At 48.8% G+C, this 71,812-nt stretch overlaps 2 protein-coding genes across 4 annotated transcripts; one reads left to right on the top strand and one right to left on the bottom strand.

Moving 5' to 3' along the window:
- Positions 1–12,384: 12,384 nt before the first annotated feature.
- LOC122385252 (protein muscleblind-like) lies at positions 12,385–65,036 on the top strand. 3 transcript variants are annotated; one of them, XM_043373388.1, is made up of 7 exons: positions 12,385–12,923; positions 47,063–47,221; positions 62,156–62,299; positions 62,699–62,743; positions 62,956–63,121; positions 63,334–63,429; positions 63,703–65,036. In XM_043373388.1, exons 1-6 carry the CDS (start codon positions 12,732–12,734, stop codon positions 63,375–63,377), a joined length of 750 nt encoding a protein of 249 aa, XP_043229323.1. In that variant the 5' UTR covers positions 12,385–12,731; the 3' UTR covers positions 63,378–63,429; positions 63,703–65,036. The 3 variants fall into 3 exon arrangements, with proteins under 3 accessions (XP_043229323.1, XP_043229325.1, XP_043229324.1); XM_043373390.1 differs by having other exon boundaries at positions 12,386–12,923; positions 62,699–62,731; positions 62,959–63,121; XM_043373389.1 differs by having other exon boundaries at positions 12,389–12,923; positions 62,699–62,731.
- A 2,078-nt stretch (positions 65,037–67,114) lies between these two features.
- LOC122385251 (mitochondrial E3 ubiquitin protein ligase 1-like) lies at positions 67,115–70,345 on the bottom strand. Its single transcript, XM_043373386.1, has 2 exons — positions 70,211–70,345; positions 67,115–68,986 (listed from the first exon to the last, which is right to left on the bottom strand). The coding sequence occupies exon 2, from the start codon at positions 68,887–68,889 to the stop codon at positions 67,828–67,830; it is 1,062 nt and encodes a 353-aa protein (XP_043229321.1). The 5' UTR covers positions 68,890–68,986; positions 70,211–70,345; the 3' UTR covers positions 67,115–67,827.
- Positions 70,346–71,812: the final 1,467 nt, after the last annotated feature.

Raw genomic sequence — 71,812 nt, 5'->3', positions numbered from 1 at the left:
TATTTTTCAAGGCAATGTTTCTGAAGTCTGCTTTTTGCAAAGGCTTAGCTCTACGTTAAAACCCATTTACTTCATTGTATTCGTTTTTTTTTTTCTTTAAAACATTTTCAGCGGAGGTAAGTCCCAACTATTTGCACTCGGCAAGCGACAATGGTCCAAATGTAATTAGACTGGCAGCCATGGTAATTCAGTGGATCCGTTCATTAGCCGAGTGGGCGGCTGCCGGAGCCGGTGCGGCTCTGATCCTGATGGCGTGAGCGGTTGACGGACGTGACGTCACACGGCCTGTGCCATCCAAGAGTGGTTCCGCCGGCCGCGCACGCGTCTGGACCGGAACTAATCCGACCCGCGCCGGCCGATCTAATAAGTCAAATGTCAGTCCGAATCGGCGTACAGGTCACCGGGCGCGACCTGACCCGATGTGGCACACGTGCAGATATCAATCGGCCGAAATTAGACAGACGTGGTGGAGTGGCTCGTGGGAGGCAGGGCCTCGCTGGAGGCATGGACGTTTGGTTCTGGATTTGTCGGGGCGAAACGGGTCGAAGTTTCGAATATGAGTTACGAAGCTCTGTGATAGTGGGATTGCGTATTGCCATTGCGATGTGTATGCATTCCCCTTTTTACTGGGGTAAAAAGAGCGAAACCCACATTTAGTAAAATGATAACGTCATATGATCTCAATCAGCCCAACCGTGAACCACCTATGATCTCTCACGAACTCACGCCGCCATGTTTTCCGGTCTGCCGCCGTTCTCACTGCTGCGTTGCTCGGCATGGTCGCGCCGCAGTCTTTTGAATGACTCACCCCCATGACTCACCGCCGCGGCCGCCCCTTCAGTCACTACTGACTCGCGGTCCCCGGTTGACGGCTGCCGTATCTCTCAGGACTCCCGGGCCTGTCTCGGTGCGTTCAGACGCTGTGAGCGATTTAGTCACACACATATCGGTCGGGGGGGGGGGGGCTCCCCTGGGCGGTGATCACCAGACCACACCAGCGTCAGTGCTGCATGGTGACGGAGGCGTCTGTGTGGGCGGCGTGCACGTGTCTCAAAGGCAGGGAGAGGGGCAGGGACTCAGCCGCCACCCACATGATGTGCACTGTGCACTGGTGTGCACGTGCAGCTTTGGTAATCGGTCCCGCCCACGCGCTTTCAATGTGAGCCATCCATGAACCAGCGATGGGCGTCCGTCGCAGTTCTAGATAGTCGCTTCGTTTGAGTCAAACGAACGGTCAAACGGTTTGGCAGACCTTATGCATAAAGTTGGGCTGCATGTGTGTTGGTATTGATTAAGTTTCTATCACATCACCATCGCAACTCACAACTCTTTAATTATAAATACAGAAATGTGGTGCAAGGACCGCTCGATAAGAGGAAACTGGTGCAAATGAGACTGCTGAGCCAGGTATTGTTTAATGCATGTCCCCGCTGTTATAAGGTCGGGAGAGATATCAAAGCAGTTTTAATGTCATATGAGCTGGCTTCATATTACCGAAATAATAGTCAAGACAAAACGGTTCAAGACAAAGTCGGCCGTTTTAAGCTTAGGTAGGTTCAGAATGGATCAATCAATAGTGCAATTAGCGTTCCGATGATGGTGGACATATATGGCTGGATGCCATGGCCAAGCCTCGATAATTGCCTTTAAACCGTGGCCTGTTTTGTAATTTACATGCCTGCATGCGTCATTACGGAGCCCCAACGACCACGTATCTGATCGCAGCCCGCCCTAATTCACTGGGCCTGACCAGAAATTGGACAGGATATGAACCATCTCGTTTCCATGACGATATTTCCAATATGTTTTTATCATTAATACAACGAGGCTTGAAATGATCTCACGCATGTCAAAGTGTTTTTATTTTAGGCAAAATAAATATCTAAAACAGTAAAACAAGCTTTCGGCATTACGCCATCATCAAGTTTGAATAAATTAACATGTTTTTGATTTTCAAAAGCTAGAAATGTTTTTACATAAAACCACATAAAAAAATGTTTTTATCATGTTTGACATGATCGAATTTGATGCATTTTATTCGCTATAATAATTGTGGAGAAGTACTATACACTCACTACCGGCGTACATTCTGTTTCAGAATGTTCAATCATCTTATTTCTTATATCCTCTCGAATGCGCCTTGTCATTTCTCAATCGCGAATACCTTGATCGGACAGCGACTGCGTCTGGTATGCCTTTTGAAGTAGGGGAGACCCGGGAGGTATGGGGCCCCCTGGAGGTATGGGCCATCGCAGTTTTGAAGAAGTTATGCGTATTTTTACACATTTGAGGCCTGTTTCACTAAAAACTTGCAATTGCAAGTTTTTGAACTTTACAATTCATAAGTATTTTTGCAAACTATGTAAATTCGGATTTCACTAAACTTCAACAGCAGCGGCACCTCCGATAAAAAGAGTTTGCAAATAAACTTGTAAACAGTAAAATTGTTTTTAATCAAGAACTATAAAATGTTACATATCTTGTTTCTTTGTATCAAATTTTGTCTATTATTCATATCAAAAATTGCATAATTAAATTAAAAATAATTATGCTGTTGCAAAATGATATAAATGATAGCTCACAATATCCTTTTATTGAAAGAAAATAACACGCAAAACATTTGACAGCAGAAGACTGTTGAATGCAACTATGGCGCGCGAATGACAAAACATGACGATACTTAAATATTGCTCGTAGCTGGTTCATAGGAATTGTGTTAACCCGCGCGGGGCTGGGGTCTCCAGCCGAACGCGCGGGGCTGGGGGGGGGTAAATTTTACCCCCCCCCCTGTTATCTCCCGAACTAATGGTCCGATTTGGAAAATTCAAACGCCAATCGAAAGATCTCATCGCGAACAACTAAAAACATGTACTTAATTTTAAGTTTGAGGTCAAGGTCAAGGTCAGGTCAAGGGTACAAATTGCAAGTTCCTACAGTATCGGCCTTGCACCGTAGTTGCCGAAGAATGGAGTCATGGACTGAGACTGATCGCCCAAAACGTGTTCTTAGGCTACCAAGACAATATTCGTTGCATACAATATCATTCAGAGGTCAAGGTCAAAGTCAGGTCAGGTCAGGTCAGGTCACCAAAAACAAAATATGGAAAAGGGCATGTGCGACACATGTTTTATGGGTCATTTTACTCATAGAATTCAATAGGCACACTCAATAAGTGATATGGACCACCTCTGGATGAATTTCAGGTCGAGGTCAGGTCAAGGTCAGGTCAAGTGAGGTCAAATTTTGAAGTTGGTTGCTAAGGCCTAAAAAGGTGTCTATCTGATGCAGTTTTTCACGGCGAGTCGAATGGTGCTATTTTTGTTTCCGTACGAGGTCTAGAACTTCCAAAAAAGTCATTTTTTCAAAATTTGTGTGTGTCGTGACGTCATACAATTTTGAATAACTCCCACATTTTTGAACCGATTCTTCTAAAACTTGGTATGTTGGTACACATAGACCACTTCTCTGACATATATTCCGGTTTTTTCGATACACTTAAAATTTTGGATTTTATAGCTATTTTCCCAAAAAAGTCAGTTTTATGGAAAAATTTGGGCCAAAATCCAAAAATTTTCAAAAAACCGAGATAATCATTTGATAGACAAAGTAGAATTACGTATATCCTTTTTTGTTACGTCTTGATTCCTTTAAAAATGAAGATGTTAGCGGCGTTTGAACTTTTGCCGTTTTTGAGGCGAAAATGGCGAACATGACGTCACTAAAACGTCAATTTCTCAAAAATTTTCCGACGGATCTCGCTCAAATTTTCAGGGAACGTGTCAAATTGATGTAAGAAAAGGTACTGAAAGTTTGGCGGCGCTGCGCGCCGCCGTTTTTGAGATATTGCAAAAATTCGCGAGGGGGGGGGGTAAAATTTACCCCCCCCAGCCCCGCGCGGGTTAAGTAAAAAAGAGCATATAATGACTCAGCATATCATATTTGTTTCAAATAATTGATTGCTGTGCATTATTGCACAAAAAGTAACAAAATTTCAAACGTCAGGGCCACTGGAATTTCGGGTTTGTAAGTACAACGTTTTCTTTCAAGTTTTTGGTCTTCGTGAAACAGAAAGTTTGCGATTCCGATGTTTCTTACAAACTTTTTTCTTGTAAAAAAGTTGGGAAATTGTAAACTCAAAATTAATGTTCGGAGGTTTCGTGAAATCCAAATTTCAAATGTTGGTAATTATTTCTTTTAAACTCAAGTTTTTTCTTTGTAATTACAAACATTATTTGTTAGTGAAACAGGCCTCTGACCGCGTAAACTGGTAGCAGCCATTCCGTTATACAACCCACGTGATTTTCAAAATCTTCCTCAGTCTTCTTTGGCAATGAGCGGTGATAAAGCATGTTTGCCATCTTCGAGTAAAATACTGCACAGACAGAAAAGTCGTGATAAATTTGAACCAGGCTCGTCTTATGATGTCAGACCAATGGTAACATTAAGTTTGAAGCATGCAAATTAAGACTGGATAGACAATTTCAAGCTTTCTTGCAAGATTATGAGCTGAGATGCTACGCAAATTCTGGCGTCCTAACCGGGAGGTTCGGGCCACTCACCCCCGTTGAGCCTATTTCAATAAAAAGATGCTTTGATTGAGTCACATCTTCAATACGTTTTATTTTTGTCGTGCAAGGTTGAAAATTTCACTTCAAATTTCATTCGAACAGAAAAATACTGTTAATTTTATTTCATGGTGCATGATTGAGTTAACCAAAATACATATGTGCCCAAGTGACCTCCGTGAAGTAAGCTGTTGGCCGCTTATGCGGTTCCTGGGCTCTAAGAGAGATCAAGGTAGATACCAGCTACGAGTATTGTTCTCATTGTCGAGAAAAGAATATGAAACATGGCAACGGCCCATACCTCCCGGGCCATGGCCCATACCTCCCGGTGTATTTTGATGGATCGAAAAAGCACATTATTTATTGAAAGTTATCTCGAGACAAAATAGTTGGTCCCAGATGCCTAATATCAGGCAGTAGGCACACTTTGCAGGCGAAAGGCAATTTCACGTGCACAAGTGAAAACCCGGGTCTATAGCCACTGCCCACTGGAAGAAAATTGCCTTTTCACAAAACCGGCCCATAACTCCCGGGTCTCCCCTACACTACATAGAAAGAGAAATGTAGTCCATGTGCTGCTCGCTCAAGGCATCTAACTCTTTTTATCGAAACTGCTGGAACGATTCCCAATTTGATCAAACCCTAAGTGTGTCCCACTTCTCTGCCCCCCCCGCCCCCCCCCCCCCCCCCCCGATACCACTGACGCCGGCCCCGAACCAGCGCAGCGTGTCCCGGCGCGGCGGATTCGTCACGCAACGATATCCAGGTGGAAGACATTCTTATAAATCCCCAGTGGTGCGATAGCTTTGATGTATTTCGGTGGAAAATGGATGTCTGTAATCGCGATGGCATGGGACCGCTAGCATGCTGAGGAAAGCTAATTTGGTCTTCTGTCCTCTTGACTTACTTTGATTTGTTTGGAAGTTGGTTGGAATTAGGAAGACAAGCTGAACAACTCGGTATGATATGAGGAATGTCCGAATACTCCTTTGTGTACGATAGACAAAGGAGTATCGCACTAACTCTACAAATCCACAATCAACTAATTGGTGTCCACTCCTCACCAATCCAAGACCGCGATAATCACACAGAGCCCCGACACTGGGCGGCTCCAACTCGGACCATCCCTGGACACTGGAGCGGGCCGTCCGTCCAACATTGGCACTAATGACCGGCCCACATCTGGGATTTGCCGCCGCTTGTTGGGCTAAGTAAGCGGGCCAAGGCTCCAGCGGCACGTGCGGCACCGGTGTCGACGTCGACACGCGACCACATCGACCCAGCCAGACGACGGTGGCGACGATGGCGCCGACGGCAGAGGCGCAGTGGGCTAGGAGGCACAGCACTGCCGTCTGTTTGATATTCGGTTCAAATGGTCATAGTCGGTAGATTTACTGGAGGGGTTATAACCGACAGAGTGTCTTACATAGGTATTCCGCATCTTGTGCACGCGCTCGTGTTTAATAGTTTGCCTCATCACTTCATCCACATCGAACGTCCTACTAATTCCATGCTATACCGTCTCCAGTATTCGCGATCTTCCCTTTTCAGTGATGTTCCCATCGAGCCATTGTCCATCACGGGCATTTTCCAGCGTCCAGCTCATTGTACAATCCAGCCACTGCCCGTTCAACTCAGTCAAACCCACAGCCGATCCAAGATGAACCAAGTCCATATCCGACAAAGCATCGAACAAGTCTCAAAGCCACCCCTTCGCTCTGTTACTCAGTCTGGCTGACGGACCGATTCCGTATCCAGTTCGATCAGCGTTTGAGCCTCAGCCGTCCAGCCCAGCCGTCCAGTCCAGTCCAGTCCAGTCCAGTCCAGTTGTCCCGTCCAGTCGTCCATCCAACCCAACCCAGCCCAACCTAACCCAACCCGACGTTGCCGATGGAGTGGCGAGGCGACAGCCGTCACAGTCGGCTAATCCAGTAATGTCTCCGTGTCTGTGAAGTCGGCTGCAGGCTCCCCGAAAAGGCGTGGCACATTCCACTCACGGCGAAACATCATGAAAGGCCGCCCGTAAACTCGGTTAACTCAATGCGTGATGGAGAGTTGTGGATATAAAAAGTAAGATCTAGTTACTTCTTTGAGTAATGTAAAAGCATCATGACGGACGGGACCCGCGTTATGTTTGATCCATGCATTTGCTTGTGAAATGGCAGGATTATGTTTCATGTATTTTTTTGTGCCTTGAATATCGGATGTATTTCTTATCTCAGATGGGTCGCAAGGTTCTCTAGTAAATTTAAACCAAACAGCTGTTTGATCCACGTGCTGCATATTTTTGGTAAGTTGGCAATAGGTATAATCCTAACAGTATTTACGTAAATAATTACGATTCACGGGCATCAGAGGTTCATTCATCCTACTACCCTTCCTTCCCTATTGCCCCAGTCTCGCCCTTCTCCCTCACAACTCACCTCCCCGCCACTCTACATCCGACCCTACTCGGCCCGTCTTACCCATCACCAGCCAGACAGACCTCCATTGTGGCAGAGCGGTGCGCGCTGTGTGCGTGAGACCGGCGGAGTGCCCCTCCCTCCCCCCCCCCCCCGAGTTACTATCTCGCCGTCTGGTTCTGCTGGTCGGATGACATATCCCACAGAACCAACCGGCCGGCCGGCTCTCTGGCGGTGCCAGCGGACCGGTTGTGAAATCAGAGGACGGCTGTGCGTGACCGGACGGCGCGGCGGGGGGGGGGGGGGGCAGCGACAGTCGGGTCAGATGGGAGGGGTGTGACCGGCAGACTGTCTGGTAGACTGCTGAATGCTTCCAGCGACGGCAGGCAGTCTGGTCAGGCGGGAAATCTTGAGCCGGAGGGCTCGCGAGAGTGACTGATGAAACCGGTCGTCGTTAGAGAGTCGCCGGTGATAGAAGATTATGTGAGTCTGGCTGCAGCCTACAAGGCGGCTCAACCAAGCGGGATAGACATTCTGGAGACTTTCAGGAAGCTTGACGTAGCGTACGAAACCAGATGCACTCGATAGGGTCAAACTAGACATTTTAAGCAAAGAGGGATGCCTTTCCTATCTCCACTCGTTGCACTTCTTTGCTCTTTGGAACATCTTCGTCAGCCATCAAAACAGCTGTGTTCGCATGGATGGCATCTGATGCATCATGGTTACTCGCTACGAAGTCAATGATTTTTGTAGTTTAAATTTACTTGTAATTATTGTTATTTACCGTCTGTGCTTCATGTGAGCTGGAGGTTCATCTGTGTGGCGAATTGCCCACTGTCACTCACCATATTAGGAGAGACGAGATGGCGTAATACCTTGCCCCGAAGTATACGAACGCTGACCGTCCGTGCCGATTGCATTTGCACGAGCTCCGTCAGAAGCCGTCGACGGGGCTCCCGGAACCGGTGGCCCCCGTTCCACTCATGTCGCACACGCCAAGACGGGTTCAGTGACGCCCGGCGCGACTCGGGCCGTCACTCCGAGAAGAGGATCCGTCCGAAACTTCAGACAACTGTCGGCGGAACATGGCTAGCTAACGGAATCGAAGTTTATTTCTAAGAAGGAAATGCTGTGAAAACTTTCGAAAAACTTCAAAAGTTCTCTTTGTTTTACACTGAAAGGAGCTGTGCTTTGCTGTTCAGGGCAGAGCATAGCTGCTCAGGCTCTATTCTACAAGAGTCATTGTATGGTCTTCAGCGACTCAAGAAAAAGCCTTAGGTCGTCATTCATTGTTTTAAGCATGGATGCGATGCATGAATGTGGTTTTGTGGGCCTTTGTTTGAAGCATTCTAAGCATTCATCTCGTTTGAAGCATTCTAAGTAGGTATGCTGATTTTGCTAAGAAAAGACCAGTTTTGTTGGACATCGGTTCATAAGTGTGACATTTTTCCACCAATCAAAGCATGTATCAAAAGTCAGGACATTCTTTGATTACGATGATTAATACACGCACTAACTCAAACAATGGCTACGATAATTTTGATAAGGCAAGCTCAGCGCACAGGCGCGCTAACTTTTTGCTGCTGACACTTTCGCAGTCGGCACGCTTGGCAACGGTCCAAGCTCTAAAACCACCGTCGTCAGCGTGCATTGTGTTGGTACGCGCACTACGCTGACCCGCTCGGGACAGAGTATGACAGACGACCGTCTCACGTGAACAATGGGGGGGGGGCAGCTGGCGTGCAGTGTAGTGGCGGCCTGTGACGCGAGCCCACAACACCGGGTTCCGCTGGGTGCCGCCTCAGCGGCCGGGATACGGTTGCAAACTGCAGATTCAAGTGCGTCGTAAGCGGACCATCCGATCCGCCGGGCTGCCGGCCAAAGTGCACGCTGCTCGGTGCAGTATTTCGTCAGCTGCATGGTTTGGAGTTGGAGGGCTCATAGACAAACAGTGGCGATGAAATGCGGATCACGCATGCCAAGATTCAGTCATACGACACACATCGCTGGCCAAATAAAATTACGTTTTACCACATCCGTCTCTCCCCCCCCCCCAAAAAAAATAGATTCGTGCGTCAGTCCTTTTACGACAGTAACACTCATGGAGCCAACAGGAAGGAAGGCTTAGTCGGTAGTCCTATTCAGCACATGTCGAGGTTTCAACTGAGTCACACATCAGCACCTGAACGGAGTACCGTCTAAAGAGCATTTGGGGACATGCTTAGTGGGCAGTGGGCATGTTCTTTTTAGTGTTGTAGAACCGTTGGGACCCGTGCCTCATTTGAATATCGGGATGGATATTGGATATAGGTTTAGTTGTAGGGATGTATTTGTGTTTACATAGGTGATAGGTCTCGAAAGAAACCTACCTATAACTATGCACAGATTTTCTATAAACAAACCGTCAAATGCCTGCACCTATCATTTTATTTCGTTCGGGAATGGCACAGTTGCCCCCTTATATGGACTGGAATGACGGTTTAGCCGAACATCGGCTACATACCACAGAACTGGACAGGACATGTGGTATTTTCCCATCTTCCAGCGCAAGTCAGCGAACTGTGTCATAAATATTTACACGTCTGCAACCCTCTGCTGGCCGGACCGAACTGATGAACAGAGCCGGGAGAGAGCCATCGATGTTCGACTACGCCCGTCGATGACCTGGTTTCGGCTGCGGCAGAGAGCGTGGGGGTCCATGCCCCTGCGGCGCGGCGATTATACGATGCTCCATAAGGATTCCTGCAGAATGGCCCTGAAGTGATCCTGTGATGACCCCATTGTGACCCCATGGTGACCCCATGGTGACCGTATAGTGACCCTGTGATGATCTGTGGTGACCCTCTGACAGTCGAACAGCCATTCTGTGAGCAGAAGACTATCCTTTTTATGCCCGAGACTTGTGACGACCCTGCGTGTGTCATCCCCGTGTTCCCCCTGTGGTGACACTGCTGTGATTGACTTTGTGTGTACTTGCAGCCTGCACGGTCCAGTTGGCTGTCCACCTATCACTGTGATGCGTATATGGCTGCGATTCCCCGATGGTCAGTCCAGGTTTATACAGCAGCGCTCGGCGGACTCACTCCTCTTGCACAATCCTATGATGGCCACGTCAGGACGCCTGGACACGACCGGCAAACATTCCTCGCCGCTGTTTGCTTTCAGCTCGACTGCTCGCTCCGTCGGACCGGCCTAGTAGGCACGCGGGATCTCTCCGGGCCTCTGAGAGCTCCGGTCCGTCCCGCGTCAATGTAGCTGTCTGTGACACTGCGAAGAAAGCTGGCCGGACACGTTTGCACGTCCTGCCGGACACGTATTCACGTCCTGCCGGTCCCTGCGGTGCCGCTGCGTCGTCATTCGTCGCCTGTTGGCGCTATCGGTCTCCATATATGACCGGACGCCGCCTGCTAGGAGCCTCCTTTCCGTGCCTGTCCCGGCGCAGTGGCGCTTCCCTGCATTATACATCAGCATGCAGCAGCTGCGGGACACTTTGCATGCAACCTGCCGGCCTCTTGGCCGATCACCTGGGCGCCGGCGGTGATCCCGCACCGGCCAGCAGCGGAGCCACATTCCTGCCCCGCGGCCCGTCTGCGGACCATGCGCCGCGGTCCGGTCCATGGTCTGGTCTGGTCTGGTCTGGTCCGGTCCGTCCATGGACCCGACCGGCAGCTCGTGGCGCAACCGGCCCATCGCGACTCGTCGCGGCGCGACCCGCCGCCCAATTATTCTGCAAACTGCACAAATTGAATAAATTGCGCATGAATGCGGTCGGCGCTGACCGGCGCGCCCGGCGCCGTTGGTAGTGGATGGCGGATGGGCGCTGTGGCCTTCACCTGGGCTTGTTACAGAGCGCGGCAGCGGCGAACTGACCTTCCTGGCCCTCGGCCGTACCGCCGCAGATTGGGGATAATGGCTACAATTGTTCGGCGGGTTCGCACGCACACGGCCGCCATTCAGAGACGCTGCGTGAATGGGGCCGACCGTGCGTCGATGGTATCAGAGTACGCGCTCCCTTCCGAGCGAAATGGATTGCGATATCGTGTGGATACGAATGCATCGGGAAATCGGATGCAGATGGACTGGTATGATTTGATGGAGAGTTGCGTGACTATTGCAAATGCAGCGACTTTATGTTCGGTCCTATTACCATAACGATCGTTTCTTGACCCCTTTGTTTTGTTTTCTGCTTATAGAACGACTCACGATTTTCGATGCATTTTTATTAACACGCTTTGGATAATGATGCGTTTACATTTCTCAGCTGCAAAAGTTGATCGCTATAGAGCTATAAAGAATAGAGCAACAAGTACGCCTGTGTGATATCGGCCAATATCACAGATGGCTGGAGATATACGCTCTCTCCTCCCACGGGCTATTTCGACTGATGGGCGGATCACCGTCAACGTATAAACACACCGGCGGGCGTACCGCCCGCCGATCTGACCTCAGAATATCCAGCCGGCTTCTCTGTGCGGCGAGCCGGCTCCTTTGTGCGGCTGGTTGCTAATTTCCGCCCACAACTGACGGCAGAGAGCTGGTGGAAACGTAGCCAGAAATTCACCTGACGTCAGACTTATCGGTCGAAAAGATTATACTTTAAGGTAAAAAGGTGAATCAAGCGAACGCTGGAGATTGCTGGGGGAGGGGGGAGGTAAAAAATAGACACTGACATTTCAGTGGGCAAAAATGCTCACTCCAGCACTAAGACAGTCTTATCGCAACATGGAAGTCCTGAGAGTAGCTAACCTACATGTCCACTGTCCAGCATGACAGTCGATTCAGTGAGCCGTTGGAGCACGTCGCTTCAATGAGACGCTTGATTGAAGGTGTCAATTTAGCCCCCAGCGTCCTAAAGTGCTTCTGACTGGGAAGATGGGATAGATTGATTCCGTCTTTTGATAGCTGGATAATAGATATTGACATTCAGAATGTATCATGATGCACCACCTACTCCAATAACGGATCAGTAGATAGCACCGCGCTTTGCTCGGCATGATTTAAAAAGGGGTAAGTAATGACCTCTCTCTCCCATTCTAAGCAATTCTTCGTGTACAAATAGAATTACGTTTTCTACTCAGTCTTCCCACCGTATGCCTCCCGCCCACGCGGTCACCGATCATGCCACCTCCCTCCAGCTGCAGCCGTCCTGGGGACGGGGTCGGCGGCGGGGGCAGCCTCGCATGGCGGGGGCGGCGGGGGCGGCTGGAGGAGGGTGGCATCCGTCACCGGCCCAATACTGTGTGGGCGGCAGCGGGCCACTGGCCGCCCTCCACTGCCCGCGCCCCGCGCGCTCCAGCAGCGGCCCGCTCGGCCGCCGGCTCGTTGCCTTCATTGCAGACGGGCCTGACCTTGGCTAGGCCAGCGGTGGCAGCGCGCACCAGCGACGCACCAATAGGCGGCGTCGCAGCGGCGCCGCGGCGCGCCGCGCCTCGCCGCAGTCGGAGCACAGTCGCCGTCACGGGAGGGTCAGTCGTGTTCCAGCGCCGGCGCCGCCCCGCCCCTGTGACTCATTGCCGGCGTGGTGCGCTGTTGGACGCTGTGGCACGCTGCAGGCCGATCAGTGACCGGTGACGGGCGGGCGCACTGCTGCCTAGGACCTGCCGCGGAGAGCTCCGGTGCTCGGACGTGCTCCAGTGAACTCAGGCGTGCTCCGACGTGTCTCAGCGTGCTCTTACGTCAACATCACCCCCGGGCGTGCTCTGTGAGCGGTCGTCTCGTTCCGTGTGCCTTTCCGTACCGCCGTACCGCCTCAAACGACCCGAGCATGTCCGTGCCCGGATACCACATGGTGAGCGCCCTCCAGGCCAAAGACTCGCGCTGGCTCCAACTCGAGGTATGCCGCGAGTTTCAGCGCAACAAGTGCAGCCGCAGCGACGCCGAGTGCAAGTTCGCGCACCCCGTGCCGCACGTAGAGGTGCAGAACGGAAAGGTGACCGCCTGCTTCGACTCAATCAAGGTAGGTTTGTATCGCGCGCGCTCGGGCGAGTGGCGTCCCCGGCAGGGCGGCGGGCGTGGCGGCGGACCGGGCGGGGCGGGGCGGGGTGCGGTACAGCGGGGATGGGGGAGGGGCGTGCGTGGAATGGGTGTCAGTTTCACAGGTGCGCGGACCTGACACCCCGCCGAGTGTATGCGACATGCGTGCCTTTGTCCTGACAAATGCGTGGGCAGGCCTGTGATGGGTGAGGGCGGACTCAGAGAGAGAGCCGAAAGAGAGAGAGAGAGAGAGAGAGAGAGAGAGAGAGAGAGAGAGAGAGAGAGAGAGGAGAGAGAGAGAGAGGAAAAAAAGAGACGGAGGTAGGGAGGGAGAGGGAGCGAGGATCTAACATGAAACAATTTGTACAGATTTATTTGTGACACAATCCACTAAATAGCCCAAAACTTAGGTATGTTAGGTACATAGCGGCGCTGCAGGAAAAACATGCGTTCAAATTTGTTCTCAAGTCAGCTATGCTGATCCATCTTCATTCTTGTCATTTTGCATCATTCATTCAATGGCTGAACATTGAATAACCAACCCCGCATTCTTTCTCGTGCCTATCATTCGACATGCGGCCGTAAGTGTTGGCCAATGCGACGAAACTCTGCATGCACATCAATATACGTAGTGAGTCTCCGGAGGCGCCTCATTCGCTGCCTTTCCAGGAACGAGGCCCATGTTCGGCGGCGGCAGTGCCGAGTTCCATGCGCATTGTCTATGAAAGTCACGCCTGTGAGCCATTACAATGCGGAATGAATAGTTCATGCTGTGCGATAGCAGACGGTTAGAAGGCTTTTGGTGAATGGCGATAACGAAGAGCCGCATAAAGCCTGTACTCAATCAAAGAATATGGGCAGTTCAATTCACTGGATTATTTTTTACTGATTTCAATATTGTATTATTAGGTACATCAGTGTTAAAGGAAACGTATGCATTTTTATAGACTGCACATGTCTTTCTGGTTGCTTTCTGTTCTATTTCAATTCTTATAGCTTACTGGAGCAGCAATAAGCCAATGTACCTATCGCTGTTTTTTTTTTTGTATATTTTTTGGCCACCTTCAATTAAAGAAGCAGAGATAAAGGTCCGTCTATACCTACAAATCATTTTGATTTGCATCAGATACTCTCGTTTGCCCGTTTCTTTATAGTAATGTAAATGGTAAAAGATTAATGCAAAAAAATGGGCTGAAGACAGTTTAAACTCACCGGCTCTGGTGCAAATACATTCTTCCGTGTCTCCCGTCAAGACACTTGCTCAGCGCGTGTGTATTTTGAGTCCAGTACTCGTGAGTCTGAATAAAGAACGACTAATTTGCATTCATTCTCCTCCGTGGATTGGTCAATAGGGCGGCACAGCTGACGGTCCCACTGGAATCGGCTGGCTGGGGCTGACTGGCGTGTCTTGGCCCAACTAAAAACAGCTGGGAGTCGCCGCTGGAGTGACGTCTGTCTGCCAAACAACACTTCTCCGGCCTGTCGGTGGCAGAGCATCTCTGGGCGCGTCGACTCGGTCTGACGGGGTCCTCACTCAGCCAGCGGGTCCTTCGGTCCCGCTCTCAGAGTCTGGATGAGGTGGGGCGCCGTTTTACAGCGGGGTCTGGCTGCGGTCTGTCGGACGATCCGGGTCGTCTACAGCCTGCAGGGAGACAATTTGGAAACGAGAGGTCATTTCATCCGCTGGTCGCTGGATCGATAGTTGATTATTTGAATGTTTGGCATCCGGTTTTGCGTAACTACTTATGCTGAATGATGTTTGGTATTTCACCAAATATTGCCGTTAGAAAAGGAATATCTTCTTGCATATGTACTAGTGGTGTCAATCGGTTACCAAAATTTCGGTATACCGATACCGAACCAATACCGATTCGGTATTCGGTATTATATACCAAAAGCATTTGGTACTTTGTCGGTATCATGAAAATCAACTACTGTCATAAAATATTTGAAAGCATTTTTGATTAACCTTCTGAACTCAAATTTGATTTTGCTAAATGACACTGGATGAAGAAAAATGGCAATCATGACACATTTCTCCCAAATGCATGATGTCCTAACAAATGGGCAAACACATCAACTGTAATATCAAATACATCAGTCTACCAATGTTAAATGGCAACTTATCAGTGTTAGCAAATTCCAATACCATGAGGATAATTATCCTACAAAGAAAGCCAATGTGCAAGACATAAACATGAATTAATGTTTAACTCACTGTATGCTGGAAAACATCCTTAAACTACCTTTCTCAAAATTTCCAAAGCATTTAATAGCAACAAATTTGACTTTGTTTTGAGGAGTCTGTGATTGATCTTGACCTTGTCTTCCTCTCCATTTTACTGCAATGCAATTACATTATCCAAAACCCTGTTTAATACAGCACTAGCTTCACCATTATCATCTAATATTTAAGGCAGCATTTGTCACTTCATCATCACCCGCATCACCCCACAAATCTTCAACTTCGCTCAACTTCAGGACGACGGTGAAAACAGGGCGCCTGGGGCGATTTGATCAAGGTTCGTGAAATTTACACGTGACGTTTGGCATATAGAAGGCCCATGGAGTGGGAGAAGTTCCAAATGTCACGTGACTAATATGCCCTCCGGCGCCCTGTTTTCACCGGCGTCCCAACTTCAAAAAGCCTTGTAGTGAGCGATGCTGTCATGATCCTGTGGATAATTTATTTTCTTCAATTAGTGTTCTCTTTCCTGCTCTCTCAACAGATACAGATCGCTAGCAATTTAATCATAAGCACTCATAAAATATAATTGGCTTTTGCTTGACTCGCACACAGCAGTTTCAAAACTGAACACATCTAAAAACATTTCAATGTCGCAGCTGCGCCAGGCTGAGGAACCGATATAGCTCAAAAACTAATTGAAAATAATTGAACAACTATGTTTTTTTGGTACTTCATTTTTCAGCAAAAGTGGCCTACAACTTTCTTGAATTAATTTTAAGATGTCAAAATTTATACAAGGAATTTCGATTTAAGTGGACTTAAGCAAAAAAGAAAAGAAAAATTTTATTTTATACAGTTAAATCATTAATGCAAATGGCCGCCGCCTGTAAGGCCGCCATTATGGAAGAGATGACACGTGACGAGTGTCAATGCTTCCGTAAAATTATGGACATTTTACTTAGATTTCATCGCGATATCATTACAGTGGTGTCTGCTATCTATCAGTGTGCCTCGTAAGTAATTATTTATCAAGTTTTGTTGTGTTACACATTTGTTTATGAAGAAAAATTGGCTGCGTCAGTATCGTCACCAATCACCATGCTACTTGGGTTTAACTGTAGGTATCATGGGCTTTGTTTACATTAATGGTGTAGCCAGCCCAAGGTGTAGCCCATCATTGTCAATTGGGTCACCACTTTTGGATCATGATAACACACTTAAAGGGACCCTCCCACCTTAACATTAGTTTTGAGTTGAGATAGCCAAGTTTGCGGCCAGGCTCAGAAACCACCATTTATCCTGGTCGCAACCCCCGCAGCTTTATGGTGTTCAAGAAATTTCTTCCCTTTACTTGCAGGGTGGGACCAGCGTGGTCCCTATCTCTTAACCATTACGGGAATCTGATGACGTCATCAGGCTTTCGAACGTCCGTTAAATGTTTGACTAAAACGTTTTGTAGCACGCGGTGGTATATGCTGCGTTGCGCGCAACAAATGCCGCACTTTTAAATAAAGTCGCCAGGAACAGCGGAGATTCCAAAAAGTAAACAAAAGTAAAAGTCTAATATCTTGAAAACCGGTGAATATTTTTCGATGAAATTTGGTAGATATTCGTTTTTGCTCTTTCTGAACCGAGCGACATCACTTTCATGCCAATTCATTAACTTTTTTGAAGGTGGGAGGGTCCCTTTAACCCTGTCTTGACCGGACTTGAAATGAATGACTTGAATTGAAAGAAGGTTTGATGGTTCAGGCATGGACAAGATTCAGGGTTCAAGTTATTTTCCTAACACCTCATGCAGTTGACTTGAATCCACATTCCAGTAAAATAACTGACCTGAATATTTGTTAATAATTACAAAATAAGTTATAAATGTTTTTTTTTTGCAATGCAAATGATTAAGAGATTGCCTGATTTGTTTTTGTTACCTTATTTCAAAGTATTAGGTACCTTTCAAGGCTTATCATATGTCTTGAGAAAGTTTGAAGCATTTGTTTGATAATTCCCTGATTTCGGTATCTAGTCGGTATTTCCCCCTGTTTCTGAAAATCGGTTCGGTTTTGGTATACTCTCAGTGGTTTTGGTCGGTATCGGTTTGGTATTGGTTTCCAAAATTTCTGAAATTGACATCACTAATATGTACCCTGAAAGTAGTGTATGCCGCCTCATGTGCTGGCACGTAAGCTCTTTCGGTCCAGTTTTGTGCTTCTCACTGGTTTAGAACATGGGCGAAGGTAAGGCAGGCTGAGTCAACCTATCAATATTTTAGTCACAGGAGGTACATTTCCGGTCGAGCCACTCCCTCAGAAAGTAGTTGTGCGAATTCGGACATGTTCTATTTAAGTCGCATTCATACTGCACATTGCTGTTTTGTTGTGTCCAGCATTGTTCTTATAAACAAGTTCAGAGATAACCGAAGGCTTCTGTTGGTGCAGCCGTGCGCCTCTGCCTTTTACACCTATTGGCTACTATTGTCCCACGCACTGTTACGTCACAGCCCGATCAACTCGTGCGCCAAATAAGGCACTGTTTTCCCTACGAGCAGCAGTTTTAGGGCGTTTCTCGATCTTCGATCGTTCTTGCGTTGGCGCTGAACGCGATCCCTTGTCTGACTTTCATGTAGACATCAGTCTTTGACGTTTTACGTGGGAGTCGCCCCATGTAGAGGCTACTTTGCACGCCCGCTGAGGAGGCTACACGACAGTGTGGGCGGCGCCCCACGAGGAGAGGACGCCGATGTGTGCGGCCGCCCTCGCCGCGGCCGGACTAACGGCCAGTTGCTGCGTCTGTGAATGAGGCTGTGTGTCATGGCTGGCGCGGAAATACCAGGCACGTCTGGACCAGTCTCCTGGGCCAGACCTGGCTTACACAACAACTCCGCGGGTCAGCGTCGGGTCAGACGGTGCCGATCCCGGGTCAGCCCGCGCCGATCCCGGGGAGTCGATAAGGTGGCGTGGGGGAGTGCCGGGGCCGGGCAGATCCTGGTGGGTCAATAGTGACGAGCTGAGGGCGCGGTCTGTGTCCCATTAAAAATAATCAATATCGCCACGTTTCGCTATCCCGTTTGGTGGACCACTTAATTGGCTACCCGATGAAGTTTTCGGCGCGTTCGAGTGAAACTAAGGATAGCACAAAATCGACACGCTGCTGGTCCCCCATTAGCCAGCTACTGCTCTAAATATGCTTTACCAGACGTCGTCAGTAGACCTCTTCTCATTGCGCCCACTCAGCAGTAGCATCTATCGTGTGTGTCCCGGTGCCGTGGGGGCCCACAGGGGCTCGCGTTAGCCGCCAGTTAGTCGCCAGGCCGATCTACGTCTCTGCACGGTCAGTGTGGCGCGGAGCTGGTCCGTGCCTGCCACACTGTGGGGTTTCCTGTCGCCTCCGGCCTCTCCGACAGGCGGCATCGACTGCCAGGCGCCAGACTTGTCTGCTGTGACAGCTGCAGACCGCCTCGGAATGCCGCCCTCTGTGAAATAAAGACGAGCCTTGTCGATCGGTCAACCGGCACCCGTTGCTAGGGACAACAGTGTAACTCGGTGGTGTCTTACTTTATCTATTTTTAATTCTCGTGACACTTCGGTCCGAGTGGTGGTGTGTCAACTTTGGTGACCACTTTCACATAAACGCAGTTTTTAATATCATAATATAGATCTGTCTTGTAACAATTCCGTTAGCTCATCAGTTCTGCATTATTTCGTATTGTAGGCACTTCGATCTCCATGGTGCAGGCTACAGATCGTGTGTTTGACTCGGTCCAAGCAAGTTTCAGCCCGTCGATGTGCTGAGCTAACCCTCTTCGTCTGCCTGCCGTCTGTCTGGTCTGACTCCTTATTGCGAACACTCCCCGTAGTCGGCTAGCCTGGCCCCTGGGCGATGTCCGTCAAGAAGGCTGTCATTGGCTCCAGGACTTCAGACTCCATCAAAGCTGTAGCAGCTGTGAAACGCGTCCCGGTCTTCATCTCGCGGCTTCCACCTGGTACTGGAGAGGAGGCCGTGAGGAAGTACGCCATGGAGCAGACTGGTGCTGATGATGTGAAGGTGCTTCGACTGAAAACAAGGTACGATACCTATGAATCATATAGGCTTGACATTTTGAACCCATCCTGTGATGACGTCCTGGATCCAGACCTCTGGGCGCTGGGTCTTGTGATCCGCCGGTTCTTCTCGAGTCGTCAATCATCGGACAGTAGTACATCAGCACCACCTGAGAACATTCGCCCGGCTGGGTCGGGTGCGCACTACTAAGGTAGTGATCCTGACTCTGGTTGTTGTTTACTTAAATCAAACGTGTCACCATGTTACGAGTCAGCTCATATAACTGCAAATCTTCTAAACGTAATGCAGTTGGAATCAAGAAGTTGTGTGATATCTCGGATGTTGTATTCCTGCAGGAACACTGGTTATTTCCTCAAGAACTTACCCTTTTGAATAATGTTCACAATGATTTCATGTCTTTTGCCACTTCATCCATTGACCCGTGTGACCGTGTAATTCTGGGTAGGCCGTATGGAGGTGTTGCCGTCCTGTGGAGGAGTAAGCTGGCTCCGCGGGTAAGACCTATCTCCTTTGATGACGACAGAATTATGGGATTAGAATGTAATTTAGGTGGCCACAAACTGCTTCTCGTTGGGGTTTATCTTCCGTATGACTCGAGACAAAACTTTGATCAATACGTGTACTATCTAGCTAAGCTCAAAGGAATCATCGATGATTTTGACTCACCCAATGTCTGCATTGTAGGCGACTTTAATGCTGACATCATCAAGCAATCTGACTTTGGAATTGAACTTGAATCATTCTGTCATGAGGCAGACTTACGCATTGCTGATGTGTTGTTATTGCCCCAGAGTTCAATCACTCATACTAATGATGGCAGTTGCACAGAATCTTGGATTGACCACATAGTCTGTACAAAGAGTCTTTACTCTCTCGTTCGTGCTGTTAGGGTTGATGTGTCGATTATGAGTTCTGACCACTTCCCAGTGTGCTGTGATCTGGAAATCATGACCACCGATCCTATCCCGGATTCACACGAGGCTGCTGAATCTGATCCTAGGTGGGTAGTTGATTGGTCTTCTGTTGACGAACTTGGTCTGAACAACTTTGCTATGGCTGCGAGGGAGCAATTGTCTAATATTGACGTACCTTTTGAGGCTATATTCTGTGCTGCCACTGACTGTAGTGTAGCCCACAGAGAGGCTATCAATAGTTATTATGAAGCGATAATTGATGCTATTAAGAGTGCTACTCTTACTACTGTGGCCAAACGAGCGCATGGTAGCCGTAAGCGAACAATCCCAGGTTGGACCGAGTTTGTGGAGGAGAAACACACCTTGTTCGGTGATGTTTACTCCCTTTGGTCCCTGGTTGGAAAGCCCCGTCAGGGCTACATCTACAGTCAGTTGCGAATGGCTAGGTCACAATTCAAGTATGCGCTTCGTTTTTGTCTTAAGAATGAGAAAGAGCTGCGAGCAAAATCACTAGCTGATAAATTTGCTAAAAACCCGCGCGACTTAGCAACTTTTTGGAAAGAAGTTCGTAAGCTTAACGCTGATCCGCCACTGGCCCAGTCTATTGGAAGCGTCAGTGGAGAGAAAAATATAGCGAACATGTGGAAGGATCACTTTGCTGATATTCTGAATAGTGTTGATGGCGATGACTGTAAAGAAGGTGTTCTGAATCAGCTTCGTAATGATGGTGAAGGTGCTGATATGTTCTCGGTTCCTAAGGTTTTAGAATCGATCCATGAGCTGTCGTCAGGTCGCTCTCCAGGTTGTGACAGTCTATCTGCTGAACATTTTAAGTTTGCGGGTGTTCCATGTGCTACGCATCTATCGTTATGTTTCTCGATGATGGTGAGACATGGCGTCTTGCCTCCTTCTTTGTCGAAGGTGATACTTCGCCCTATTGTGAAAGATCGGACAGGCAAATTGACTGATAAGGATAACTATAGGCCAATAGCTTTGGCCACGGTGAGCTCTAAAATACTGGAGCGGGTCATACTCACTCGATGTAAAGCAAGTCTTCTCACTAGCGATCATCAGTTTGGATTTAAGGAGGGCCACTCTACCGATATGGCTGTGTATGCGTTAAAAGAAATTGTGGACCACTATTTGCGCAATAGGAGTGCAGTCTTTGTCTGTTTTCTGGACGCTAGAAAGGCGTTTGATCGCGTGAACCATTGGACTCTATTTGATAAGCTGTTGAGTAGGGGAATGGATAATAGCGTTGTAAGGCTCCTCGTTCGGTGGCGAGACTCACAGAGGTATCATGTGCTTTGGGGTAAAACCCTCTCTGAGGAGTTCTCTGTGACGAATGGCGTAAGGCAAGGCGGGATACTCTCTCCGTACCTGTTTAATGCTTATACCGACCAGCTGTCAGAAAAATTGGACTTGAGTGGTGTAGGATGTCACTATCTGGGGAGTATAAACCACCTATATTATGCGGATGACATGGTGCTCCTATCCCCTACGCCACAGGGTCTGCAAAAAATGGTTGACATTTGTCATTTGTGCTGACTATGCAGGGAATCATGATATTGTGTTCAATACCAAGAAATCAGTGTGTATGTCGATTCTGCCTCCACTGTTTCGAAATATGATCCTGCCTGATATTGTGCTGTGTGGAAATGTTCTAGCTTATGTTGATCAGTACAAATATCTTGGCTTCCACATCACCAGCAGCCCCAAGAAAACTGATGATCTGGAAATCCAATATCAGTATCGTCTTCTTTGTTGTCGGGCAAACTCCCTGATCAGGAAATTTGCAATGTGCTCATATAATGTAAAACGGTACTTATACTCTACGTATTGTTCTAATGTACATGGTGTGCATCTGTGGCATTCTTATCGCTCTTCTGTGTCAAGGAAATTTGCTGTTTGTTTCAACAATGCAGCTAGAATGTTCTTTGGTTATCATCGTTTCTGTAGTGCGTCCGACATGTTTGTGAATGAAAGAATCGATAACTTTATGGCGATGTATCGAAAGGCCGTATATGGATTCATGACTCGCCTGAGCCAGACGGACAACCGAATCGTATCCTCCCTATATGAAAGTGATCTGGCATGTTATTCATCGATTCGGAGAGCGTGGTGCTCTGCCCTGTACAGTGGTACAATTTTGATGTGATGTGACTGGTACTGGACCTCGAGTCTGTCAAATACAGTTATCTCTCTCTCTCTCTCTCTCTCTCTCTCTCTCTCTCTCTCTCTCTCTCTCTCTCTCTCTCTCTCTCTCTCTCTCTCTCTCTCTCTCTCAATACAGCCCATATTCAGCCCAGATTCAGCCCGGATTCAGCCCAGATTCGGGACACCTCCGATCAAGCTGAAACTCGCACACAATGTAGGCCATGACATGTCCAATCCACAGTCCAAGTCATTCGGCGGCACTCCCAGCCGTTTGACCTACAGAGGTCAGCAAAGGTCACGTGGCCCAAATTTGCACAGCAGATTGTGGCCCACCCAGTAGAGCTAGAGCGCTAAAAATGGCACCAATCGGCTCGCCAGCATCTAATCTTACTTTCCCAACACTCATTTGACCTCTCAAGGTCATGCGATGACCTAAGGTCATTTGTGGTCTATGTCGAAAATACACTTGCACAGCAGTTTTCGAGTAGAGGGATTGACCGAATTCCAAATCAAAGCACATCATAGGGTAGCCCATAAGCCGTAGTAACTTTCCTTCAAAACCGCTTCTCGATATGTGACCCCGTTTGACCTCGGCAGGTCAAAATGTGCAAATAAACGACACTCCATACGTCGCAGCCCGGATTCAGCCCAGATTCGGGACATCTCCGATCAAGCTGAAAATCGCATACAATGTAGGTGCTGACATGCCCAATCCACAGTCCGAGTCATTCGGTGGCACTCCAAGCCGTTCGACCTACAGAGGTCAGCAAAGGTCACGTGGCCCAAATTTGCACAGCAGATTGTGGCCCACCCAGTAGAGCTAGAGCGCTAAAAATGGCACCAATCGACTCGCCAGCATCTAATCTTACTTTCCCATCACTCATTTGACCTCTCAAGGTCATGCGATGACCTAAGGTCATTTGTGGGCTATGTCGAAAATACATTGCACAGCAGTTTTCGAGAAGAGGAATTGACCGAATTCCAAATCAAAGCACATCATCGGGTAGCTTATAAGCCGTAGTAACTTTCCCTAAAACCGCTTTTCGATATGTGACCCCGTTTGACCTCGGCAGGTCAAAATGTGCAAATAAACGACACTCCATACGTCGCAGCCCGGATTCAGCCCAGATTCGGGACATCTCCGATCAAGCTGAAAATCGCACACAATTTAGGTCCTGACATGCCCAATCCACAGTCCGAGTCATTTGGTGGCACTCCCAGCCGTTTGACCTACAGAGGTCAGCAAAGGTCACGTGGCCCAAATTTGCACAGAAGATTGTAGCCCACCCAGTAGAGCTAGAGCGCTAGAAATGGCACCAATTGACTCGCCAGCATCTAATCTTACTTTCCCAACACTCATTTGACCTCTCAAGGTCATGCGATGACCTAAGGTCATTTGTGGGCTATGTCGAAAATAAACTTGCACAGCAGTTTTCGAGTAGAGGGATTGACCGAATTCCAAATCAAAGCACATCATAGGGTAGCTCATAGGCCGTAGTAACTTCTCTTCAAAACCGCTTCTCGATATGTGACCCCGTGTGACCTCGGCAGGTCAAAATGTGCAAATAAACGACACTCCATACGTCGCAGCCCGGATTCAGCCCAGATTCAGGACACCTCCGATCAAACTGAAACTCGCACATAATGTAGGCCATGACATGCTCAATCCACAGTCCAAGTCATTCGGCGGCACTCCCAGTTGTTTGACCTACAGAGGTCAGCAAAGGTCACGTGGCCCAAATTTGCACAGCAGATTGTGGCCCACCCAGTAGAGCTAGAGCGCTATAAATGGCACCAATCGACTCGCCAGCCTCTAGTCTTACTTCCCCAACACCCATTTGACCTCTCAAGGTCATGTGATGACCTAAGGTCATTTGTGGGCTATGTCGAAAATATACTTGCACAGCAGTTTTCGAGTAGAGGAATTGACCGAACTCCAAATCAAAGCACATCATCGGGTAGCCCATAGGCCGTAGTAACTTTCCGTAAAAACCGCTTTTCGATATGTGACCCCGTTTGACCTCGGCAGGTCAAAATGTGCAAATAAACGATACTCCATACGTCGCAGCCCGGATTCAGCCCAGATTCGGGACACCTCTGATCAGGCTGAAACTCGCACACAATGTAGGCCATGACATGCCCAATCCACAGTCCAAGTCATTTGGCGGCACTCCCACCCGTTTGACCTACAGAGGTCAGCAAAGGTCACGTGGCCCAAATTTGCACAGCAGATTGTGGCCCACCCAGTAGAGCTAGAGCGCTAAAAATGGCACCAATCGACTCGCCAGCATCTAATCTTACTTTCCCAACACTCATTTGACCTCTCAAGGTCATGCGATGACCTAAGGTCATTTGTGGGCTATGTCGAAAATACACTTGCACAGCAGTTTTCGAGTAGAGGAATTGACCGAACTCCAAATCAAAGCACATCATCGGGTAGCCCATAGGCCGTAGTAACTTTCCCTAAAACCGCTTTTCGATATGTGACCCCGTTTGACCTCGGCAGGTCAAAATGTGCAAATAAACGATACTCCATACGTCGCAGCCCGGATTCAGCCCAGATTCGGGACACCTCTGATCAAGCTGAAACTCGCACACAATGTAGGCCATGACATGCCCAATCCACAGTCCAAGTCATTCGGCGGCACTCTCAGCCGTTTGATCTACAGAGGTCAGCAAAGGTCACGTGGCCCAAATTTGCACAGCAGATTGTGGCCCACCCAGTAGAGCTAGAGCGCTAAAAAAGGCACCAATCGACTCGCCAGCATCTAATTTTACTTTCCCATCACTCATTTGACCTCTCAAGGTCATGTGATGACCTAAGGTCATTTGTGGGCTATGTCGAAAATACACTTGCACAGCAGTTTTCGAGTAGAGGAATTGACCGAACTCCAAATCAAAGCACATCATCGGGTAGCCCATAAGCCGTAGTAACTTTCCCTAAAAACCACTTTTCGATATGTGACCCCGTTTGACCTCGGCAGGTCAAAATGTGCAAATAAACGACACTCCATACGTCGCAGCCCGGATTCAGCCCAGATTCGGGACACCTCCGATCAAGCTGAAACTCGCACACAATGTAGGCCATGACATTCCCAATCCATAGTCCAAGTCATTCGGCGGCACTCCCAGCCGTTTGACCTAGAGAGGTCAGCAAAAGTCACGAAACCCAAATTTGCACCGCAGATTGTGGCCCACCCAGTAGAGCTAGAGCGCTAAAAATGGCACCAATCGACTCGCCAGCATCTAATCTTACTTTCCCGACACCCATTTGACCTCTCAAGGCCATGCGATGACCTAAGGTCATTTGTGGGCTATGTCGAAAATACACTTGCACAGCAGTTTTCGAGTAGAGGAATTGACCGAACTCCAAATCAAAGCACATCATCGGGTAGCAGATAGGCCGTAGTAACTTTCCCTAAAAACCGCTTTTCGATATGTGACCCCGCTTGACCTCGGCAGGTCAAAATGTGCAAATAAACGACACTCCATACGTCGCAGCCCGGATTCAGCCCAGATTCGGGACATCTCTGATCAAGCTGAAAATCGCACATAATGTAGGTGCTGACATGCGCAATTCACAGTCCGAGTCATTCGGTGGCACTCCCAGCCGTTCGACCTAGAGAGGTCAGCAAAGGTCACGTGGCCCAAATTTGCACAGCAGATTGTGGCCCACCCAGTAGAGCTAGAGCGCTAAAAATGGCACCAATCGACTCGCCAGCATCTAATCTTACTTTCCCATCACTCATTTGACCTCTCAAGGTCATGCGATGACCTAAGGTCATTTGTGGGCTATGTCGAAAATACATTGCACAGCAGTTTTCGAGTAGAGGAATTGACCGAATTCCAAATCAAAGCACATCATCGGGTAGCTTATAGGCCGTAGTAACTTTCCCTAAAACCGCTTTTCGATATGTGACCCCGTTTGACCTCGGCAGGTCAAAATGTGCAAATAAACGACACTCCATACGTCGCAGCCCGGATTCAGCCCAGATTCGGGACACCTCCGATCAAGCTGAAACTCGCACACAATGTAGGCCATGACATGCTCAATCCACAGTCCGAGTCATTTGGTGGCACTCCCAGCCGTTTGACCTGAAGAGGTCTGCAAATGCTGCGACGTATGGAGTGTCGTTTATTTGCACATTTTGACCTGCCGACGTCAAACGGGGTCACATATCGAGAAGCGGTTTTTAAGGAAAGTTACTACGGCCTATGGGCTACCCGATGATGTGCTTTTATTTGGAGTTCGGTCAATCCCTCTACTCAAAAACTGCTGTGCAAATGTATTTTCGACATAGCCCACAAATGACCTTAGGTCATCGCATGACCTTGAGAGGTAAAATGAGTGTTGGGAAAGTAAGATTAGATGCTGGCGAGTCGATTGGTGCCATTTTTAGCGCTCTAGCTCTACTGGGTGGGCCACACTCTGCTGTGCAAATTTGGGCCACGTTACCTTTGCTGACCTCTGTAGGTCAAACGGCCGGGAGTGGCACAGAATGACTCGGACTGTGGATTGGGCATGTCAGCTACTACATTGTGTGCGATTTTCAGCTTGATCGGAGATGTCCCGAATCTGGGCTGAATCCGGGCTGCGGCGTATTGAGTGTCGTTTATTTGCACATTTTGACCTGCCGAGGTCAAACGGGGTCACATATCGAAAAGCGACTTTTAGGGAAAGTTACTACGGCCTATAAGCTACCCGATGATGTGCTTTGATTTGGAATTCGGTCAATTCCTCTACTCGAAAACTGCTGTGCAATGTATTTTCGACATAGCCCACAAATGACCTTAGGTCATCGCAAGACCTTGAGAGGTCAAATGAGTGTTGGGAAAGTAAGATTAGGTGCTGGCGAGTCGATTGGTGCCATTTTTAGCGCTCTAGCTTTACTGGGTGGGCCACAATCTGCTGTGCAAATTTGGGCTTCGTGACTTTTGCTGACCTCTGTAGGTCAAACGGCTGGGAGTGCCACCGAATGACTCGGACTGTGGATTGGGCATGTCAGGACCTAAATTGTGTGCGATTTTTTAGCTTGATCGGAGATGTCCCGAATCTGGGCTGAATCCGGGCTTTGACGTATGGAGTGTCGTTTATTTGCACATTTTGACCTGCCGAGGTCAAACAGGGTCACATATCGAGAAGTAGTTTTGAAGGAAAGTTACTACGGCCTATGGTCTACCCTATGATGTGCTTTGATTTGGAATTCGGTCAATCCCTCTACTCGAAAACTGCTGTGCAAGTGTATTTTCGACATAGCCCACAAATGACCTTAGGTCATCGCATGACCTTGAGAGGTCAAATGAGTGTTGGGAAAGTAAGATTAGATGCTGGCGAGTCGATTGGTGCCATTTTTAGCGCTTTAGCTCTACTGGGTGGGCTACAATCTGCTGTGCAAATTTGGGCCACGTGACCTTTGCTGACCTCTGTAGGTCGAACGGCTGGGAGTGCCACCGAATGATTCGGACTGTGGATTGGGCATGTCAGCACCTACATTGTGTGCGATTTTCAGCTTGATCGGAGATGTCCCGAATCTGGGCTGAATCCGGGCTGCGACGTATGGAGTGTCGTTTATTTGCACATTTTGACCTGGCGAGGTCAAACGGGGTCACATATCGAAAAGCGGTTTTTAGGGAAAGTTACTACGGCCTATAAGCTACCCGATGATGTGCTTTGATTTGGAATTCGGTCAATTCCTCTTCTCGAAAACTGCTGTGCAATGTATTTTCGACATAGCCCACAAATGACCTTAGGTCATCGCATGACCTTGAGAGGTCAAATGTGTGTTGAAAAAGTAAGATTAGATGCTGGCGAGTCGATTGGTGCCATTTTTAGCGCTCTAGCTCTACTGGGTGGGCCACAATCTGCTGTGCAAATTTCGGCCACGTGACCTTTGCTGACCTCTGTAGGTCGAACGGCTGGGAGTGCCACCGAATGACTCGGACTGTGGATTTGGCATGTCATCACCTACATTGTGTGCGATTTTCAGCTTGATCGGAGATGTCCCGAATCTGGGCTGAATCCGGGCTGCGACGTATGGAGTGTCGTTTATTTGCACATTTTGACCTGCCGAGGTCAAACGGGGTCACATATCGAAAAGCGGTTTTAAAGGAAAGTTACTACGGCCTATGGGCTACCCTATGATGTGCTTTGATTTGGAATTCGGTCAATCCCTTTACTCGAAAACTGCTGTGCAAGTTTATTTTCGACATAGCCCACAAATGACCTTAGGTCATCGCATGACCTTGAGAGGTCAAATGAGTGTTGGGAAAGTAAGATTAGATGCTGGCGAGCCGATTGGTGCCATTTTTAGCGCTCTAGCTCTACTGGGTGGGCCACAATCTGCTGTGCAAATTTGGGCCACGTGACCTTTGCTGACCTCTGTAGGTCAAACGGCTGGGAGTGCCGCCGAATGACTTGGACTGTGGATTGGACATGTCATGGCCTACATTGTGTGCGATTTTCAGCTTGATCGGAGGTGTCCCGAATCTGGGCTGAATCCGGGCTGAATCTGGGCTGAATATGGGCTGTCTTGATCAACATCCCCTGGGCGCAGCGTTCGTAGCCGTAGCATGGCTCATAACTCTCGACCGTTGCAGGAGTGTAAGAACATTAGTTGTCCGGGCGTCTGGGCTGGTTTTGGTGATCAACAAAACAGCTTACGCTGCTTGCATGTCAATGCAGCTGCTAATCGGACGGAAAATTCATGGATGATCATATGAGCGTCTTGGCGATGCAAGCAGTTTTAAGCCAAACAGACTACACTATAGCGAGCAATGTGCTGCTCTTTTATGCTCAAATCTTGGGTTGAATCTTCAAATAGGTAGTCCCTATCAATTCAGCGCCTAATAGCTCGGCTTCGAACAGTTTAAGTGTTAAACGCAGACAGTGACATGGAGCTTCCCTTCTAAATAAGGCCGCATGAGGCTATAATAACGAGACCTTTTAGATTTAGTATCACTGAAAACAAGTTGAAAGAACGTAATGCAAAAGCATCTTAAAATATTCCACACTTAGGTTTTTTGGGTATTAGGGTAAACTGGCTTAGAGGCGAAGCAGAACGTCTGGTTCATGAAGAACACACACAGTGTTTCACATAGTCCGAAGACACGTGCTGCTTCTTCGCGTGCAGTCTTAGCGGCCCCAGGGGACTTCAACTCGACCAACACCGGTTCTTCTTCGTTCTCCCTAGTCACGTGATATTACGTCACACAAAGCGCGCGAAAGATAAACCCTTTGAAGGTTTTGCACGAACTAGCATCGGGTTTAAGAAGAAGGGGTTGTGGTTTGATCAGTGTAATGGCTTTCATCAAGACCACGCCCGCGGTACCACGTTCTGGCGTCCACCGGAAGCGATCGCCATGTTTCGATCCGGCGTTGGATCACGCTTTGTGCAGTGACGAGCGGCTGGTGCAAGATTGGGTGAATGGCAAGTAATCGAATATTGAAGAACTGAAATAAGGTTAATTTTTGGCTTGTCGAGTGTTGTGTATTATCTATATTACTTGTGATTGACAATGATAAGCAATATCACAACGCTCTTCAAATGCATGGATGAATGCATTGGATGAAGAAAATTCATATGCAAGACCAATCAATGCAGTAAGTATTGATGTGTATATAGCTTATATTATGCATGTGGTATTTAGACAAATCTTCTAAATGAAGATAAATCAGGAATATGAATCAGCTTTCCATTTTGGGATCAACTGATTAAGGTATAAATTTGGCTGATTTTACAAAACATATGTTCTTGCTGATTAGTGCAATATTTTATCTAGCTGCACTTTATATGTTAAGTGCATTATTTTATTTTTGGAGTAGGCTCATGGTCTCTGAAGTCAATCTAAGTTTCTTTACTCCCTGCCTGTTGAATAACGCATCCGCCCGACTCTTCATTCTAGGGGACGAGGCCATCTCCGCTCTGATTGAGGCCCTGGAGTCTGAGGAGAGCGTCCTGACGCGCGGAGACGTCGACATCGTCGAAAACGCTGGCTTGAAGCTGGTGGTGGAAGGAGGAAAAACTGTATGTGATTTGGGAGAATGCGATATCGCCACCCGGCTGCTGACATGGGCGATAGCGCATACTGTGTTTGGGAAAACATCCACTTGCTAAAGCTAAAAATGTGTTCATATTTGTACAGAAAGCAACATTGAGCGTGAAGGAATCAACCTCAATAATTAAACATGCCCGAAAGGCTCTGGAGTTCTTTGGCTTGGATGTGTAAGGCAAGTGACACGGCCGAGGGGAAAGCGTTCCTGCAGGCTGATTGCGGGCTGATCGCAGGCTGAATGCGGGCTGGTTGCGGGCTGATCGCATGGGCTGGTTGCGGGCTGGTTGTTCCTGACTGGAGACTTGCAGGCTGATTGCTCAGAGTAAAGAGGAAGGTAATACATTTTAAGGTGTATCAAATACTGTGTTTGCGCAGCAGATGTGACGGCGCAGGTCGATAGCCATGCATGGGAGGTTCAATAGACGAATGAGCGGGGATTTTGCGGTATTACAATAGAACTGAAAGGGTTCTACAACCGATATTCAGAACACAGGGTGGTTTCCCTATAAACCTCAGGGACCTCTTCACAGACCCTTTGGGGTTCTTATCTAGGTGCTAAGAACGCTCTTATTATAAACCCTAAACCTCATAAGAGTCTTTGGAAGAATCGTGTGGATTCTTTTGATGAGAATGCAAAGCCGTCTACGTGAAGAACCATGGGGGTTCTGAAAAACGGTGGCATAACATTTTACCCCACAGGGGTCTAAATACCCCTGTACGTTCTTAACGTTCTTCCAAAGTGTTTTCAGTGATATGTAGCTCAGACGAGTAAGATGAAACAAAATCCATATCGCGTGGCTTCTGCTTACGGCTTAAAAGTTTCTAAGTTATTGTAGATACGGTTTTCAAATAGACGCTCATACGTGTCCTTAGAATATCGAGTCGAAGTCCGTATCATCAAGATAAATTGCCACAACAGCGATTGATGCAACCTTAAAAGCTAGAAATCGCACCACTTCTCGAGATTCTTCCTGATATGTAACGGTAGCGTTACGTCAAAGGTCGTAGTTCAATGTCAGCCACTTCAGAGACAGTCACCCAGGCAAAAACGGTAACTGAATAGGCATTTCCGTGTCGATGGTGTTATGTTCGCACTTCGTTTAGTTCTTTCTCGCGGCGGCGATTCTTTCTTTCTTGTGTATTAGGTGGCTAAATGTTATGTATTTTTCTTAGCAAACATAAGCGTTGCAGTGATATAGCTTCCTAAATAAAGTCATGGACACAGTATCACAGCTTTTGACACCATTTTTCACCATATGTGCCGTGGCAGACCGGCGACCTATCTTGACATCCGCCGTTTCATTCTTCCGTCCAAACCTCGACTATCTTAGTTTCCTTCCGTCCTCACTTTGTATGCCATCAGCTGCCATCAGCTTAGTTTTAGGTTCATGCATGGCTGCGCGAATTGTGCGCGAACGTCAAGCAGCTGCATCCTGCAGTGTGCGTTCGTTGCCCTTTGTCCTACATTTATGTTTGGCAAGTTTTCACAACAGCTAACATTGCGTCCGCCTTTGGTGCCTAATTCCTGGCATATCCAGTTTTGTTCGCCCTCCTTCCTCCTCACCTCGCACAGACTGGGCTCCGATCACGCCCCAGCGCGTTTGCCATGTTTGTGTCAGACCGAATGTCGGAAACGCTCGACTGTAAGCACCGTGCACAGCTTAGTTTCTAGTCAACAATGTCCGCCATTTCACCCGGCTCCCCAGCTAGTCACCGGCCACCCAGCCCACCTGAGTTGAGTTATACTCGTATGGCCGAGTTATACCTATGCCCGACCAACACGCTGGTCACTGTCATTCGTGCCGTGGCATTTCCGTAGTCCGCGGCGGCTCCGTACTTACATACCAGCATGCATGCATATATCCGCGCCTGCACGACACGTGCGTGCCCCAATGTGGCACGTGTGGCACGTATGGCACGTGCGGTACGGCGACCAGGCACTGGGGAGGCATGTGTCGCTGGTCAAGGTTCTCAGAAGTCCGCACGCGGCTCACTGCAACCGTTATGATGATTAGGTTGGCGCGGCGGCGCTCGCCTGCGGGCAATGAGCTCACGCAGACAGGCTGTCGGCCGGCTGTCTGAAATGTCTGCCACAATGACCCAGGAGCCGTCCGACACCCTGTCAGAACGTCAGGTGGACTGTCGGAGAGCTGTCCAGACTTTTGTGAGGGCAGTCAGGCAAAGCGAAATGTGTGGCTAGGTGTCAGAATGTGTGGTTTGAGGTTAGTTTCGTCACGGGACGGCTGGTGTTTGGTTATATGCACGCACCTTCTCTTGCATAGTTAGTTGTCAATAGATGATACTAGTACTTTCGGGGCTGTACCAGTTTCTATATTTCCAAAAAGTATAGAAAACTGGGACACATTTATTTGCTATTTCTTGCAACCCAAAATATTTTGAAGGCTTGACGCTAAAACGGTGGAATGGCTTCGTGGTCTTGAAATAAAATCACTTCATTTGAAATCTATTTTTTATCAATAGTTTCAGATAAGTTCAACAGAGTACCTTTTGAATCCAATTTTGTCATCCATCTCAACCCAAATGAGCCCATCCTACACGCAACACAGGGCCAATAACTTCGCACACCTCGTGCGTGAGATATGACATGGCAGCGGTTTCATGCCAACTAATGTGGAGGCGCTCTGCCCTCACTGCAGTAGGAGCAATGGCGGGTGGCTGGTGACGGGAGAGGGTGGCGGGGGAGGCGGGTGGTGGCAGTGGTGGTGGCGGCGGCGGCGGTGGGGGCGGGAGACGCCCTGGCACCCCGCAGTCCCATGAGTAACCGCTCCCCCACCCGCGGACCGCCAGCCAGCCGGCCGGCCGGGCTCTGTTGCAGTGTTGCAGAGGCCGGATGGCAGGCTTCCCCTCCCCTCCCCTCCCCCGATATCAGCCGACAGTGATGTCATGGATGGGGATGGGCCAGTGCGGGGAGGGGAGGGGAGGGGGTGAATCAGACACAGCATCGGCCGGGCGTGACTCGAGACGCTTCGAGTCGAGCCGAGTCTGGGGGGGGGGGGAGCAGCTCCACTGCGCCGTACCGGACGGGCAGGGGGGGGGGGGGGGGCAGCTGCGCGATTGTGGGCCCAGTCGCGGGGCAACGCCAGGGTAATCGGCAGTAACTGTTGGCAAACTGCTGAAAGCGTTTGCGGAGGGTGGCGCCGGTAGAGGGGCAGAGCTCAGTGTTCGATAGCGCGGTCGCCACGCCACGCCCGTTCCGCCGAGGGTCCGCCGTCGAGCGTCGGCTGCCCAATAGTCGTTGCCCCCTCCAGCGGCCGTGCAGTGGCGGTACTTAGGCGGCACAACTGGTAGTTGAGCCCATATAAGCCCCCATGCACGAGTGCTATGTGGCTAACAACCCAGTGGCGACAGGGCCGGTACCGCCGGACGCCACGGGGGCTGGTCAGTGGCAGCCGGCCGCGGCGGTGACGAGGTCGGACGCCTCCTCTAATACGTGACAGGGAGAATTGCGCCCATTTTTCTAAATAAACGCACCGTACTTGCGCGCATCAAAACCCGCCTCATTTTTACTCACCCGTATTTCCGTAAAACAAATAATGGCGCATTTTTGCAGCATTTTCAACTTCCCCTTCCGGTGTTGTATGAATCGACCCGTCACAAAATAGCCAATTAGCCGGACATGAGCCCCATGCCGCTCGCCCATGGTGGCTGCTCCCTCCACAAGGCCTGTTCTGTGAACCGGTGGAGCGTGCTAACGCTGACCGTTGGCGGGTGGGACGCGAACAGCGATAGGCAGTGCAAAGCGCGACTCGAGGCCGGCGTGCCCGATAGGGCCTCAGTGGCAGTTAGGGGTTCCCCGGCTAGCTGGGAGAGGCGGGCCACAGGAAATGCCGGTCACGGGCCGACTTGTTGAGGACGCGCTGCGTGGGGCCCGTCATTGTTGACATTAGGTGATGTATCTGGTGGCTGTGGCGAAGAAGATGTTGGATGCTGTTATTTGATGGGTCGTTCAGTGTTGCGATTTCAAATTCTATTTTGTTGCGTTTTATTTCGCATTACCTGAGCTAAAATCAGTGTCATTCACTTCCGGATCACTTTATAAAACATGAAAACATCGATATCATTTAAGAGACAAATAACAAAAAATGACGTAAAACAAACAACGGAGGGCCCTTAGCCTGTAACTGTCCAAAATAACGTCCTCAACTTGCGATTAGGTATGTCGGAGTTTCCTATTGCCATGCCTCCACAGTCCACACACTTTGCAGGCAGACGGCAGACAAATTTATGAGTGGCGCCAGTTCTTATCATAGCTCTTCACACTTCTCGCGGGAGACCGACGCGATGTGTTGCAATATATGTTCCGAAAGACAGCAAGCACTTCATGCCGATAGCGTGTTGTTTCCTTTCCTGAACTACACTCGCTAGCACGCTACGAGCAGTTGTACGATAATGATGATATATTGTATATCGACGTGTCCTGAAGGTCAAGGGAGGAAGCCGGCGCTATTGTATGTACTTACAACGGCTGTTGCATTATGATGCATTGAGTTTGCGACGTGAAGCTGATCTTCACTTCAGAATGCCATATATTGCATTAGCAAATTCGCATAAAGTCTGGTAAATAAAAAAGGCATGAGGCATGCAGCTGAATCACGAAAGGTTCGCAAAGGTGTACAGCTTCCCATTGGAATATACTGCACGCGGGTTTGTTTTGTCGGGTCCCTGTAGCGCTGCCCGGCCTAGCCACAGAACGCTCGCCACGGCGCCCCGTTTGTATATTGTGTGCGCTCGCCGCTCGGTCCGGCCTGCCGACCACTGATCCGGTAATACTGTAAGACCGCGCCGCGATATCCTATCGGGTGCGCCACGATAGGCGCCGCTATTTGGTGTCGGGGCAGGTGTGAACGGAACGCTCGCACTCAGCCAGTTTCGGCGGCATACGAGGGCCCTGAGTGGGGCGCCATTGGAGGTGACTCTTAACTGGCTGATGGTAACGCACGTGAAGTCGGTTCAAGTGCCGGTTGTCTAAGGATGCAAGATTATGAATGAAGCTTGGTGACTACTGACAATGATTATTCTTTGAGCTTGTGGCCAATGGTAGTACGATTACGAGAAGCGTCACAAACCGTCACTTTGCTATTGCTCTGACGATTGGAAGCGTCTCTTGAGGAGTTCGCTCATTATGCCCATACATAGATCTGTTGTACCCGTAGATGTCGTTCCTACGTCTTTCGCACGTAGTTCGCTCGCACGCCGACAATGAATCATTTCTCAACGCGTTGAGGAAGCGGGAAAACGTCCACCGCCCGTCGCCGGTCGTCCGTGGCTTCCTGCGGCGTTTCGGGACCACACCGGACGACTGTCACGGCCGACGACCGAGCCGGATCTTAGTCGGGACGTGCACTGATAGGAGCTGACGTTCTGCGACCACCGCAGCCGGAAGCGGGCAGGAAGTGCCACCGCGCGTCCGGCCGAGACGGCGAGCGAGGGGGGGGGGCGGGGGGGGGGCAGAGTCCGAGCGTCAGTGCGGCGGTGAGATGTTGGTGGCGAACCGAGTTTACCATCGGTTTTAGTGCACAGTTATGTTATTTTCTTCGAAAATGGGTGCCAAAAGTGTGATAATGACTTCTGCCGTTTTCTATTGCTGAATATAAATTCCTTGTGACATGTCCCTTGCCCATTCCTCATTCTTTAACCCGCGCCCCGCTGGGGGGGGGGGCAGAATCTGCCCCCCCCTCCCGTTTTTCGCCAATAACTTCTAAACGCGTTACGCCAGCGACGTCAAGCTTTCAGTACCTTATCATACATCAATTTGACACGTTCCCTGAAAATTTGAGCGAAATCCGTTGGAAAATTTTTGAGAAATTAACGTTTTAATGACGTCATGTTCGCCATTTTCGCCTCAAAAACGGCAAAATTTCAAACGCCGCTAATATCTTCATTTTTAAAGGAATCAAGACGTAACAAAAAAGGTTATACGTGATTTTACTTTGTCTATCAAATGGCTATCTCGTTTTTTTGAAAATTTTGGATTTTGGCCCAAATTTTTTCAAAAAACTGATTTTTTTGGGAAAATAATTATAAAATCCAAAATTTTGAGTGTATCGAAAAAACCGGAATATATGTCAGAGAAGTGGTCTATGTGCACCTACATACCAATTTTTAGAAGAATCGGTTCAAAAATGTGGGAGTTATTCAAAAATTTATGACGTCACGACACACAAAAATTTTGAAAAATGATTTTTTTGGGAGTTCTAGACATCGTACGGAAACAAAAATAGCACCATTCGATTTGCCGTGAAAAACTGCATCAGATAGACACCTTTTTAGGCCTTAACAACCAATTTCAAAATTTGACCTCACTTGACCTGACCTTGACCTGACCTCGACCTGAAATTCATCCAGAGGTGGTCCATATCACTAATTGAGTGTGCCTATTGAATTATATGAGTAAAATGACCCATAAAACATGTGTCGCACATGCCCTTTTCTATATTTTGTTTCTGGTGACCTGACCTGACCTGACCTGACCTTGACCTTGACCTTTGAATGACATTGTATGCAACGAATATTGTCTGGGTAGTCTAAGAACACGTTTTGGGCAATCAGTCTCAGTCCATTCTTCGGCAACTACGGTGCAAGGCCGATGCTGTAGAAACTTGCATGTTGTACCTTTGACCTGACCTTGACCTGACCTCTGACCTACTTAAGCAAAAAAATTTGGGCTCTTTAGATCCGCCTTGTTGAGAGCTTTCGATTGCCGTTTTCCCCGTCTTTCTACGACCATCGGTTCGGAAGTTAGACAGGGGGGGCAGAATCTGCCCCCCCCCCAGCAGGGCGCGTATGGCTGAATAGCCCAGCGGGGCGCGGGTTAACTCAAGTGGAATGTCGACGTGTTAAAGATAAAAAACCGAATAGCACCTGATGTGTCACGAAGTGGGATTTGATCTCGTAACAGCGAATGCACGCTGAACGACAGTCCCCTCCCGCCTGCCACTGGGGTATGTGGTCGCGTGTTCACGTTATCCGTATTACCAGACGCTCAGGCCCCAATGATGGACGGGCTCCTGCGCTTCCTCGGAACCCGATCGCCAGCCACGCTCCGGTGACGCTCCGTTTTCCTGTTTGTGTGTCGCGCTTACGGTGGCCGCTGCTGAAAATGCAGACGAGCCTATCATAGTTGTTGGGCTATTGTCCGCATTGTTTCCTTGTTCTTTGCTTTATCCTGCTGCAGAGGGGCATAAAGCGGAGGTTTAATGGCAGCGCTCCGGTCGCTGAGCTCGTATTCGGGACAATCTGCCCCCGCTGCTGATCGGTCCAGATATGAAATGCTCGGCACATGTTTTATGGGACAACTTTTCGTAGAACTTGAAAGTTTGAGTGGTAATGCATGATTTATGTTATGTTGCATGTCCTTTATTAGATAGTTGTGCTATTTTCAACAAAATTAGCCAAATGAAAAATCATCAAATGATCAATTTTCATGATCAATGTCACTAAGAATGCATTTCTAATTGATCTAACGCACGCGCACACTCATCAGACGAGCACAGTAGGTATAACTTTCTACATATCTGATCGTATACACCATTGATTTTTTTTTGTTGTTGGGTTAGGCCCTTTCGGTCCAATTAGACCATTTCAGAGCCGGGAGGATGATAGGATATAGGGGGAGACATTGGTCTGGGCAGGCACCCTAGTGAGTCGCCGGGGCTGAGCCCGTCCAGAGGACAGGCCCCCCAGCCCCAAGGCACTCACTGCACCCGGCTACGGGGTGCGCTCCCTCGGGAGCAGCGGTGCCGCTCCAAGGGAGCAGCCCGCATGAGATAAAGTTGCCTGTCCAGCCCGGAGGGGGTTGCGGCGTGGAGGAGAAGGATTTCAGTATCCTGAGGATAGAAGCACGGAACGGTGCATTGAATTTAACATGAACAAACACTTCTTTGTCATATTCAACATTCCCAAACGGTGGGTTTCTGGTCGGTTTCACGCCACTCGCTCGCCGTACCAATTTTGCACGCCTCAGCCAACTCTGCCACTTTTTACCGGATGTATCACCTCCATTATGTCACGATACACATAGCCCACTACCGGGCTATTTTCAGTGATTGATACACCCTGTGATCATAACGCCCAGCGGGCGAATCCCCTGCCGTGCTCTCATGTGACGGCACAGCGCGCCCTTTCGCGGGTTCCACGGGGGGCGACATACGTCGGCATAATGGGAGTCCGCGGTCACACACCGTTTGCCGGTCATCCCAGGGGGCGGGTCGGCGCCGGGGGGCGGGGGGGGAGGAGGGGCAGAGGAGGGCAGTGGTCGGTCCGTGCTTTGTGTCAGTCACGTCCGGCGGCCGCACTGTGTGGTCGATGCATGACGCGCCGGGCTCTACATTACAGAGACATGGGTTATACGGCTACTGACCTGGCGTAACTCCCAGTGCCTGCCCTCGGGGCGTCCCTCCCCTCCCCTCCCCGATATATGGCCCCCGAGCGTGTATTGTGGACATGGCCGGCCGGGAATGGTGGACATCCATTATCGTAAGCCGCCTGGTGCATAGTGCGCCCGGCTCCTGTGAGTATAGGTGATGCTTTAACGAGGGCTGCACACCCCGCCCACTGCGCACCGTGCTGCTACCTGTGAGGTGTCGTTCTTGGAAGCGATCTGCTTGATTTAGCTAGGTCTAACAATACCTACTCGAGCTGAAAATATAATTAGTTAATTGAAATGACCGCGCTTGGACAGACTTATTTTCTTACTCCTTTTAATATAAATTTCTTATGTTAAGCTTCGGAAATAGGCCTTCACCAATTAGGCTTGAGTTTTTTTATATAATATAACACTGAAATTGATAATCATTAGGTATAGGCGTGCGACTATTCATAAATGCTGAATGTTGATTTAGCTATGCGCAATTTATAATAAAACACCGCAACATAGTCCCCAAGAGCATTGTCCATCGATAAGGTTTCATCAGCTCATGACTCATTCCAATAGCGAAAAAGTGGGATTCACATAAATTCCCTCTGGAAGCGTCGGCACGTTTTGTGACTCCGTCGCCGCCTGTTGTGCCGCCGCCGCCGCCGCTGTCTCTGTCCCCGTCGTACCAGGGCGGGCCACCCCCGAATCGATGGTGGCGGCGCCGGGTTTGGACCCACAGTCGGGCGGCTTATAGCTCCGACAGGCACCGACCACTATCCACTGACTCACTGCAGAATAGCGCCAGACAGTGGACGATGCAGGCAGGCAGCCACTGTTTCCATGCATGTCGCAGCCCTCCTGAAGCCGGGCAATGGCTAGCTCCAAGGAGAGTCAGTCGTGTTCGAAGATGTGTAGGGTGGTAGTGTGTGACTTTCGAGGCGTTTGGATGCTGATGTTGTTTGTGTCGGAGGCAATGGCTTGGAAACGGGCGAATTTGAGAGCAAACAGGACATGTCAACAAGATCTGGGAGAGGAGAGAAGATGTTTGATTGTATGCATTGGTGTCACAAGTCAAAATTACAAGTTACAAATGTGATTTACCGTTTTGCGTCTCGATGCTGTTTTTCAGATGTCCAGTAGGTACTTCATCCAGATAAAAGTAGCTCTCTATGCATTATAGCTATAGCACTGCACGAAGAGATGTTCTCCGGTTATGGGAAGTTGACAGCCGAGACGCAAGTCGACAAACTGCATAAACGTTTTAGCACCGAACCGTTTTTGGACCTCCGACAGTACTGAACTGAAGTTTTACCCTCAACGGAACGGCGCATCAAAGTTGAGCCGGATAGCAGATTTAATTCGAAACAAACCAGACTGAGCAAGTCACAGTTTCCATTGTGACATCCGCTAGAACAAACGCGTGACTGTTTGGGCCCGCCCGTGCCGTCCCGCTGCCTGAAGGACGCTGCAGCGCGGTGTGGCAAGTCACTTCCTCTGCCGAAGGCGCCCTCAGTGACCGTGACGACTCGTTGCGACCCTCGCTGCAGTGCTCACAGCCCGGGGCGTCGTCTCGGTTGTGTCGAATCACGCTCTGTCGTCCTGCGCAATCGTCTCGGCCGTGGCTGTGGCCGCCGGCCGTCTGTGCCGTCGTACCGGTGCCGCCGCGGCCGTCGCCCTGGGCCGGATTCATCATGCCACGGAACACCTGGCGGCTCGTGCCCTGTCGATCAGGCACGTGTACCAGCGATACTGATGGCGTGTGCTCGGTTTTTGTACGGTCGGAGATCGTGTGTGTTTTTTGTCGAGATGGTAGAGTGGCGGGCGATTGTAAACAAGTGTAAATCGGTGCTTGTTTTGTGCTGGGAAGTTACCGAACGCACAGGTGGCCGTTTTCGCGTGGATTGCTTGCAGAGAGTGGGTCGGCGGAACCGGTCTCGCGGCTTTTCGAGTTTCCTCCTGGCGTTTGACTAAAAATCCGCGCGGTATGTGGCCGTATCGGAGTGGACGGCCGGCGGCCGGTCCTGCAGCCGCGGCCGCCAGCCGAGCGGCCGGTCCGAGCGGCTCGTGATGTCACCACTCTCAGATGTCGGCGACGCGTGCCTGGGCCGAATTTCCGCCGGTGGGCTGTGATCGACCGCTCTCTCAGTCTCGGCCAGCGCTGGCACAGGTAACGGTGGGTATCAGAGCTCTGGCAACGGCTCGAGCTGCCGTCAATGCAGGGCAGCTGCATGAACTGACGCCAAACAGACGCCAACTCTGCACTCCTGGCATGGATGATAAGGCGTGCACGTGCCCAGGAAGTGAGACGAAGCGGGCCTCTCTGCCCCTTCCCGGCCCCTCGCTTCCCAGCTGCACTCTGCACGGTCGTGGTTGGACTCTCCTGGGCCTGGCCTGCGGTCAGTGGTCTTTGGTTGGGTCTGTTCCTCTTCCGACGCTCGTAGATCAGCCGAACGCCAGCTGGATTTCCAGACGTGCCAGACGACCGACAATGGATGTGTGTCGGCACTGGGCTGGAGTGTCTAGCACAGCATTGACCCTGCGGGTCGTCCTTTACCCCCTGTCTCGTCCCGAGGTGGGGGGGGGGGGGATAGCGGAGCACGGTGTCAGAGCACACACGAGCCGGCGCTACCGGATACCCTATAGGCCCAGTTGGGGGGGGGGGGGGGAGGGGCTGGGGGTTAACTGCCGACCTGATGCTTTCCGGCAACATTCACCTTTGAAGCAGGCAAGCTGGATATGACGCTGAATCTCCGAAGAGCAGTGTTCAATGTTCATTTGTTCAAAGCAGATCGAAGTACCGACCAAGGGATTTGCTGGTGCATCATCATGCATCTCTGGTGACAGATGTTGACTGAAAGGCTTGCGATTGCACTGAAGAATATCTGGTATTCATGGAAATGCCCTGTCCATCTGACGCATCGGTAATGATGTTGATTTATTGTTAAAAATACACATTTATCATTTTTGTCATTAAATTAATTTTATCTATATTTTGTCTCGCACGTCCCAATTTTCGAGAAACGTTATTCCTGGTTAGCCCAGCTCAGGTGCGTCTCGCAATGTCTTGTTCTATAGCAGATGATTTGCGGTTCACCTTTCCGCCATGCACTAACGGCAAACATGTTGATGGCGTGTGCATTTGGTGGCTGGCACGGCGACGCTTCCTTCTGGCCAGTGTTTATTTTACCACCGGTACCTCTCGGGAACTCAAACAGTGCCCGCGGAATGCAGCTATACCAAACGGCTGCACCGGGCAGGAGGACAACCGGCACGGCAAAAATACGACTGCTTTCCGAGAGCTGCCCGACTCAGCTGTCTGTCGCCGAGCGAAATCAATGCGCGATATACATTGATTAAACAGAGAAACAGATGGTCACCATGACATTTGGTATTAAACAAATGCCACAGACCACATTTAAGATATTAATACCATCCCAGTTTCAGTAAGTGGTTCGTCTGCCGATTTAGTTTTCACTTTTCGGTTAGTAATTATAGCGTGACACCACTGTAGTGTACATTGCGTGCGCTATGCATATAAGTAGGTATGTGAGGAGTCACAAGCGCTATGCTAAGGGAATTGTTTGTTCCGCTAGCGGTGCATGTAATTCTTAAGTTGTCACTGCGCTTATAGCTCTTTACGGAACGTAAAGATAGATACCGATTGTCGGTTCGGGCAGGCGTGCTAAGTGTCTCAGTCATGCAGCACACCGACGGGCGATTCACGTGCTCGAAGAAAAGAAACTGGTTGGTCCAGTTTAGCGACATCGGTCGTCTCATTCCACTGTGCGCTAAACCACTAAATAGTTATATGTATGCGGAATTTGTGTTTTCTACGGTGAGAACCAGTGACGATATTTCGTGGCTGAAGAATGCTGTCCCAGTTTTGTTTTGCGGATGAAAGGTTGGCGACCTCTGCATAGTTTCACATATTACTTTTATATTTAAAATGAGTACGTGATAAATATTTCAATTAAATTTGCATGTCATTTATGCCACTGCTACTGGGAGATATGGACTATAAACAGGAGCGCGCCTTATATTGCTCAAGGTATCGCATGTCTGACTATACCTACCTAGTACCTACCTACGTCTTTCGTAATCACGTAAACGTGGTGGTAATACTGGGACTGGGACTTTCGGGCGATATAGCAAAAATCGAAATGAACATGGACGTCTAATACGAGAACATTATGTTATATGTAGGTAACATATTACAAATCACTGGATGGATCGTACCGAATCGCTTTAGCTGCGGCTGTTTGATGTTCCTCCCCCTAGATGGCACTAGTGGTGGCGCCTGAAGATATACTGTACCGCATAGCTTGAAACAGCGAACGAGTTTATTTCGCCCGTGAAACGGCACGTTATATTTGTATCGATATTTTTGATGAGATAAGTTTGAGTCTCGAGACACTAGCAGACTGGTTGTGACTTGTGAGAGCTTTATGATCAACGGAATACGGATAGTGGACAGTGGTGGTGGTTGCATAGAAATAGCATTGGCAATAGTCAAGGGCAAGGCTCGTCGTTTCTGTGTGGCTTTTTGTTGTTGTCTGTTTTAGAACCTTACTTAGTACTTACGTCTAACTCTGCACCCCGGCTTACATTGATTACGTTTACCTTTATATAATATGGTGTGAAGTTCCTATAGAGTGAAGTTATGAACAAACGCCTTTGCCCGTGCTCACGTGCCCCATATATCTTCCAAACGCGACTCTTGCGATAGGGACGATGTTGATATACAAAGCCCCGCACTCTCTATCTTGTGTAGTGTGTACCCCACCTCCCCTCTGCACCACCAGTTTGGAGGGGAGGGGGGCTGCACCGCCGCGGGCCGGGCCCCTGCGAAGGTTTCCTGCGCGGCGGTCGTTCTGCAAACCTTGTTGGCCTTGGTCGGCACAGCAGCGGCGGCGGCCGCCGTAGGAAAGAGGATGGATCATGCCCCAAACTGCGCTCTAGCACATACAGCGGGACGGTTTGAGGTGCTAGAACAGCCGCAGGATTCCCATGGCCATTGTAGTGGCCTGTATCATAATGCAGCCAACATAATTTGCGTGCATGAAAATTTCCACCATGCGGATGGTCGCGTGTTGTTGACTTCGTACTCATTTGGTGGTTTCATGCCTTCTGACGACTCGTGCGGTGTCTTGTAAAATGTCATGATAGTCCTTCGAACTGGATTAGTTTGGGATCATGCAAGTAGCTCCATCACTTTTGACCAAGTTCAAGATCCTGCAGTGTAATGCGTCTTAGTGCAGTGACGCTCAGCAGCTCCCCTCTTTTTTTGCGCTACTCACTCCTCATTGATTACGAATAAACGTTTTTCGCTTATTTTGAAACCGATATGCCAATAAGAGTTTCCTGCTATAATTTTATTTTATCAACATTTCTTCCATATTTTGCATCTCATATTCTCTGTTTCTGTTAACGACCCAAAGCATTGTCCTCGCATTATTCCTTCTTTTCTCATTCGCCAGTCTTACCGGGACTTGGCAGCTATATTTGTTCTGTTTTGTTTCTAGCATTTACTCAGTCAACATCTGTTGCGGACATTAGCAACAGCATTTATGCCGTGCAGCTCCCTACATCCCCTTGATGGGATCACACAATATCCATGGCGGAATAAAAGCATGCCAAAATGAGGGACCATGGCCATGCAATGAGTGTCTTTTATCCTTTGACACTTCTTCAGTTGGGAAGTGGAAGCAGTAGCCTGTATGGCATGTCTTTTTATCTTAATGGTTTGTGACGAACAATGGCATCGCTAATTATGTTTAAAATGGACACCAATTAGCAAAGTATACACATTATTACACAATACAGGTCGTTTATCGTTCCCTTACGCAGCAAATGTTTCATTTCTCCTAATCGGCGTATTCTTTCTTCTCGGTTACTCTTCTTCATCCACCCTTTCTATACCTCCTTGACCGTCTGTCGGGTCTGTACAACCGCTTCCCTGTCGGAAGAGCAGCGGAGGCCTCATTTCAGCCACCTATCTTAGGGCACTTCACAGTTCACAGTCTTAGTATACATCAACATCCTATTTGTACCAGTGCAACAGTACCGACTTGGAAAAGCAGTAAACGAGAGTGGAGCGAATCCATCCGCACGGGTATGCACAGAAGTCCAAATTAACCCTATTAGTGGCAGGCTCCTGGCTACCCCTATTATAGTGGCAGGGGGGGGGCTGTTTACGACCCCCCCCCCTGATATCTCGAGATCTAAAGGGCTGATTTTCAAAATTCAAACGGCATTCGATTTCGCTCAACGTGATCTACATTTCTAAAAAATAAAAATTAAAAAATGTCAATAGGGGGGTAGAGGGGGGTAAAAACGGGCAAATTGCAGATACATTTTAGACTGTTTATCACGGCCAGGTTTCTGAACCAATCTTAACGCAACTTTTGCCGATCGATAGAGAATGAACCAGGAATTCATATGGATCCTAAAAATATGCATTTTCAAAAATCATAGGCGGATACAGATCATTGAGATTGGGGGTACACAAAAAGTATAGTAAATAAGGTTTTTGTTGGTACTGTTTCTAAAAAGGGTGGTAATGGTCTTCTTATGTTACAATTTTCTTATGAGAGAACGACTACAATTGTATTGGTCATGCATAGGCGGTGTCAGGGCACCTATGTTGGGAGGTAAAACATAACCCCCCTTTTTGGACGCCTGGATCCGCCTATTATAGCAAAAACGTGTCAAAAGAGGATGCACAATAACTTTGTTTATGTTATCACATGATACCTTTCATTCACTGTTCGTAAAACTGGTGCATACAGTTATAATACATCAGCATCGTGATCTTCGCCCAAATGACTCGCTTCACGAATAGGACCCCCCAATTCCCAGTGCTCTGGAGCCGCCCCTGGTCAAGTTATGAACTTGAAAATTTTCGAGGAATGTGCCCAATTTAGTTTTAGGAAAAGTCAGAAAATTTCAGCATCGTAGCTTCAGCGGTTTCGGAGATATTCCCGAAAAACCTGAGGGGTGGATGAAAACAACCCCCTGCCTCGCCCGTAAACGGTGTTTTGCCACCTTCGCCCATGCAGGGGGGGGGTTGGTGCGACCCCCCCCTGGCGTTTGAAAACGGAGCGTCGTAGAGCCTAGCGGAAAAGACCAACGGATTGCACTCAACGAGATCTCGCGATTGGTGGTATATTTTTTGGTCCTAGGTCAACATTTGACCTACTTATGACCGGTCAAAGGAAAAATTTTCGGAAAAAATCTAACTTTTTCATATTTCCGCGCCGATTGCGGCAAAACGCTAAGAGATATCGACTTGAAACCTTCACTATCGGGATCCTTGATCAATTCTCTACCGTTTGGTGTGTATTTCGATGTCATAACTCATAACTCTAAAAATGATGCGTTGGGAGCATCGGAAGTCTGCAAGGTCATTTGTGCATTGGGTCACGTCAGGCGTGTGACGTCACTGACCTAACCCTGACCCAAAATGAACTACAATAAACAACCGACGATGCCTGAAATGGATAGCAAATTCGAATTCAGGGCATCAAAATTCCCCGAAAAGGCATACAAGTGCAAGAAGTCATTACAGGTCAACCGAGGTCACTGACCTTACCTTGACCTTTAGTAACCTTCAAAATGTCAACGGACATTGTGCCAATGTCAAATCAGCCAGTTGTGATTCTAAAACAATCCATCAGTGTGTCAGGTCAGTCGGCATTTATACCAATGTGAAGCAATCTCCAATTTAGCGTAAATCTGGCCGGAGGTTGTTCCCTTTATGACGTCATAACTCCGTGACCTGACATGACCTTGACAAAAAACACCAAAAGTTGCGCAAAGGATGCCCCAGAGGGTACTGAAAATTTGAGCAGGCTATCTGAAACGGTTCGGCGTGTAGCTAAGAAAAACCTCAGGGGGGGGGGGGGGTTGCACCAACCCCCCTACATGGGCGAGGGTTAATACCATTGAAGTATACTTTATCCCTGCCGCACTCCTTATACGTTCTCAGTGCACTGGCCAGCCGCCTGGGTTGGCAGATAGGGCGATTTCCGCGAACTCTCGCAGGAAACTAGCTGCTGAATATTTTTACATCGATAAGCCGCCCCCTCACGCTTCCAGCCGCCCAAAGGAGGAAAGCGCGGTGACGTTTCGGCGCTGGGATCACTCGATACGTGTGCGAGGAACATGGTCTGCCACTCGGCCAACTGCTTGTGACGTAATGTCACTCGGTCCAGACAGGCTGACAGGGACGATGCTCAAAACTGAGAGACGAGGGTCTGCTGGTGAGCTCATCGCGGGCAGTTTTCTGGGCTCCGCACTGACGATCACCCCAGTAAGCTGCCGAATGGCTCCTGAGTGCTCCCATAGCTGACCTCGGCCTTGTCTGTGCTCCTCAGGGCCGATGTAACCGGGAGAAGCCGCCTTGCAAGTACTTCCACCCGCCACAGCACCTCAAAGAGCAGCTGCTTATCAATGGCAAGAACAACCTGGCGTTCAAGAACGCGCTCATGCAGCAGCTGGCCGCGGGCGGCCTGGCCCTCCATGCTACAGCACCGGTACGTATAGGTCCCGTCGTCCTGCGACGGTGGCGCCGCTGGCGGCGGGTGGCGGAAACTCGCCACGCCCCGCCGCCTGCCGGCCGGCGTCACGTAGCAGCTATAGCGCGATCGGAATGGGCTGGCGGGTGGTTTACAGCGCGTGTGTCGGCCATGGAAGTCTCGCAGGCGGGGTGTGGGGGTAATGGAATTAAAGTTGAATGTACGGGTATCGTGTGGTGCGACGGTGACCCGGTCGGTGCCTGCTTTATGCGGTTTCCAGAGGAATCAGACGGCCGTTGGCTTCCCTTGGGCAAACGTTGCCTCATTATGTGCCGAGAAACGACACCTTAAAGCACTTAGGTGGTTTCTGGATGTCTTGGAATTCATTGCGTGACTGTGGCATCTATATTACATTGTTTGGCTCGCTTTTGACATTTTTCTTACGTCGAAACCGGGCTTGTCGTGCCATTTATGTTCCTTTTGTTACTTGGCATTCAAGCGGATGTATTTAAATGGCTTATCTGGGCTTTATTTTCGAGCGGTGTATAATTCAATTTTGAACAACCTGAAATGGGGGACAATATTTAAATCAGTCATCAGATCATGAGATAAATGCCGACTGTTGAAATGAACGTCAACAGTCCCTAAGGAGGCACTCACAAATGGTAGGTGTGAATTAAATGTTAATCGTTCACGGACATTCGACAGTCTCGTCCACCGGAAATATCATACCAGTGGAAGTTATGTCTATATAAGAAGATTATTTCAACTTTCAAGAAGAGCTAAAATTGCAGGTCACACCAATCGGCCATGCGGCTATACAACTAAGCACTAAGCAATAAATAGTCTGGCATTTCAATACTTTGGGAGTACTCCGCATATGCTGTAGTTTTGAAAAGTCATTACATGAGTTACAAAATATCAAGTCCAGACTAGTCCTCTAGATTACAGCAGCCGTCAGCCCTGCCAGAGGTAAAAAAAACTTCCTACTCGCTTACATTGTAGGCGACAGAAGCTGACAGGCACCAGAGACATTTGGTGACAAAGTCACGAAAATGGTGAACACACTGCATCGCATTTGTTGACGGCGTTTGCGCACACTGCTAGCGAACAGACTAACTAGCCAATCCGCGGCGAGAATAACCCTGAGCGAACCAATCGGACGCTGGTGACACGAGGGGACAACGCTGAGCTGACGCCCCAGCCGCCAGGGAGCCTTCACTGTGGATTTTGTAGTCCCCAGGAGCCAACGCATCAAAGATTTTGAGCGGGCCTTTTCGGCGCACGTCTATGAGAGGTATACTGTGATCATGAACACGTAGCAAAACAGGAGTGGACTCTCGCGAGTAGCGCTCAGCGCTTGTCCAATTTTCAAACAAGTTTGAATGCTTTCAAGAAAGGGACTGGCGCCGTGATGAAAGCTGAGTCAGGGGCGTAGGATCCTATACAGTTGGGGGGGCTTCAGCCCCCCCAACTTGCTGGTCAGCCCCCCCAACTTGCCAGGCAGCCCCCCCAACATTATAAAATATGGACAAATCAAAGAAAGCTCAACTTGGCAAGGTTAAATGGTACAATTTTGGGTGGTAGTAAAGCAGGCGTCACACTTCTTTTTGCAACCAAGGAGAGGCGCTGTAGGTTGTAGGTTTTAGGTTTTAGGCGGTAGGTTTTAGGTTGTAGGTTGCAGGTTTTTGGTTGTAGGTTGTAGGTGAGGTTAGGTCAGGTTTGGTTAGGTTTGGTTTGGTTTGGTCCGATTAGAAAGCATCTCTGGAGTCTGGGTATAGCGCCTCTCTGCTTTACGCCTACCCAATTTTGGCCTTAAAACTAACTGGGTACTTTGAAAATGTGCATTACAATGGAGGTAGTAAATTTAATATATAAAAGGACTTTCGAGTCATTAGAAAGAACATACTAGCAAAACAAAACCAGGAAGGTACACATAAAAATCAACTGTGGATTTAACAAGCCTGAATTGGTCAATTGGTCAGCATGTTAGAACACTAGTACAGCAGGCGTCACCAAACAATTTCGGTTGTGGTATTTTACAAGAATCAAGCATTCTGCATATCACTCGAATACTAATTTCATTCATAATAGTTCCAGATCGTGCAAACAAACGAGCACACACAACCTTCGCGAAAATAATGCATCTGTTATCTCACCTCCCGAACGTTGTCACACTAGACCGGTTTACATAGGGTTTGTTGCAAGCTTATATCTCCGTCCGTGATGTTGCAAAAGATGCCAATGGTGCTTAACAATTTACAAAATGATCCCCTCTAAATATTTGAAGACCACTGCATCGAAATTATCGCCAAATTAACGAGCTAGAGCCTCGTCAAAAATGCTATGTAAACCGGGTTACTCACACCGTTTTTGTAACAAGACTAGTTAAATAGAGGTGAAATCGGTAAAAATCGTCAGCTGATTATGTTTATGATTATGTCAAATCTTTAAATAATGATAATGTCATAATGACTAAAAATAAGCAGGCATTATCTTAAAACATTTTGGTGAAAGAAATTTGCACGTTCACTAGCTTTTAACTGTTTTTTACCATATTTTTTCTAAGATATCACTTATGTCCCGCCTTCAGAAGAAGGCCAAATCCTTTTCACGGAATGTGACGCCATCGTAGGCAGCTGACGATGCAGCACAAAACCTTTGGATGTTACTATGCGTGCGTTCGGCATCCGGATAATCAGGGAAAATTATCCGGGATCAGCGATAATTATCGGGGATTACGTTCGGTATCGTGATAAAGAGACAGGCTGAAGATAGGTGCTCACAAATAATTTTCCGGCCGAGAATATCCAAACGATAATATTTTCCGGATACAGAGCGCACGCTAAAGCGGCGCAGAAAGAGAAAAAAAAAACACAACAAAACAAAGGCGCGACACTCGACAGCTTCGTTTCGTTTGTTTAGGGGTGGGTGATATGCCATGTGGGTGAAACTCGGACGGTAGGACGGACGGACGACGAGGACAGTTGTTCAGGGACGTACCCAAGGGGGGGGGCGGACGGGGCGCCCTCCCCCTGGGGTTTTCAGGAGGCCCCCGTGGGCCGAAGGCCACGGGGCCAAAATCACGTCGGAGGCGAAAAAATTCAAGGGAATCCCAAAAATCAAGCCAGGACATTCAGGGCCTCTCAGTGGCGAGGGAACTTCTTCCAGACTGGGGGGGCTGAACCATAATAGAAATCAACCTAGAGTACCCCCAAATCTACATAGTTTTCTCACCGGTTTTAGGCCACTTATTTTTCAGACCTTGGCCTTTTCAACAACAAAAAAAAAACACGAAAATATTTTCAAAAAGTGAGGTATTCCGTCTCAGCTTAGTGAAGAAACTACCGTTTTGGCAACCTGGAGTAAAGGTTTTAATCTGCCAAATGAGTTGCCGAGCCAGTGAAATAGGTGGATTTTTCACTTACATGCTTTCTTCCTTTGTGACCCACAACCCCTAATTTGGGGAGGACAAGCTGCCCAACGGTTCCTGGCCTCATGAAACGTTGTGGGGCACCGCCCCCACGGCCGCAGAGTTGTGGGGGCAAGCTTCCCCCACTGCCCCCTCCCCCGGTTCCCACGCCTATGTATGAATCTATGAAATTATGTTGGTAGATTTCCGATTTCGATTCCTCTAGCTGGGGGGGGGGGGGGGCTCAAATACATTACGAGCCCCCCCAGCCGAAAAGCTGGGGGGGGCTCAGCCCCCGCTAGCCCCCCCCCCCCCGGTTCCCGCGCCACTGGGGCCTCTGACCAGCCTGACAGCTAGCGCCTTTCTTACTTCCTGGGGCCTCCTGTGAATAAACGCTAGTGTCTGTGTCTGACCGCTAGGGTCAGACAGTAGAGACTGACTCCTCAGTAGAGAGGAGGCCCTCTATAGAGAGGAGGCCCCTTTAGAGAGGAGGCCCTCTGTAGAAAGGAGGCCCTGTGTAGAGAGGAGGCCCTGTGTAGATAGGAGGCCCTCTGTAGAGAGGAGGCCCTCTGTAGAGAGGAGACCATCTGTAGGAAGAAGGCCCTGCGTAGAGAGGAGGCCCTCTGTAGAAAGGAGTCAGGAGACCGCCTGAAAGCAGAAACCCTCTGAAGAGAGGAGGCCCGCTGTAGAGAGGAGGCCCTCTGAACTCTGAAGAGAGGATGCCGTCTGTAGAGAGGACTCGCTCAGTAGAGAGGAGGCCGGAGGCCCTTTGCAGAGATGAGGTCCTCTGTAGAGAGGAGGTCCCCTGTAAAGACTAGAGAGGAGGCCCTCTGAAGAAAGGATGCCCTCTGAAAGGGATAGACCCTCAGTAGAGAGGAAGTCCTCTGTAGAGAGGAGGCCACTGTAGTTGAGAGGCCCTGTAAAAAGAGGAGGCCCACAGTAGAGAGGTGGTCCTCTGTAGAGAGGAGGCCCCTCTGTGTTTTGATTTTTTTTGCATTTTTTTTTGTACGTACATGTCAATACGAGATTGTGACTGTAATTACACCAACCAACCGTGTCAAATTGAATCGGAATTTATATGTGTGTACTGTGGAGTGTGAAGGAACTCCGGCTTGTACTACCATGCTAAAAGAGTTGTAAAATTTGTGATTTGGAGCTGTGTTTTGACAAATGCTTTTGCAAATTTTCTCGGCGCTCCGCGCCTCCGATTCACACACCAATCAATAAGAAAGATCGTGACTGTAATAACATTAACGTGTCAAATTGAATCAAAATTCATATGTGTACTGTTAAGGAACTCCGGCTTGTACTAGCATGCTAAAGGGTCGTAAAATTTGTGTTTTGGAGCTGTGTTTTGACAAATGTTTTTTTTTTGCAAATTTTCGCCGCGCTTCGCGCCGCCGATTCATAAACAGGTCAATCAGAGAGATCGCTACTGTATGCTACTAATGCATTAGGCTAAAAAAGCGGTAACAATATTTGTTTTGTTGGGTTAGGCCCTTTCGGTCCATGGGACCATTTCAGAGCCGAGAGGATGATAGGATATAGGGGGAGACATTGGTCTGGGCAGGCACCCTAGTGAGTCACCGGGGCTGAGCCGTCCAGAGGACAGGCCACCCAGCCCCAAGGTACTCACTGCACCCGGCTACGGGGTGCGCTCCCTCGGGAGCAGCGGTGCCGCTCCAAGGGAGCAGCCCGCATGAGATAAAGTTGCCTGTCCAGCCAGAAAGGGGGTTGCGGCGTGGAGAAGGCCTCCGGTATCCTGAGGATAGAAGCACGGAACGGTGTGCGGTAACAATATCAACTTCTGGGTTTTTAAGTCGGTCGATACGCCCCCCCCCCTCCGCCCCCAGTAAGAAATCCGTGGCAACGCACTTGTATAGGTGGATTAAACTAAAACTACTGAGCCGAGTGACTTATAACAATAAAGCTAAATCTCAGAAACGACGAAGACAAAATGCCTTTTGATCTCGACATACTCGCTCCCCCTCCCCCGGTCGTCAGAATTCATCCATCAGACCCGGCATGTCGGCCGACCTGTAACCCCCCCCCCCACACACACACACACACGCGCGCACAAAACGTTCACCTAGATCCTCCCTTGCCCTCTGTAGAGAGGAGGCCCCCCGGGATCCTCCGCCCCCCCCCCCCTTGGCCAAATCAAAGGTACGTGCCTGCAATTGTTTCGTGCACTTTGGGAGCATTCTTGTCGCTACACGACCTATACAACTTTCAAAATAAGATTATGCTTCCAAATTCCAATGATATGCAGAATGCGGGGGTTTGCGAAATACTTCAACAGAAATTGCTCTGTGACGGTCCTGCTTTACCGATCACGATCGCCTACTTTGTCGATACCGCTATCGTGGCCCTAGAAGTAGTCGAGGTGGTCCCTGAAACGGCCAAAAGGGAGCTATTAAACAGTCCATACAATCTTTAAACAAAAACTTGACCCTTCCGAAATGAAGTGAATGATTGGTGAAAAATGAGTAGGTACCTAGATTTTAGGAAAGTGTGGTCCCTCTAAGGAGCCCCTAAAACAGTTTGCCAAACTAGGGGACATGAATATAAATATTGAATTAATCAAGAAATTGAATCTCTCATCAGCCTTAAGTATAAGAAGAGCATACATATACCGTTTTAGTGGTATCACTTTGCATTTAAAAAGAGCGGGAACATACACTGCATAATGTGGTTGCAAAACATTGAGTCGGAATATCAATACCTACGCCTTATTTTATAAGCCTGAACTTGGATCAGGAGGAGAGGTTAAGTCAAATCACTCAAGTCATAGACCCGCTTTTCACCACCACGGTCCACGCTCCCCCCCCCCCCGCGGTCAACACCTTTTCCACTGGTGGTTTTTTCCTCCCTCCCCCCGGTCAGCACCTTTCGTCGCCGCCCCCACCGGCGTCCAGGGTTCAGCCCCCCCAACCTATTTTGCGATCCTACACCCCTGAGCTGAGTTGTATTGTGGTTATGATTTTTTCTGTTTTAAGCAAGGCAGGACATAACACTGGAAGTAAGGAATCTTGGGTTGTCTAATTTTGCTGGTTTAGGTACTTGTAAGTTGGATATAGCAACGCTAGTCCGGTGGGCATCAAAAGCAAGGCTGTGTGGATTTGTTGCCTGATTTTGAAACACTTGCCAAAGTTGTCAATGAATAGGTGTTTTTTGTTAATATTGACACACTTTTCATTTTGATTTTAATTTGTTCAGCCCTAGAAGAGCAGGAATTTCAATTTTCATTAGCTGGTAAAAGTATACCAGTCCAAGGACTCCGAAAAAATGTTGTAGGTTGGTATGTAGGTTGTAAGCTGGGAGGTTGTAGGCTGGTAGGTTTTCTGTTTTGTGTTGGTATGTTGTAGGTAGGTTGTAGGTTAGTAGGTATGTAAGTTTGGTTCAGGCTTAATTGTTTTCCTTCATTCCGACTTCTACTCTTTTACTCTTGCGTAAAGTATTTAAGAAATATGAATGAAAGAAAAACATCATTACCTAACCTAATCTTACTTTCTACCTTATCACCTATTTACCTACCAGCCTACCTACAGCCTATCTACGTTCTCCTACCTGTACCTACAAGTTACAACTTCCCTACCTTAAACCTGCCAACCGACAAGCTCCGAAGCATACAACCCACCTACCTAGCACCTACACCTATTTTATTTTGGCTTATTGTATACTAGTACCAAAAATCTAATGATCAGAATTTTGGTTTAATAATATTAGTGGCCTTGATGTAGAAAAGGAACCTTTTACAACATGTTGCATAGGTAGGTATATTGTATTATACATAGGCACCTATTATTTGTTATGTCATAACAGGTGTGAAATCTCACCATATACACTGTAAACTCATTTCAACAAACGTTTGTTACTTTTACAAGGAAAATTATTTAGCGCAAATCCCCGCACCCTTTGCCATGTCATCGAACGACCCTATTGTTTGTCATGGTAGTTGTTCTTACAACCCACTCACATGTAGTTCGTTAGACTAGCTACCAAGGTTTGCTTTGTCATTGTTGTGTGAACAACTGTGTTCCTAGTTATAATCATGCGGCTACTAGGTAAAGACCTGCGCATGTTTGCATTTAACAGGGCTGAACCGTGTACTTGTTAAGTCAAATCAATGCAAATCTTAGTTAGCATAGTAATGTCTACGTGCAGCAAACCTGTACTTGTAAGCAATCTACTAGTCTCAGGCTTGTAACGTTTTACAAAGACCTCCCTTGTATTCGTCAGTTTTCTCCACAAATCGCAGGTCGCCGCTCTGCAGTCTCATTATTACAGCAAAACAGCATTACTGAAAGTAGGTCATGTATTCAAAATGGTACATACACATTACATACACAATAGTGATGACACTGATGACCCAAGGGGCAAGGGCAATAACGCATGCGAAAAGGCAATGAGCGTCATCACTTACGAGTACACTGTAGAATCACACGTTTACATGCTGGTTTGAGTTAAGATAGTCAACTTGGGTTTCCTGCCTCGCAATAACTGGTTTGGGGACTCGCAACATCGAGGAATGCCTTGATTCGGAAATATGTTATTTTTAAGTCTGCGGAACACGATTTTTAAGGGGCAAACCCATTCGAATCTAAGGGGCATTCAAATTCATTAGCCCCTTGGAATTCAGGTGCTTTTTCATTTTTAGACTTCTTGAGTTTCTGCAGTTTGCTGTCTTCAGTGTAGCGACCCTTGCTTGCAAGCTGGAGCTTTCGCTCCTGATGAAAGCCTGAAAGAAAGCATCGCTATATTATAGCATATGCAGAACAATATGGCCTGGAGCAGAACACATTGTGCTTACTTCCATACATCACGCACTTACTCAGCAAATTTCTCTGATTCAATCTGCGTTACTATAAGTTGAAAGACAAAGGGGAAAATTGGGTATTATCGGACGGGTAACTTCAAGCCATCATAACATGAAGGTTATCATTTTTATGTGACTGGGAGTCATTTAAATATATGTAGATAGCCCAAAACTTTGTTTTTAGAAAGTCTGCTGAGGTTCCGGTGTTGCGTTGGAGCTCAGCGATTTTTTAAAGAAAAAAAGTTACTTGGGTATTATCGGACAGCAGCAGCAAATTACGGACGGGCGTCCAAATGGATCCCAAGAGTCTTGATATTGATATTGGTCCCCGAGTTATGCGTTGGCTTCTTGCTCTTTCAAACGCCACCTTCCGCGTGTCGCTCCGTGGCCCAGGAGCCGAGTTAGAAGAGGGGGAGGGGGGTTCAAACACCTCCCCCCATAGGGTAATATCGGATGGGTGTCCGATAATAGCAAACACGTAGGCCGTTCAAAATGCGCTAAAATGGGAGCAACAAACACATTGAACACAGATAGTTGGCCCATAATCAATAACAAAAATGTTCAGGCAAGTGGAAAAGGTACAACTTGGCAGTTACAACTTCTTTATCTCTGCGATAACAGGTAATTAATAAGTTGTATGGATGGAAGGACAAATGGCGATTATCGTAAAAAAAATTATGACAGCCTAGCGGCAAACTGCCTGCGAGAGGAGGTGGTGACAAATGAAATCCAGCGCTACCTTTTTTCCAAATAAAATATTTGCGTATGCACCTGGGGGAGAGTTCAGAAGATAACTGCCTGTCCGATATTACCTACTGGCCGATATTACCCAACTTTCCCCTACATTTCATTAAAAAATGACAAAAACGACCGAACACTGTTATCACCTACCATTTTCACGGAAGTGCGCAGGAGGCCACATCACTGCACGGCGGTTGGTGCGCAACTGAAACTTTCAAAATGAAACGGCCGGAAACGTTTTTGGCGCCACCTATATAACAAGTAACAGCTTTGTGTATGTTACTACTAACACGTCTAACTAGCGTAACTAAGCCCGTGGTGCAAAGGTGTAGCTGATACCTTCGACAAGGACATAGATTGCATTAGTATGTATCAGTATTGTTGCAATGGTGTAGCTGGTTCTTACGACAAGGATATAAATAACAAATCATAAGCAAATGTATGTTCCATATTACGAATAAGACCCTGGTAGTTTTCACAATAGCCTCCATAATCCTCGTCAATTTTATGAATGGTCGACAAGGTGCTGGGGCTGATACTAATATTTGCCCTGTTGATTCATCCAACTATGACAAGATATTCGTCGTTCGACATAACCTTTATTAGTATTTTTGACAAACGCTCGTCGTTGTACGACAACCCCTTGTCAAAATGAGTTTACAGTGTAGAGCACAAATCTAAATGTATTATGGATAAATGTAAAATAGAATGTCAGCAATTCTTAACCCGCGACCTGGTGGGGGGGCTATTTTTTGCCCCCCCTCCAGACTTTTCGATATATCTCCAGAACCGCTGCGCCGATCGTCACCAAACTTTCAGTACCCTCCCGGACATCAATTTTACACATTGTGACCAAAATTTTTTCCAAAAGCTATGATAGGTTGGCCGGAAATGACGTCAGAGTGACGTCATGTTCTGCCGTTTTCGACCCAAAAAAGGGTTTCGCGGGAAGGGCTGTCAGGCCTATAGCTTTGCAAATACAGAAAAATGATAAGGACATAAAAGCTGTAGAATTGACAGGGCTACAAAACTGCTATCTCGGATTTTTGAAATTTTTTGATTTTGACCCCCAAAAATCAAAAAATAGATTTTTTGGATATAATAGTCGAAAAATCCAAAAAGTTTTTTGAATTTCGCAAAAAACGGAATATATGTGATATTCCTTACCGCCTTCCATCCACATACCAAATTTGAGATTGATACCTCTTTTTTTGGCGAAGTTATAGCGAAAAAACTGTTCAAAATTGATGACGTCAAATTTTCAAACTCAATTTTTAACAATTCTAGACCCCCTAGCGCAAAACAAAGACCACCATTAGACTCCCCGTGACGAGCTGCATCGAATCAATACCCATTTTATGCAAAACTATCAACTTTAAAATTTGACCTTTTTAGGCCTGACCTTGACCTGACGTTGACCTGACCTTCACCAGAAAGTAACCTAAGCCGTACCTGATAGTCTTATAACCAACACCATTGAGTTGGAAATGAAAAATTGGTCATAAAACATGCATCACACAACCTTAGTAAAGTTGCGCTCATGTGACCTGACCTGTGACCCTTGGTGACCTGACCTGTGACCTGACCTGGTATTGTCAGTGACCTCTAATAGCAACATATCTACTAGGCAACTGACGCCCTATCGCTGATTCTCGACAAAATGCGTTTTCCTCGGTGTTATAGCGCATTCCCTAGTAGACCCGTGAACGGTGAAACATTTCATCTTTGACCTGACCTGTGACGTCATCGGTGACCCCGAGGTCAATGAAATTTGGTTTCCTTCGACAAATTTGACAGGCCTTTCGAACGCCGTTTGAATTTTGCGGATCCGTCCAGTAGTTTCGGAGATACGAGTGGGGGGGGGGGCAAAAAATAGCCCCCCCCCCCCCACCAGGTCGCGTTATAAACAGACCCCACCAGGTTTAACCCGAGCCTAAAAAGAACAAACGAATTCTGACAGCTTAAAAAAACATAACAACATGTTCTATGGTCTTTTCTTAACATGTCCTGAAAGTTAAAACAAAATCGTATCATATAATTTTGTACAATGAGCGAATGAAAATGTCTCTGCAAAAACGCCCATAGACTTAACATGGGGAGCGAAAAAAGTTCAACTTTAAAGTCGTGCAACTCAAGCTAACGAATTCTGACGGGTATACGGCGCACACGGGCGTGTACCTGAACGTGTCGTCCATAAAATGGTGTGCAGCAAACCATACCTTGATCCGCGATTTTTTCCGCTATTCCCGATCGCGCAAAAAGTGTCCAAAACCCCTTTGACTTAACATGGGGAAAATGGAATCGCACGTGCCACGTGCCACGAGGTTTTAAGCGAGTAGCGACCGGTGCCATCAGGTAGATCGCCCCCGGGAGCCCATATCCTGAACTTTTTACGGAAATTGAGCGATTCGTCTAGGCCCCGGTCAAGTTGCCCCAAGTGGCGCGGGTTAAATGCATCTGCACAAGATAAGTTACACATGCATTCAGTGCCCCAAAGTTTTGGCTGGGGTGTCAGAGGGGGATATTATCCACCAAAAAGGGGTAGAGGGTGGACACTGCTGGGTAGATTAGATACAAAAAGAGTGAGAAAAGATCAATAGCATTTATTTGTATCCATGAGTATCTATGATCATAAACCAACTCCAAGTATCCACACAACTCAGTCCACCACACCTGCCCACCTGTCCAAGTCCACCACACCTGAACTGCCTTTTGAGGTAACAAGGTGTTCTTGGCTGAGAGTGGTTAATTGCTCTTAGATATTGGTGGTGAGAGTAGCAAATGAATCTCAGTATTTCCCTCCCAAATCAACAAATTTTGGGGCACTGTAAAATACATTATCCAGGTTTAGGGCCACACTAACATTGACGACACTAACATTAACATTGGCCTAATGAATCCTAGAGTTTTTCAAATTTTACCACCCTAGTGCAACACTTATCCGGCCTCCGGGGGCAGGGGACACAAAGGGGGTTGAAAAATTTTGTAGGCGACACAAAATAAGTTTTTTTGACCTCTGGCTGGAGCTTCTTATCGTAGGTCCAAAATTAGTGCATCTCTGTGCATCGGTTTAGGGGGAGGTCGAACTGCCAGTGTTTCGTCAGCTCCCACTCCGCTCGTGTTAGCGCTCGACGCATGGTTGAATCGGCCCTGCTATCATGCAATTCACATGTTTCACTGAATAATGCACCCCGGGCTCGTATCCTAGCAACGGCCGAACTAACAACGGTCGACTCGGCACCGGACACGTCATTCATTTGTTCAGAACTTAACCAGCTTTGCCGAGCCCTCTATACCACGAAAGGCAGCTTACTGTGCGAGCTGCCCTAATGTATGCCCTGTGTTTTGGTGACGGTGCATTTTAAATGCGTCGGGGTTCGTGCATCGCGCCATTTGCCCCACCAGAGATAGTGTCCGGTCAATGGGAAGACACAGGGGTCGCTGTGTATTTCAATGAGGGCCTAAGCGGGTTGATAGGACGAATTGATTCGTTCCCTTGCTAGGGTATTATCCCTCGATAAATTGAGAGTGCAACTAGACATGATAGTTAATTGACGTCAACATTCTCATTACAATATACATGGCGTCAGCATGTCACCGTTTATTCATTTCACATGAACGAACATATAAAAAGGGTTGTGTGCCGCTCCCGAAAGAAACGGGTCTTTATCACTCAATAGCACCTAAATTCAATGGAAATTAAACAGGAAGAGAAATTGCGTGTGGGTGCTGCTGGGGCATTCCACGATAGATCGTACCAGGCCCGTCACCCTCATCTCTAAGATTTGAATGAAAATTGGTATAAGGGGTAATCATAGACTCCAAAAACACCTGCCAAAATATCAGACTTCTCAGATGAAAACTTTTTGAGTTACATTGCATAAAATTTTCTAAACTTCAGATTGTAAGGGTGAGTTTGATGAGCTATAACTCAAAAACGAGCTAAGCAAGCAACAAACGGTAAACAGCTTTGAACTAACGATGAATCAAAGATTAATACAGTATTTTTAAAATTGGAAAGAAAAGCTTTATATATTGAAAAAAGTCCTAGTATTTTTTTAAATTGTCTATAATGGCCCTTGGGACCAAAATTTTTGCCATTTTTATTTCTTTAAAATAAACCTCAGGTCATTTAAAATCGACATGCAAAAAATTAGAAAGGTGTTCTTTCTATAAGTTCCTCATTCAAATGTATACAAAATGGGATGGAGCTAGAACCTTGCAGAAAAAACGAGCATGTGCGCCGTTGCAAGATGCATCGAATGATACCACATTTTAAGGTCTCGGGTTCACTGGTGACCCCAGAGGTCATTTCAAGTGACCCAAATTACGGGTCCGGTTTTTGATAGATTACTTCGCAACAAATGGTCGCAGAGCCGCGATTTTAGCATCTTTGTGTTTGCCTAGCTCCGGCGCGTCGAATGGTATACTGTTTGTTCTGGTGAAGTCAGCTTAAGTCGCTGACCTCGGGTCAGCACACTGCCGTGTATTTGGCTCCGCTCCCCCGACCGGGCGGCCCAGCCGGCAGCCAGCCCCCGGGCATCACGTGACCGCTCCGAGTCCGGGGCAAAGCCAACCAGCGCGGCGCTGGACAAACAGCGCCGGCACAGAGATGGTTAACAGTCGGGTCAGGCCACGAAGCTGGGTGAATGAGATCATATTGCACATCATTCGATTCGCAAGGTCTTCCCGAGTCCATTGGTAGTTTTCCCGTCTTTCTAGCTCAATTTGATCGAGAGTTATTGACGAAAAACTCTTATGACCCTAGTGACGTACGAATGACGTCACGCAAGGTCAACAATGCAAAAGCAAAAGTGAGGCAAAAAATGACTTCAATTGAACTTTCAGTAGCCAGTGATGTCACTAGGCAGCTTTACCACGCCATTTGTAGGCTCTCTTCCGAAATCACAATTCGAGACCATTACGGTGACGCAAAATAAGTACATTTATAGAAAGAACACCTTCCTAATTTTTTGCATACTACTTAATAATGATCCAAAAATATTTTTAAGAAAATAAAAATTTAAAAAATTTGGTCCCAAAGGCATAAAAATTCAGCTGAAAGGAAACTCGAGGTGTTATATATCAAAAATAGTATATATTTCAAAATTTTAAAAATGCATATTATTCTTTGTTTCAATGCAAGTTCAATGCCGTATAGCATTAGGCATTTGGATTATCCGTCTTAAGAGTTACAGCCCGCCAAACTTGGCGCTACAACGCAAGATCCAAAACATGTTATACACTATAACTCAAAAACCACTCATCTGATAAGCCTGAAATTGTTACAGGAGGATTCAGAGCCCCTGAGGCCTGATTACCCCTTAGACCAATTATCGTTAAAACCCGAGATATGAGGGTGTCAAATTGGAAAAAAGTGGTACGATCTATCGTGGAATGCCCCTGCTATCTCTTCACTTCCCTTTTTCCTGAACGTCTACATTTTTACATACGAAAATAAGGAAGGCTGCCCTGCCTGTGAAGACAAAAATGCCCATAGCATAATAAACGTACGTTTTAGCAGCAATATACTGAAACATATGAGCCAAGCGTGGCTTTATCGTGTGACCGCGGTGAGAAGGCAATAAATGACTTAAGTGCTGTTCACGTGCACCTAAACGTACGTGACTTGCATTCATTATTTGGCCATCAGGGCTTCGCACTGAGCTCTGAATGGCGAATGCCCGTGTGGTGCCCGCTCATCGCTGCTAACGTGCACCTACCAGCGTCCAGGCCTTGGCACAATGGCCGGACCCCTGCACCCTGCTATTTTGTGTCCGTCCGCAATAGGCCTTGATTGCGCGACACGTATTTTATTTTTAACGGACTTAATCCACACTCACCGGATAACGACTGCAATAAAAGCGCCTCGCTCTGATAACCCTCAACATAAAGATATGCCCTCGCAATTACCCTTCACTGTTTGCGGTCGGCCCTGGCGTTAGCTGCAGCTAACTGAAGTTGTGTACTTCCTCAACAGATGGCGTCACCTGCCGGTCAAATGTACGCCGGCCTGAGCCAGTACTACACGCTAGCAGCGAGCCCTCCTGTCGGCGATACCGCCATGGTGGCGTCATTGCCGATGCAACAGATGCAGCAGAAACTGCCCACCGACCGGCTGGAGGTCAGTACTGGGTCATGGAGGTCAGTGTTGGGTCACGGAGGTCAGTACTGGGTCACGGAGGTCAGTACTGGGTCACGGAGGTCAGTGTCGGGTCACAGAGGTCAGTATCGAGTCAGAGGGTCAGTAGTTACAGAGTCAGTATCGAGTCTCGGGGTCTGTATCGGGTCACGGAGGTCAGTACTGGGTCACGGAAGTCAGTGTCGGGTCACAGAGGTCAGTAACGGGTCACAGAGGTCAGTACCGTGTCAAGGGTCATTATCGGGTCACGGGGTCAGTATGGGGTCACGGAGGTCAGCAATAGGTCAGGGATGTTTCAAGTCATAGATGGAACCAACAGTCATAATGCCAGTATCTGGCCATGGATTCACGGAGTTTTGACAACTAATTTGCTCTTTCCAGGGAGAACCAGTCTACGATTCTTCAATGTACTATGTAAGTTCACCGGTAAGATACGACATTGGACACGAGACCCAGGCCCAGGTGCCAAGGATTCAGCTTAAATATTTTTAGAGCGTTTCATCTTCGAATGGGCAGTTCATATTTCTTTTGCCATATTTTGTTCATATTTCGCTGCTTTTCGGAATCGAAACCACTCAAAACTATCCGTGTCCTCCAGTCTGTGTCTCCTAATAACATTCTTTCCCTCTCGTTGACAGCAATTCCCTCCGATGGGCGTCACCTACAAACGGCCGTCGGGCGACAAAGGCTCCGTGTCGTACTACACACCCACTCCCAGCCTGGCCGCTTACCAGCAGGCGATGCTGCTCCAGCAGCAACAACAGCAGCAGCAGCAGCAGCAGACGTACCTGCAGCAGGCTGCGTGTGAGTCCAGCAGCTCAGTCATCCAACAGCTGAGGGGTTTGTGATTCATGGAGTGGGACTAGAAGCCTTTCTCAACGCTTCAGTATATGCAGGAGCCGGCCACCTGTCATCCGTGGCTCATAACCGCGTTACTGTGGCCCATACACTCGTGACCCCAGTATTTTGTCCCGTGACCTCTTGGTGTGACCTGTGTCTCGCTCACCTTGTTTCAGTCGGTGCGCCGCCGCCGAGTGTGCCGCGGTACTCCACCTACTGAGCTGGGACCGTCCGGTGGAGCCAGTGCCGCCGACCGCCGCCGCCCCGACCGGTGAGCTCCGGAACTGCGGCAGCGGCCGGTGTGAAACACGCTGCAGAGTGCAGGCAGAGCTTTAATCTCTAAGAACTGATTGATCGGAGAGAAAATAGCTGGACGGGCTGAAATTAGGCGATTCGTGATTATGTTGGCTTAAGTCACAGTTTTCGTCTATTCATTTTCGATTATTTCGGTAACATCAAGCGAGCCTTCACGTTTGTAATAGTTATGAGCTTTAAGTTCTCCTACCTTACACCTATCTGTATCTGACTAAGTCTGTTTTGTTCACAGGTCTGTATTCGTCCGCCCTGAGCAGTAGGGCATTGTTTTAGTGACTTTCGGCCGGCAGTCATGTCAACCGTTCAGCGGACCTCGCTCGGACGACCCGTGGCGCCACCTACAGAGGTGTCGGAGCTCCCAGCGGCTCTGAATGGTCCCGGGTGGAGGAGTAGGGGCGTGGCCCGGGCCTCCTCCGAGATTGGTGATGCCGCTGAGGAAGGTGTTTGGGTGTGCGAGGTGAAGGCCTCTCTGGTTAGCCCTCGGTGCAGCCAGGGGCCCTGGTCACTCGTCACGAGCGAGAGGCTGACTGAAAGAGGCGTCACTTACGGCCCATGCCGTGACGCGGTCGTCACTGACGTCCGTCACGGTCGGTCGCACGTGCGGCGGAGGCCAGCTGAATCTAGTCGTGACCTAGGTGACGCGGCCGCCGCGCCGCTGCTCGGGCTGAAGTCGCTCGGCGGTCTGCCGCGCGAAGCGTCAGCCGAGGCGTGGGTGGTTCGTGTCCAGGGCGCACGTCCGTGGCGAGCGCGAATCATATCGCCAAGAAGCGGACGGTGTGACGGCCGGACGGGCCAGCGACTGCCGTTGTTTTCGAATTTCCCTGTGGTTGTTTTTAGATTTTGTCGTCGTGTGGGAAGAGGTTGAGCGGCGCCCAGGTTTTCAGTGCGACGAACGACCATAGAGGGCTGTGAAGGAACCCGTCGGGTTGAGGAGTCAGCTGCGCTGGGTCCGGTGGGAGCGGGTCTGTCACCACGGTCTGACCGGAGAGGTGGGAGACGCGTGTCGTTCTTCGGAAACGAGCGTGGTGTTGGAGGAACGTAGGGCTGGGTGTCACAGGTGGCGATGTGGTGTGTATGGATATATATGTAGGTGACGCTATAGTCAACGTGAACCCCTGTATTGGTGCCTCGACGGGACTGTAACATCTTGCAGTGACATCAAAAGTTTGGAGGTTTGATAGCGCGAGAACGAGTTTTGTTCTCGACTTTGATGCGTCCAGTGGGCTCAGAACTGGTTCAACGTTTTTGCAACATGTTTTCCAAGCCCGCGCACCTAAAATCAAACTTTTTTATCCCCTTGTAGTGTGGCGTTGTTTGTCTGGAGGAGACATTCCCTGTTTTGTTCTATTTCCGGTTCCATTGTAACCGATTGATACACTTGTGCCTGCCATGTATTCGTGTGGGTAGTGTTATGCCACCGATAGGCGAACACGTGATGATAGCCGTGAGTCTTTTGTGCGTCAATCGGTAGGCCAGGACTGTGTGGAAACGTCATCGTAGGTATAGATTCAGTAGGTTCGTCATCTTGACATGCATGCGAGAGAACCAATAAATTAATTGTTCACATTGTTTTTGTCGTGAGTTAACAGCATAGTCGCCCAGGTACATCCCAGTTTCACCCTGATCGTGGCATATTTCAATGACAATCATCATTCATCCACTGGCGGATCCAGGCTTGCGTTTTGGGGGGGGGGGGGGCAACTCATGCAGGAGCCAAACCTAGGGTACCCCCAAATCCTGTTTTCTCATCGGATTTAGGCCACTTATTTTTCGTCACAGCCCTGACACTATGAATATTTTTTTTTAACTAAAAAGAAAAAATATATAAATGGTAGCCCACCCGACCCATGCCTTTATATTACTTTGTAAACACTTACCATTGCTTTTGTCGACCAGTTAACCCGCTTCGAGTCAGTGCTTGGGTCCCTTTGCGGGCCGGGAGGTGGTAAAACACCCCCTGTCTAACTCGGCTCCTGGGCCACGCACTGATTGAACTATGTTTCATTATCGTTTGGGAGAGGGGGCAAACGGGCCACTTTAGGCCTCTGGGAAGGGGGCATGGCCCTAAATGCCCCCTCCCTGGATCCGCCAGTGTAAGAGACCATTGGAGCTGCAGTTGGGTACCTCAGACGTCAGGGTACGCCCTGAGATGTATAAGACTCGCGTGGAGACCTCTTATGCTATAGTGGACTGAAAGGACCCAAAGGAGCCCGTCTAGGGCTCCCGGAGATAGACGTGGGCCCTCAGGAGCCCGCCAGAGCCCCCAATGAGGGATGAGTGAGGGATACCAAGTGCCTGCAATTGCATATTGCATAAGCCATAACGCCTTTACAAATCAATATATTATGTATCAGTGGCAGATCCAAGGGGGGCCACATGGGTCATGACCCCCCTTGGTGCCCGGGGGCACCACAGGCCTGTCAGGGGCACCACCGGCCTAGCAGGGGCACCACCAGCCCGCCAGGGGCACCACAGGCCTAGCAAGGGCACCACGGGCCTGTGAGGGGCCCCACAGGCTTGTCAGGGGCATCCCAGGTCTGTCAGGGACACCAGAGACCTGCCAGGGGCACCACCGGCCTCGCAGGGGCACCATGGGCCTGTCAGGGGCACCAGAGGCCTAGCAGGGGTACCACAGGCCTTACAGGGGCACCACCGGCCTTGCAGGGGCACCTTGGGCCTGTCAGGGGCACCACAGTCCTGTCAGGGCCCAGGGGCACCAGCGGCCTAGCAGGGGCACCACAGGCCTGCCAGGGGCACCACCGGTCTAGCAGGGGCACCACCGGCCTCGCATGGGCACCACCGGCCTCGCAGGCATCACGGCATCACGCAGGGGCACCTTGGGCCTGTCGGGGGCATCACGGGCCTGTTGGGGGCACTTTAGGCTTGTCAGGGGCACCACAGTCCTGTCAGGTCCCAGGGGCATCAGCAGCCTAGCAGGGGCACCCTAGGCCCGCCAGAGGCACCACAGGCCTGCCAGGGTCCAGGGGCACCACAGGCCTAGCAAGGGCACCACGGGCCTGTCAGGGGCACCTCAGGCTCCCGTGCCCCCCCCCCCCCCTGGATCCGCCAGTGATGCCACACTACGCGAAACACCGCCAACTGCCAGCTGCCGCGCCATAAACATGCCAACAACAGTTTTTTTTTGAAGGTCGACTCCGCTCGCGCAACTTTTGACTGACCCTCACTGCTACCATATTGCTTCCATACTATGCTGTGGAAAGCTTTACTTCACCAAGTGGCTAAAAACCTCCATCAAGGTATATTTTCTTAGAAATTTTTCTGACGTTTTGGGGGGGGCCAAGCAGGCCACTTTAGGCCTTTGGGGGGGGGGGCCATGGCCCTAAATGCCCCCCCCCCCTGGATCCGCCAGTGCATTCATCATACTCTGTCATCAATTACTCCACTTTAATTATCTGCAGCGGAGGTCCAATCGCAATTCTCGCTCAAGATGTAAGGCCCTATACCCTGATCCTGACCCCGCGGGTGACTGACCTGACCCTTGACCAGCAAAACATAAGACCATTTCACTTTCTAAGTCGCCACTCGCCAGTGTTCGGTGCCGAGGAAACGCCTGAACACTTCTAAACAGTTACCGATGGATTCCAACGGCCAAGCTTCATGTCATTATGTCGGAACGCCTCATACAGCTTACACATTTATTCGGGCTCGCAATAATATCAATTCATCCTGACAGTAACTACAAGAATCAACACTCTTCTCTCCTCAACACTGTCGGTAAGACATTGCCCATATAATCACAGCACGTATTACTAGCCAAAGCTTTTCCAAGCAAGCAAACACAATGCGGATATCCAAGCCAATACTAAGCTAAGGCACTTCGAAATATCCATCAGAAACATAGTTACCATCGACGAATCTCACCCACCGAGCGCACGACTACGGTGTGTACCAGCAGTACGCTAGGACTGCTATCAGCTAGATAAAGCAGCAGGTCAGGTGAGGTCACGCTATAAGCTCCTGGGCTGCCTACCATGGAAGACTACTCAAAAAGTCCCACACCAGACCAGGATCTCTCACAGGAAGACGGGCTTACAGCACATATATCATCTGATATCAAACGAACCGTACGGCCAAGGCTGTGATAAGTGGAATTTCTGAGCCGGTATTTAATGACGAGATAGCCTCAGAAAGATTTAGCTCTGATGACTAGCGAGTCACGTGATAGGAACTCCACAAAATGCTTTCAAAATGTTAGTTCAGAGTTGTTACAAAACAACCAAAAACATCATATCTGGACAAAGGCAAGCCTAGACAAAAGATCCACACCTAGACATTAAGCCTAGAAATCAGACCCATACACCGCACTGTGTGCGGCTCACACACCCAGTTCTGATTCACGCCAGGTATACGGGCAGCACGCCGGTCACCTTCCGCCGGCAGACGGGACAAGAGCGCTGCTGCAGCTGCTCCTCGCAGTCCACACACAGACACACGTGCTGGCACGGCGACACCACCACCTCGCGCGGATTGGTCAGACACACCACGCACTGCAGCGCCTCCTCCACCGTGTCCCCGGCGCGCTCCCGACGCCGCCGCTCGGTGCGGATCGCCTCGTACTCGTCAGCGAGCCGGCGGCGCCTGCGCCGCTCCTCGAGGCCGCGCCAGAGCCGTCGGCCGGTCCAGGCGGCGCCGCACAGACCGCCGAGCACAAACACCGCCAGCAGGCCGCGGGCCACGCTCCTCTGCGCCTCCAGCTCACGCAGCAGGGCCGTCTCGGAGCGCGTGGTCAGGATGAAGGGCAGCTCGCCGGACGGCGGCCTCAGCTCCAAACCGCGCTCCATCAGGGTCAGCTCGCCGTAGCCAGTGACACGGGTGCCCTCGAGCAGCATCTCCTCGACATCTCGCAGACCCTGCTGGCGCGAGCCCAGCAGCCACTGCCACACACTCTGCGCCAGCGACAGCTCCGTGGGCACGAACTCGTCTTTGACGGTGAACAGGTCGGCCGAGAGCGAGTCGGCGTCCTGAACGACCACCGCCAGACCGGCACCGCTCAGCGCGAACGGCACGGTGTTCAGTGCCTCGCGCACCGTGCGCCGCCGCTCCGACCAGAAGCCCGAGTGGTTCTCCCAGGTGTGCTCGCGCAGTGAGAGCCGCTGCATCACCCCGCGCACCGACGGGTCGGCGTGCGCGCGGATCGGTTCGCCCAGTGCACGCACCTCTCCGCGGACGGCCACAAAGTCCATCCGTCCCCCGGCGGCCGTCACACGCTCCACCAGACTGGGGCCGGCCTCGAAGCCGGGGGCGTCACGCACGCGCGTCACGGCGGCGCCCACATTGCGCGCTGCGGCCGCCAGACCGGTGCAGAGCAGCGCGTCACCGGCCAGCAGGCACAGCTCGACTGCGACCCCACGCAGCTCCGAGAACACGTCAGAGCCGCTGAGCCCCCAGACCGGCATGGCTAGGGACTGAGAGTGATGGGATCTAGATCAGGCAGAATCAGCCGCAAGATGAACTCAGTGCTGTGAAATTGCTTATTAGCTGCTATCTGTGATTCTGAAATAGGAGCCAACACTCAATGAAAGTGATAGGAGGCAATACTCAGTGAAAGTGATAGAATTTCAGGAAGACAGAATATAATTGTTGACAATTATACAATTCAGCATTAAGGTAGTCAATTAATGTGTCTTGAGTCATTAGCACATATCAAATATGGCAAATTAAATGACAGTCGGAATGCCAATCAGACAGTTGATAGTAAATGATAATGCGTATGTATTATGTAATAATAGGTTATAGTTTTGGAATACAACATTTGCACTTGAATTGGTACTTGATTTGGAACAAAGTGCAGGAAGCATTTTTGCTGCCATGATTGCAGCAAGAAAGCTGCTAGTTAATTCAGTCTGATGAATCACCAGAAGCCAAAGCCTCATTGCTTCAAGAAAAGAGTCATTTAGTTTAAATTTAGCTGTCATTTAGCTGTCAGATAGTGTCAACACATTCTTCTGAAATCTTTCTCAGCTTTGTTTCTCCTGAAATCATCCTTTCATTTAATTGTTTACCTTTCTGAAGTTGGAACTTTTGACTAGGTACATGATGACAGTACAGAAGTTGAATATCATTGTAAATCATACACATGAATTAAAAACCTGCAATTCAATTATGTTGATTCCAAGAAAGCAGCCTTTTCACCTGTCTGCCCCATCTTATTGCATTTTATACAAACTTATTAGGTACTTAAGGATCATAGCCAGCTCAGGGACAATAATCGTCACAGGATTTAAGATTCATTGACATAATCTCCTAGGAAAATTCAGAAAAAAATCACAGAATATCTGTTTCAGTTTTGAATTGTGCAGAACAGATGTATCATGCAAGTGATGCGCTCGCAGAGGCACATTCCACATGGAATCCGTGAAATATGTCATGCGAGCAGAATATTCCCAGAGATTGGCCGTTAAGAGAGACGCCTGTGAACGCTGCACGGGGAATATTCCCGGGGACAGTGAATATTCCATGCTCTCCAAACATACCACTGGTATATTTTTTATCATTACAATGGGGATGAATTCTTAAGAAGTGAACAATCTTACAATGCAACTGGCAAATAAAACAGCATTAAAACGACTTCTAATTCATATCAAGTGGCTGAGAGTGAGACAAAGTTGACAAACAATTACAATTGAAAGTGATGTCTTTGCTGCACAGCACACCAACATTTGGTGACAAGGGTACAGCTAAAAAACTGAAATGATAGAAAATAATATAAGCACGTACTTTCAATCAAATCCGGAGTAAAAATAGCAATGACAAAATTGCCTCGTTTGCAAAAAAGGGACGCCGGTGAAAACAGGGCACCGGAGGGCATATTAGTCACGTGACATTTGGAACTTCTCCCGCTCTATGGGCCTTCTATATCCCAAACATCACGTGTAAATTTAACGAACCTTGATCAAATCGCCCCAGGCGCCCTGTTTTCACCGTCGTCCCAAAAAAGGCGTCGCATCAAAAGAGCAAAAAAACAAATAAAATTTGCATGTTCTGTAAGAGCAATTAGTTCGTACTTATGCAGAAACCATTATTCTTATTAGTTGATCAAGGCAGTATTGCGAAAAAGTAGGATAAAACAGCCATAATAGAACACAATCATTTCCTTCATATTCAACTCATCTGCGCCAGTATTAAAGATTTATGTGCTGCCAAATTGCTGCCAAATTAGAGGACGCGGAAAGGAAAAGACCCGTGGGCTGTGGATGCTTGTGTGGATAAGCTGGATGAACAGAGAACGTTGAACGGGCAATAAAAAACATAGGTCCCTGCAGTGGCGGCGAAACACCTTCAATTAAAGGGGGCACTGCCGACTTTTGGTCCCGTTCTTTCCATGAAACGCCCATAAGGCAGTGTTAAAATGCCAAAATCAAAGGGGGGCACGGTGCCTCGGTGCTCCTCCCCCCCCCCCCCCCCCGTTCGGCGTTCCGCCGCCTAGGTGGGTCCCCGAATAACTCTTGGTGTACAAGTGCCAACCCAAGGGTCATGAGCAGGTGCACAGAAGCCGACCTATCGGTTTTCTGCATACGCCCTGGCCCGGCTAACCGAGGAATTGGAGTATGTTTTCGGATGAACTGCACAGTCCACACTATATCGGCCTCCAGCTTCGGCCTTGCGGAAAAACGAGCCTGTGCACCGTTACGAGGGCAGCGACTGGTATCTATCTGACTTCTGAGCTACCTATCTGATCATTACCAGCAAGTGCTGATCCGCTCGCAGAACGGCCGCAGTGTGCTCTCGCGATCAATTCTGAATCCTATTGGTACCTATCAGGGATCGGCCCTCGGGCCCCTTCTTTTCAACATATATGCGACTGACATGTCTCTGTACCTTCCCGACTGCGCTAATCATGACAGGTGTCTGGTACAGTATGCGGACGACACACAGTTGGCGGTGATGGGAAGCCCTCGTGATGCAGCAACGATAGTTCAGAGTCTAGAACAGGATTTAGCGGCTCTTTCAGTCTGGTTTCAGAAAAACGGTTTAAAAGTGAACGCTAACAAAACGCAACTAATAACATTGGGTACCAAGCAAAATCTCCGTCAGTTACCGCCAATAGAAGTTGAATTTATGGGTGCTAAGGTTTTGGGATCCCTCACTGTCCGAAACTTGGGGGTCACGTTTGATCAGAGTCTGTCTTTCTCAGATCACGTGACCGATGTCGTACGGCGTGGCACTGGTATCCTGAGCGGTTTAAGCCACAGTAGACACTCGCTGCCCAGGGACACACTGACAATACTGGTGCAGGCTCTGGCTGTGTCTATTGTCCGGTATTGTATCAGTGTCTATGGCTGCTGTGGTGTGACCCAGCTGTCCAGAGTTCAGAAGCTA

This window comes from Amphibalanus amphitrite, unplaced genomic scaffold (assembly GCF_019059575.1).
Source record: "Amphibalanus amphitrite isolate SeventyFive unplaced genomic scaffold, NRLGWU_Aamphi_draft 000212F_arrow, whole genome shotgun sequence".
Classification (NCBI taxonomy): Eukaryota; Metazoa; Arthropoda; class Thecostraca; order Balanomorpha; family Balanidae; genus Amphibalanus; species Amphibalanus amphitrite.
The sequence above is the reverse complement of the archived record's forward strand: the minus strand, read 5'-3'. Positions and strand labels throughout refer to the sequence as shown.

Coding starts and splice junctions, on each gene's coding strand:
- LOC122385252 (XM_043373388.1), top strand. CDS start 12,732: ATGTCCGTGCCCGGATACCACATGGTGAGCGCCCTCCAGGCCAAAGAC. Junction 47,222..62,155: donor CCCTCCATGCTACAGCACCG/GTACGTATAGGT, acceptor CTTCCTCAACAG/ATGGCGTCACCTGCCGGTCA. Junction 62,744..62,955: donor TGTACTATGTAAGTTCACCG/GTAAGATACGAC, acceptor TCTCGTTGACAG/CAATTCCCTCCGATGGGCGT.
- LOC122385251 (XM_043373386.1), bottom strand. CDS start 68,889: ATGCCGGTCTGGGGGCTCAGCGGCTCTGACGTGTTCTCGGAGCTGCGT.